A 72,089-nucleotide genomic window follows, 5' to 3' on the forward strand; every position below is an offset into this window, starting at 1 on the left:
AAAAGACACAAAATTCTCCACATTTAAGCTACTTAAAGATGAAACAATATCTTTACAGGTGTTCTGTGCATTAGAGTCTTCAGCTAGAAGGAAGTGGAGATAACAGAAACAGAACACATTTAGCTGCTTCTATAGAAGAAGAATATTTGGGAGCTGAAGGACAAAATTGTATAGAGCAAACAATACACAAGAAAGAAGTAACTTTTATAGTACTGAGAGGATAAGAACTCCTCTGTGTCTGTGACTGAGAGCCCAAGAGAAACAAGGGGTGGTATGCAGCGGGTGATGGCAGGGCAGTGTCCTCGGTTCACAGGAAACAATTGTGTTGGGAAGACTGCACTTATTGATGTGGAAGTGCATGTGTCACCTAGTTTTTCTCCAGAAGCAAAAGCAAGATGATGTCCAGCAGAATATTTGGACCTCTCTGTTTTGAAAGAACTTGGACAAATGCCAGAGAAGCTGGTCCTGGCCACAAGGTCACTTTGTGAGCCTGTCAATCTTTGAGAACAGAAAAGTCTCTTGACCACATATAAACAGTAGCTCCTAACTTCACAAGGAACATTTTCAATCTTTTCTTCACAAAATACAAGAATCAGAAAACATGGAGGCTCCTCAAGTTACTATAGTGGAAAGATTTGTGGATGCTGAGATGCACTCTGATTGGCAGTCACCTCCAAGGAAAGTCTTGACTGAAAATAAACTAGATCACAGAGCTCTTGATCCCTATATCAAGCTCCCCTGTCAGTCCATGCAGAGTCTCTAGTTCCTCTGAGATGCTCCAGTATGTTAGCTCTCTGAATGTGACTGAGTTCTTAAGGGACAGCAATGGTAACTCCTCACTGATCGTTGAAGGCACATCCTGCCCTTCATGGAGCTCTATGGGAGAAACTTCAAGGAAAAGCTCATTAGGAACAGAAAGGCTTGGAGGCCTGAGACGAAGCCCGCTAAAAGGACATTGAATTCTTTCTTATCAGTTCAAAACACACAAGACTCTAGGGAAGAAAGACTATTCTCCAGAGATTTAACTTCAGAAGCATCCTGGGAACATGGAGAAGGGGTCTCAAAATCCATGTCACAATTGAAGAAATGATGTTTTTCTAGAACAGCAGATTTGGCTCCTCCAGAGGTTCATCTTTATAGTAGCTTACTGCCAATACTGCCACACTTGCAGAAAAACCAGCAATGCCACTGACACAGTCTCACATTAATACTGTGGATCACTTTTTAAATCAGTACGCTTACTATGACTCCCAAGATAGGATGCATGGATTTCTTGGATCTGAACATGGTGTGGAATAGGACTGCCTGCTCCTTCCTGTTTTTTGTATCTGAGGGCCTAAAAGTCCATTCTTTCTAAAGAGATTTCACAGAGGGAACAGGTAATAATTTTCAAGCTGAATTCTCAGCTTCTATTTAGGGATTTAACTGAAAGGTGAAGTCAGATACCATAGAGTTGACAAATGAAGGAAACCATCTTGTAAAATCCTATCATGGTTCTCATCCACAGGATATAGTAGGTTGTTTTCTGGATTTCCAGTGATGTTCTCCTTTCTGTCACACATTTCTTCCTTGGACAAGTCCTCTTGCTCCATACATATTCTCATCCTGGACATCAAGCAAGTCACCCTCTGACAGGGAGTGGTCCTTATGGGATCCTCCTCCTTTTTACTGCTTTCCTCTCAGGCTAGGAGAGTGGCAATTTCAGAAGCTCCATAACCTGGGGCCAATAAAATATGGGGGGAAGTTCTATATTACTCTACAAAATGACAGCAAAACACAGTACAGGAAGCCTACTAGTCATTTCCATTATAAATAAATTAGAAGAAATTCTAACTTCCTAAGATACCTGAGTCTATTAAGCAAACTAAGCCATACTGTGTAGTGAGTGAACAGGCAACCCAGAGTTCAGTGGCTGACTCTTCTGGGACTGACTGGGCCTGTCTGAGAGATGGTGAAATAACAGGCACTGATTCCATTGGGGTATCTGAGAGTTTCTCAATTTGCAGCAGGATCTAGAACCCAGTACATAACTTGGCATAGAATAAGAGTATTCAATGATTCTAGTTTGGGAAACTTAAAAGTGTTGTGACAAGAGCAACATAAAATAGCAACATAAAGCAGCACTGTGTCATTGACACCTCATTTAAAATAAGCTTGCAAGAGTGGCACCTATAATGAGGAAAAAGCAACATTTCCAAGCCTCTGTTGTACTCTTGGAAAGTCACCAAAGATGTCTGGGAAGACAGCATAATGATTATGCAAAAGATAATAATGTTCAGAGCCACTGAGGCTCTAGGTCCCAGGTTCAGTCCTCAGCACCACCATAAGCCAGAGCTGAGCAGTGCTCTTGAGTTTCTTTCTTCCTGTATAAATACTTCATTAATAATTACATAAGTAATAAAGTAAAAGTCACCAAAGAAAGCTTCCAGAGAACACTCACTCATTAATTACATCAGACAGAACTTCCATGCTTCAACAAGTCTGTTCCTAATTTTACAGTGTTCACCAATGGAAAGTTATAGGTACCCTTCAATACTACTTGAAGAATCAAATGCATATTGAATCAATATTTGTTTTGATTTAATATGATAGTTACTTAAATCACTAATTGAAGAGATGCAGCAATGAAATAGGGCAAAACGTCTAAAGGCTGGGAAAGGCGGATACTTCAGAACAAATCACAAATATTAACATCTATATTGGCACTGATACCCAATATAGATATTTCTTGCATGTGAGTGAGTACAGGGAAATAAAGAATGGTGCTCAGTTTTCTGCCAAATAAATACCAGTACAAATTCCACATGAGCTTCCAAGCAAAAGCAGGTACCATCATGGTCTCAGTTCCCTCCTTAAAAATCGACTCAACATGCACCTAGCTGAAGGACTCTTCTGACTTGGTCTCAGAGTCTGACTCCAACTCAGGGTATGTCTCCAACTCTGAATTTAATTGTGATACTCTTTTTCTCTGTAAATTTATCTTTAGATACCGTGTAGTGGTATTTGAATGTCTGAATTTCCTCTTAATCTGTGAGATTCTCATCTTTCCTATCAATGAATGTCCTTTCCTCAAGCTGGCTCCTGGCATCTCTCTCATTCTCTATGAAACAGTCTATTGATTCTTATTTTCAGCAGGACGTCTTATTTGCAGGATTTTGAAATCCTCTTCAGTTTCTCAAACTCCTTCTGTGAATTCCTTAGGTCCTTGCCCTCATTCTCCTGTTCAGCATCCTTGGGCCTCTCATGGTCTCCACCTCTCTGTTCTCACGAGGTCCAGCTGCAGTTTACTGATGTCCTTTTTGTCTTTCTCTGCAGGCTCATGAGAATCCACTTCAGAACCTGAGTTGTTCTCAGGGTGTAGTTGGTTCTTTAAAGGGTTTTAAGGATGTCCTCCTCCTTGCTGTCACACATTGCCTCCTTAGTTTTCTTGGGATGCTTTTTGGTCATCTCCTCATGGTCCATATACCCTTCATCCTGGATATCAAGCAAGGAGTGCTCCTTAGGGTCCTCCTCCTTTTTACTTCATTCCTCTTAGTCTGGGGAGTAAAAACTTCAGAAGTCCTATGAGATGGAGGCACTCAGATGTATTGAGAAGTTCTCCATTACTCTATAAAACTGACAGCAAAATGTCAAAGTACAGGAGTTCTACTGGTCATTTCCATTATAAACACATTAGAAGTAGATTTCAGTGTAGGCATGCACTATGTCACACTGCCACCTGCAGCACTAATGGTGGTTAAAAGTCAACATCTAACAACATTGGAGGGAAACTAATGTAGGGATTTAAAGATATGGGATGAACCTGAAAAAATGTCAAATACTTTACCCACTTAATTGCAGAAACATAAGGAGATGCTCAACTGAATGCAGGATAAATTGCCACCCAACCCCCTATGAGGATCAGAGAAAAGACCAGTTAACTTCTTGGTTATGGAGCTCACTCAAACTTCTCTTCCTCCTCAGTGCTGAGCTCACCCTCAGCTGGAGGGAGGGGCTTTGGTTGCTCCACCTGTAGGTTGGCAGGTGCAACCATTTCTCCCTCCTCCACCTGAAGTGGAAACAGACACCAAAGTGCAACAGATCCACCTTCCATCAGTGAACATTCAAATGCAGTCACTCCCTACTCAGTCTGATGGAAATTCTTCTGATGTTTCAGCTGTTTCAGTCTTTCTGAGAGGAGACCATCCTTGGTGTTTTCTGTTGCCTTTCAGTTCACACAGACACCTTTCCCCAGTATTTTCTTTACCTAAGTATTTCAAAGTAGACTCTTAAAAATATCAAGGTTCAGAATTTATAAAGTTACAAAAGGTAGAAAAGGACTTACGTTGGGAATCAAGAGTGTTTTGCAGACACCTATCAAAGAGAAATGAGGTAATTTTCCCATGTATCAATGACATCTCCTCACCCACCACCCATATAAAAACATGAGAAAGAAATCTAAATTCTCTCGGGCAGAGAAAATAATTTCTACATCTGTGACTCCACCACTGAACAAGAGTACCACATACAATATTAGCTGTTTTATACTATAGAAAATATCTAAATGTTATAGCATGCCTGTTCCAGTATGTTTATGTATTATTTTGTCTCTGTATTTTTGATTGTTCTAAATAAATACACAATTTTAAAATCCTTCTGATTAATTGATTGATTGATTATAGAAAGAGATGGATAGGGATGGAGGAGATAGAGACAGAGAAAGGAAGTCACCTGTATTACTCCTTGCCCACTAGAGAAGCTTTGTCCCTGCAGATGGTGACTGGTATTACTCTTTCCTTACTGTCACAAGTGTGCTCTAGAAGGAGATCCACAGTCTGACCCAGGAAATGAAAACAATATATATATATAGTTAGCTACATTTTGGCAAAACGATTTAGATAACACAATTCATCTATATTTCTATTTAATTGATTTTTTATTTAGATATTTACCTTATTGTACATATTATAATAAATCACATATGTATTTTATATTTTATCATTTATTTTATTCCATTAAAATTTCCAGTCATTGTTATATTAATGCAATATTCTATTGTCTTTACCCATGATGAGAAATAATTTTTTAAGGGGTTGGGTGGTAGTACATTTGATTTAGTACATGAGTTATCATGCACAAGGGCCTGTGTTCAGGCACCCAGTTCTCACCTGCAGGAGAAACTTCACAAGCAGTGAAGCAGTGCTACAGCTGTCTCTTTCTCTCCCCTCTCTATCAATTTCTCTCAGCCTTAAAATCATATATATATATGGTTTCAAAGTCAGTTGGAACAGGGGTACAGAATCACAACTCCCAAAACCTGAGTCCCCACACCTCACACAATGGACAAGTTCATGAAGGGAGTTTAAATTCTCAGAGGGAGCCCAGGGCCTGTGGAGCTCAGTGGTTAGGAGCTTTGCTTCCTGGGTTGGCCCAGGGTCCCAGCTGTGGAGTCCTCCCTTGGCCTGTCCTCACCCTGATCCTGACCCAAGGCTGGACTCTGCTGGGGCAAGACTGGCACTGGCCCCACCTGCAGGAGGATAGAGTCTAGGTCTCCACATAGCAGCTCCTCCCTCTTTGCCTGGCAGCCAGGCACAGAGCCTACAGCCCCCCTGGATGGCTAGGCTGCTTCTCACTCAGAGCCCCAGAGATTCACTGCACACACACTCAGCCAAGGTAAGGAGGTGACACAGCCTGAGGGCCTGGGCTCCAAGAAGCTCAGCTTATAGGCTCAGCTTTCATCTTAATAGTCTATAAAAGTGTCCAGAACAGACCACCATGTAGCAGCCTCCACCCTGGCCCTGCTCTCCAGCCTCCCCAGGGTGCCCCTCCCCTAAAATCCCTTTTTCTCTCACAGCATAGGCTTGAAAAGAGGCTGTCCCTCAGGACTCAGAGAGGTGACTGACTAGATGGCCCCTAGGCACCTGATTTACCTTGGGGAGGAAGTGGTTTGTTCTTCAGGCAGTCCAGCCTACTAAATATTTGGATTTAGGCTTTGGGGGAGAACATTATACCCCCACAAAGCCAAGGTACTTAAGGGAAACATTTCACCTCTAATTGTTTTCCAGCAAAATGAACTGGTCTAGGGCAGTGGAATTTCCTGGTTACAGGGGTGACATATTTGCATGAGGAATGTGAGCTCAGTGAAATGAGTTTCTGTGGCCTCTCTGAGCAGCTCTCTCCCAGAACACCTGTGTCTCAGTGCTCTGTCAGTCAAGGCCACCCTGAGTTCATGGATTATCTAAAGTGCATGCACATCACATGAAATTAGTAGTTATTTCCCCTCCACTCAAAGATAACTTTCCTACACAAAGATAACCTGGTAACAATGTGAATAGAAGATATTTGCACATCACACATCAAACAAGCAGCTGATATTGAACATTTATATAGAATCAGTATAGATTGGCAAAAGAAGCAAATATAACACAGTTTAAAAAAAAGGCCAAAAAGTGGTGAAAGTCTTGCAAAACTTCAACAGCATTTTCTTTTATAAATTTTAGAATTTCAGATCTAATATCTAGATCTTGAATCCATTTCAATTTGACCATGGTGTATCACTATAGGTAGTGGTTTAGTTTCACTTTTCTACATGTGGCTGTGCAATTTTCCTAGCAGTATTTGTTGAAGAGAACTCCTTTGCTCCATTGAATGGTTTTGTCCCCTTTTTCATATATTCTGTGCTTCTATATGTGTGGGTTCATTTCTAGGCTTTTATTTTGCTTCATTGATCCAAGTGTCCATTTTTATTTTAGTACCATGCTATTTTGATTACTATTGCTTTGTAGTATAGACTTTAATTTAAATTTTCATACATTTCTTTTTTTCCTCTCAGAAGTGGTTTGGCAATGTGTGGCCTTTTGAGGTTCCACACAAATTTTTGGACAAGTTGCTCAATTTTCTTGAAAAATGACATAGGGATTTCATTGAAATTACAGATTTCAGTGGTGGAATAGCCATTTTGATAATGTTTATTCTTCCAACCCAGGAACAAGGAATGTCCTTTCAATGCTGTGTGTCCTTCTCTATTCCTTTTAGCAATGTATTATATTTTTTGTTGTAAAAGTCTTTCAACTCCTTCATGAGATTAACCACAAGGCATTTTATCTTTTGGGCTTCATTTGTAAATGGTATTGGGCCTTTTACTTCACTTTCTGTGAGTCTTTGTTTGTATACAGAAATTTAACCAATACATCAAAGTGAGTGCTGAATAAATGTTTATCAGTTATTTTCAGATTATCTGTTCTATGAATATTTCACACTGTTAGCTTCTGAAGAAAATTTGCCCTAAATTATCTAAGGATCTAGTAATAGAAATATGCATAATATAATAGGTAATATATTTATTTAAAATATATATAATGAAGCACACTTTTATTTTTATCTCATTTTCTTATTTCCTTAATAAAATATTAACTATAGACAACATATCATATATGCCTCCTTTGATCAGAAATGAAATTCCCATCATATATTGAATTTTTATTTCCTTAGATCCCATGCATATAAAATAGATTTAAGTTCATATTATTTTAAAACATGACTTCCTCCATATGAAATCATACTAGTGAGCAGAAAATTTACAATAAGAAAAATTTAATAGAATAATCATAATTTTTTGAAAGTGGAATTTCCTTTTTTAAAATTTCTTTATTGGGGGATTAATGGTTTGCAGTTAACAGTAAAATACAGTAGTTTGTACATGTATAATATTTCCCATTTTTCCCATATAGTAAATTTCCACATAACAATTGAAGCCATACTAGATCCTCCTCTACCATCATATTGTAGGACCTGAACCCTCTCCTCAAGCACAGTCTTTTACTTTGTTACAATACAGCAAGTCCAGTCCAAGTTCTGCTTTGTGTTTTCTCTTCAGTTCTTATTTTTCAACTTCAGTCTATGAGTGAGATTATCCCATCTTTATTCTACTCTTTCTGATTTATTTAACATGATTCCTTCAAGTTCCATTAAAGATGAAGTGAAGAAGGAGAGTTCACCATTTTAATAGCTGAGTAGTATTTCATTGTGTATATATGCCACAACTTTCTCAGCCACTCATCTGTTGTTGGACACCTGGGTTGCTTCCAGGTTTTGGCTATTACAAATTGTGCGGCTATGAATATAGGTATGCACAAGTCTTTTTGGATGGGTGTGTTTGGTTCCATAGTGTACATCTCCAGGAGAGGAATTCCAGGGTCATAAGGTAAGTCCACGTCTAGTCTTCTGAGAGTTCTCCAGACTGCTCTCCACAGGGTTTAGGCCAGTTGACATTCCCACCAGCAGTGCAAGAGGGTTTGTTTGTCCCCACAACCTCTCCAGCATTTGTTGCTCCTATCTTTTCTGATGTATGACATTCTCAGAGGGGATGAAGTGGTATCTCATCATTGTCCTTATTTGCATTTGTCTGACAATCAATGATGTGGAGCATTTTTCAAGTTTGTTGGCTTTTTGGACCCCTTCTCTCTTCTTCTTTTTCTTCTCCCCCTTCTCCTTCTCCGCCTCCTCCTCCTTCTTCTTCTTCTCCTCCTCCTCCTCCTCCTCCTTCTTTCTCCTTCTCCTTCTTCTTCTCCTCCTCCTCTTCCTCCTCCTTCTTTCTCCTCCTCCTCCTTCTTCTTTCTCCTACTCCTCCTCCTTCTTCTCCTTCTTCTTCTCCTCCTCCTTTCTCCTCCTCCTCCTTCTTCTCCTTCTCCTCATCCTCCCCCCTTCCTCCCCCTCCCCCTTCTCCACCTCCTCCCCCTCCTCCCCTCCCCCTCACCTCCCCCTCTTCCTCCTCCTCCTCTTCCTCCTTCTTTGTCTCTTCTATGTTGAACTTTCTGTTCATATCATCTCCTCATTTTTGGATGGGGTCATTTGTTTTCTTATTGTTGGGTCTGATGAACTCTATATATTTAGGTTATTAGCCTCTTGTATGATGAATGGCATAGAAAGATATTTTCCCATTCTGTTGTAGGTCTCCTTTTTTGGGTGGTGGTATATTTTTCTGTGCAGAAGCTTTGCAATTTGGTGTAGTCCCATTGTTTTATTTTGATTTAATCTTTTTTTTTGTCATTGGATTCATATCTTTGAAAATGTCTTTAACATTTAGATGGAAAATAGTGCTGCCAATATTTTCCTCTAAGTATTTGATAGTTTCTGGTTTAACATCCAGGTCCTTAATATATTTGGAATATACTTTTATGTCTGCTGAAATACAGTGTTTTATTTTCATTCTCTATATTTCAACCCAATTTTCCCAACACCATTTGTTGAGGAGATTCTCCATGCCCCATTTAATAACTTGGGCACTCTTGTCAAAAATTATATATAGAAATAGGGGATTATTTAAGGGCTCTCAAATCTATTGCAGTGGTTTAGTGTGTCTATTGACGTTTCAGTACCAAGCAGTTTTGTTTAAAATGGCCCTAAAGAAGGATTTGGGATCTGGGAGTGTGATGCCTCCAGTTTTGTTCTTTCTTCACATGATGGTTTTGGCAATTCTAGGTCCTTTCTGGTTGCAAATGAAATTTGTAGCTTTTGTCCTATTCTCCTAAAAAAAATTGGGTGGTTTCTTGATAGAGATTTCATTAAATATGTATATGGGTAGTATGTTCATTTTGATGATGTTAATTCTTCTAAACCATTAACATGGAATATCTCTCCACTTATTTGTGTCTTTTTCTATTTTCTTGAATATTGACTCATAACTTTCCATATAGAAGTCTTTCACTTATTTTGTTTGGTTTATTCCTAGATATTTTTACTGATTTTGAGGCAATAATAGAAACTGGATTGATTTCTGGTTTTCTTTTTCTTTTAAGTTAGTGTTTGCAGAGAGGAATGCCGCTGACTTTTGAATGTTAATTTTGTAACCTGCCGTCTTACTATATTGCCTGATAATTCCCAAAAGCTTCCTGATGAATTTCTTATGTTTTTTAATGTATACTATCACATCATCTGCAAATAGTCAGCTTGACTTCTTTTCTTCCAATCTGTATCCCTTTGATTCTTTGCTCCTTCCTGATTGCTATGGCAAGAACTTCTAACACTATGTTGAATAGTAACTGACTGAGGGGAAATGCTTCCAGTTTTTCTCGTTGAGTATGATGTTGGCTGTAGGTTTGATACATATATACTCCATTATCTTGAGGAATTTTCCATTTATTCCCATTTTATAGTGTTTTTATCATTAAGGGATGTTGGATTTTGTCAAAGGCTTTCTCTGCATCTATTTATATAACCAAGTAGTTTTTGGTCTTGCTTTTATTCATGTGATATCACACTGATTGATTTATGTATATTAAACCAGCCTTGTATCCCTGGGATAAACTCCACTTGGTTATGATGAACAATCTTTTTAATATACTGCTATATCTTGTTGGGTATTAATTTGTTCAATATTTTAGCATCTATGTTCATCAGAAATCAGAAATATTGGTCTATAGTTTTCTTTTATTCTTGTATGCTTTTGATATCGGGGTGGTGCTGGCTTCATAAAAGCTAGAAGGGAGCATTCCAGTGCCTTCAGTCTTTTGGAAAAGTTTTAAAAGGAGAAATGTTAACTATTCTTTGAAAGTTTTGTAGAATTCATTTGTAAAATCATCTGGTCCTGGACTTTTTATTCTTAGGAAGGTTTTTGATAACTGTTTCAATTTGTTTGGCTATGATTGGCTTGTTCAATTTTTCTTTCCTAGCATTGTGAGAGTTCTCCAGACTGCTCTCCACAGGAGTTGGACCAATTGACATTCCCACCAGCAGCGCAGGAGGGTTTATTTCTTCCCACAATCTCTCCAACATTTGTTGCTCCTATACATAGCCACACCTCCAGACAACCATGAGTGTAGATTTTCTCCTGAGTCACCTAGCCAGTTCTACCCCCGCCCCATGTGAGTATTGGGCTTCCCTGCAGCTGTTCCAGCCTCGAAGGGGTAATAGCAGTGGAGACTTACAGTTGTAAATTGGTGGGGTTTAGGTCATATTCTTCTCCATTTAGATGTCTTTTTGTTGAGAAAACTCAGACCAAAGGTGATGCATCAACTGGCATACAGATGACTACTACCAGTCGCTCCTGAGTAGATACGGTTTTTAGCCCCAAGAATCTCCCCTTAAAGCCCTCTCAGTCCATGACCCATAGGTGTTTGCATTCACCACTGGACTAGAGTATTCCTGACATAATCATAATCCTAGTGTCGCTTTGTTGTGGTCTCAGGTAATCCTCTTTCTTATCCCTGGTTGATCACAGAGAGTAAAACATATCCACTGCTACTCCAAAGCCACGCCTCCCAAAATTTCTACTTTCTTGATGCAGTGGTGAACATCAAATGCGGAAAGTCTTAAATTTTCTTTGTCTAAGTTGTTTTCCCAGTGATTTTTGTTAATTTATAGTGTGTATGAGGAAGAGAGAGAAACAGAGTGAAAGAGAGGAGTGAGGGAAGGAAATCAAAGCACTTCTCTACCAATCATGGGGTTCACTTGTTTTAGTTTTGCTCCTGCCAGGTCTATGAGGACAGAAGCCCCGTTGAACCCACAGAACATGGATGTGTTCCTGCAACTAATATGATCTTTAAATTCTGTTGAAACCTATGGAACCAGGAGTCACTGGGTGAAACCAGAAGTGATGTTCAGGTGGCCGAAACAAAGACCTCTGTCTTTCTATTTTGGGAAAGGAGTATTGGGGACTTATAAACCCTCAACTCACCCATCAACTACAGACCAATGCTTTGGTCACACACAACTTTCCTGCTGTCTGCCACAGCTCCTGCTAAAGTGTCATGTCTCTCTGATTTCTCTGCTGCAGGAACAAGTGATTACTCTGATCTTCTGAGAAGCCCAGGGTAGCTGAATCTTCCAGTTTTTATATCCATTGCTACCAAGAAAATATTGTAGTAGCAGCAGTACCTTTGTCTTCATAATTTCAGTTATGTTATTCGCCATGTTAATTTTATCCATGTTTGAAGATATCTGGGGGACCTGGACAGTGTTATACCCAACTAAACGCATATAGTATGAAGTAGAAGGATCCGTTTTCAAGACATTGACTCTCCACATGTGGGTGGGGGGATGCTTCATAAATGATGAAAAAGAGAGAGGGAGGGAGGAAGGAAGAGAGAGAGAGAGAGAGAGAGAGAGAGGAGAAGTCAGGACACAACCCTGATATTTGCAGTGCTAGGGATTGAACAGGGAACCTTAGGCATGAAAGTCCAATGTTTTGCTAGTTCTACCACTACCCATGTCATGAGCTCATTAAAAGAAAAAAAAAAAACTAGCTCTATAGTACAGACCCTATGAAGTTTCCCATAAAACATATTGACATATAACTCACTTGAATAGTCTGCAGCTCGAAACCCAAGGACTGGTGTAAGAATCCTGGTTCTAGCCCCTGGTTAGAGCCCCTGGTTAGAGCCCCCGGCTCCCCACTTGTAGGGGTGTTGTTTCACAGGCAGTGAAGCAGGTCTGCAGGTATCTATCTTTCTCTCCCTCTTTCTGTCATCCCCTCCTCTCTCGATTTCTCTGTCCTATCCAACGACAACAACAACAACAACAACAATGACAATAAACAACAAGGGTAGCAAAAGGGGAAAAATAAAGTAAAAAATACATATATTTGTGTTGGCTAAACACAAAACTTTTTTTTTTTCATTTTGTTCTCCAAATTTAAAGCCAAGATAGTATAAAAAGATAAAACTGATAAAGACCACTATGACATATAGGCATTGCAACCAAACAAATTTCCATAACAAATGTGTAATGGGCCCAGCAAAAACACATCTTGTATAGTGTACAAAGTACAATACATAAGAACCTATGTTCAAGCCACCTGTCACCCACCTGCAGGGGGGAATGTTCGTGAACTTCAGAGCAGGCCTATGATATTTGGAATAACAGTGAAAAAATTACAAGTGTGTGTGTGTATTCATATCTTGACATTTGGAATAACAGTGAAAAAATATGTGTGTGTGTATGTATGTGTGTGTGTTTTCATATTAATGTTTTTGACTCTCTAGGAAAATACTTATGAATGAAATAGATGAGCCATACAGCACCTCTATTCTCAAATTTTCTTTTCACTAACACTCCATACTATTTTCTATATTGACTTTACCAGAATTTTACCAACAGTATACAGAGTTTTATTTTTCTTCACTTACTTGTTAATTATGGTTATCTCTTGCCATATTTTCTTGGTCATGTGAAATTTCATGGGAATTTGGTTTGCACTTCCCTAATAATAAGTGCTGATGAATTCCTTTCTGATTTGTAAAATTGCCATTTGGTTTCTCTGCCCTCTGTTGTTTATTTATTTATTTATTACTTTTAATCTCATCTCCTTTTTGGTTATATGACTTATAAATATATTATTCCATTAAATATATGTTTTTGGTCTAGCAATGTTTATTATGTAAAGATGTTTAGTATGTTTATTTTTTTAATTTTACTGTCTTTGAAGTTTAAAGATTAATTCCCAAAGACATTAATTTCTAAAGCCCATGCTGAAAAGCATATGGCTGAAATTTGTCTTCTGTGGTTTCAGATCTTACATTCAAATCTTTAATATACCTTGAGTTATTTTTGTCTATGATATGACACAAATGTGATGGTCCAGTTTTTGCAACACCATTGATTGAAGAGACATTCCCTTCTTTGCCTTGCCATATACTCTTAGGTTCTTTGTTATAAATATCTTGTCCATTTCTGGATGGATTTATTTTTGGATTGTAAATTTCATTTCACTTATCTGCACGTTTTATTTTAATTCTAAATATCATGTTATTCTGGTTGTTTTGGCATATAACTTGAATTCAACAAGCATGATACTGAGGCAAGATAGCTAGACCAGGGTGGGGGGTATAGTAGCATCATGTTAGCCAACCTAAACAAAAGAGAAATTATTTATTTATTTATTTATTTTTTAATTTTTAATTTAAGAAAGGATTAATGAACAAAAACATAAGGTAGGAGGGGTACAACTCCACACAATTCCCACCACCCAATCTCCATAACCCACCCCCTCCCATGATAGCTTTCCTATTCTCTAGCCCTCTGGGAGCATGGACCCAGGGTCGTTGAGGGTTGCAGAAGGTAGAAGGTCTGGCTTCTGTAATTGCTTCCCCGCTGAACATGGGCGTTGACTGGTCAGTCCATACTCCCAGTCTGCCTCTCTCTTTCCCTAGTAAGGTGTGTCTCTGGGGAAGCTGAGCTCCAGGACACATTGGTGGGGTCTTCAAACCAGGGAAGCCTGGCCAGCATCCTGGTGGCATCTGGAACCTGGTGATTGAAAAGAGAGTTAACATACGAAGCCAAACAATTTGTTGAGCAATCATGGATCCCAAGCTTGGAATAGTGGAGAGGAAGTGTTAGGGAGGTACTCACTGCAAACTCTAGTGTACTTCTGCTTTCAGGTATATATTTTGCAGTAGTTTATGGATACGTGTGCACGTAAGCTCTCTCTCACAGAAACTGGTGTAAATCTAGGTTATGGGACTTTGTTAGAAAGTGAACTACCTGAGATGAAATTAGAGTGTACTATAAAAGGAAAGGTCTCACCCGAGTAATGAAGCTGAAGGGTTGTCATTCCACACGTGAAGTCTCTGGACGCAGTCTGAGGTGAAGCATGTTGAGGTGGCAATCGTTGCGTTGGTTAGGTTGTGATTGGCGGATGCAATATTATTTGGTTTGGATTGGAGAAATTCTTTTAAGGCAACAGTGAAGATCATGTATAGGGATTCTGGCTTTCTGTCCCTCACCCTTTAACTCTCAAATTAGCTGCTGTAGGCAGATAGGGACTGATAGCACCAGCAGAAGAGAAGTTAGCAGCAGGAGGGAATTATTCATGAAAATTCATTAAATAAATATCTGAATTTTTCTCCTAACATAAGGGGAAGGGTCACATGCATTGGCAAAATTCCACTGGAACTAGAATAACTAAGCATTGCACTGACACAGCTAGATTTTTAAACTTATTATTTATTAATGACTTTATAGTGGTTTATAAGATTTTAAGGTTACAAGGTGTAGTCCCAAACCACAAGCACATCTAAAGTGTGTGTCCCTACCCTCTCAACAATAACCACAGTAGCTCTCAGTGTTTAGAAAGGGTTTTAGTTTTTTTTTTTTTTGCTTGACTGTGCAGGTTTGTTTCCTTGACAACTAGATAAAGATGTCATAAGTAGATATTCAAATGATAGTGTATGCTTCAGGACAAAATTTATGGAACCAGATGTGACTACACTAAGTGAAACAAGCAGAGTTGGAAGACAATGATACCTACCAGATGGGTTCTCTAATATATGGAATATACATAATGCATCCTGCATGGTATGCCTATGTTAATATGGTTGTTCAGCAAGAAGATAGTTCAAATACTCAATTCTTTAAAAATCCCTGTCCCACTAGGGAAAAAGAGAGACAGGTTGGGAGTATGGATTGACTTGCCATGTTCAGCTGCAAAGTAATTACAGGAGCCAGACTTCCCACCATCTGCACCCCATAATGACCCTGGGTGCATACTCCCAGGGGGTTAAAGAATAGGAAAGCTATCAAGGGAGGGGATGGGACATAGAGTTTGGGTGGTAGGAATTGTGTAGAGTTGTACTGCTCTTATCCTATGGTTTTGTCAGTATATCCTTTTTATAAATAAATTTTAAAAAATTCTATTTAACTGCACTTTAAATAGCAGGAGTAGAGAGCATAATGGCTATGCAAAAGGACTTTCGTGCCTGAAGCTCCAAAGTCCTAGGTTCAGTCTCCCACACTAACATATAAGCAGTTTTCTGGTAAAATAAGTAAATAAACAAACTAACAAACAAAACCCATTGCTATTCTTCAGAATATAACCTATTCTTTCAGAAAATTCATTATTTGTATTCTGAGACTGAATTATTACTTTTTTTTCTTTCAGTCTATATATAGTTTGGTCTTACCCATTTAATCTCTGTCAACTGATGTATTCAGGCCTTCATTATTTCTTTAGATGGGGCATTTTTATTTATTTGTTTGTTTGTTTGGTCAGTCTGTGATCATCTCAATGATTATTTGGATTTTTTTCTTTATTTTTATTTGCTTTTGACTTACTAGGACCCCCCCCGGGGGGGGGGGATTTTGTCTTGGTTCATTGCTGAAGTGATTCTTTTTGGTTTGACTATTATATTTGGTGTCTTTTGAAACTTGTGTCCTTGGTGTCTATGTTTATGTATGGTATGATGTAGCCTCTGGTCTGTTGGTTCCTGCCAGTCACATTTGTTTGTCTCAGTGGTTGAAGATGTTGTTCTAGTGGTGCTTTTGGACAATGAGAGGTAGGATCGCTTGTGTTCAAATTGAAGAGAGAATTATACAATTTGAACTGCACTTACCATTTCTAGCATCCCTTTTCCATTTCATAAATGGGTTGTAATTTTCCACCATGGTTTCTATTTGTCCGCTTCTCTATAGTTTCTTTCCTACTGGAGTAGAAACCCTACTTCCATTTCGAGTTGCCAGGATCTGAAGAGATTTATTGAGGAGAGTCAGCCTCAGTTTTATCTTCATGCATCCATCTTGCCTTTGTCTTATAATTAAGGAAATTATTCTGTTCACAGATGATATTATTTTTGTCTATGTATTTTTGTTATCACTTTGTAAATTGTTCACTGGATGTGCATGTGTGTCCTCTCTGTTCCCTTTGTCATTTACTGAGCTTTGTAGATGTTTCTAACTTTACTAATTTATTCATTCATTCATTTTTTTTTTTTGATACTTCCTTTTTAAATTTATTTATAAAAAGGAAACATTGACAAAACCATAGGTTAAAAGGGGTACAAGTCCATACAATTCTCACCACCAGAACTCTGTATCCCATCCCCTCCCCTGATAGCTTTCCTATTCTTTAACTCTCTGTGAGTATGGACCCAAGGTCATTGTGGAATGCAGAAAGTGGAAGGTCTGGCTTCTGTAATTGCTTTCCCCCCTGAACATGTGCATTGACTGGTTGATCCATACTCCCAGCCTCTCTCTCTTTTTCCTTAGTGGGGAAAGGGTCTGGGGAAGTGGAGCTCCAGGACCCATTGGTGGGGTTGTCTGTCCAGGGAAGTCTGGTTGTCATCCTGCTAGCATCTGGAACCTGGTAGCTGAAAAGAGAGTTAACATACAAGGCCAAATTGTTCATCAGTCATGAACTTAAAGGCTGGAATAGTGCAGATGAAGAGCTGGGGAGTACTCCATTTTGTAGATAGCTAGTAGGCATATTTTAGTTATATTCCAAAGGGCCTGTGGCTATACTAGTTTTTGTTGTTGTTGTTTTCCCTGAGCCTAAAATCTGATATACAGGTGGATCCAAGTTATTGTCTGTGGAGGTGATATCATTAATTTCTTTTACAGGACAGAAATAAGTTTGGGGTTGTAAGGAGAGAGAGACAGAGAGAGAAAGAGAGAGAGAGGGAGAGAGAGAGACTTGTAACACTGCTTCACCACTCATAGAGCTTGTTCTCTGAAGATGGGAACTAGGGACTTGAACCAGGTGGGTTACTACTTAGGTTGGAAATGTTCTCTAGCGCTATTTTCAAAATACTTTTTAATTTCTTTCTGTGATGTTCTGTTTTATTCTGGATTTGCTTTACATTTTTGCTCTGCAGTTACTGTGGGACATAAATGGAGCCTTCTGTATAGATGGGATTATGATTAATATAGCTGTTTCCATTTAAATACTTTTTGTAAGTATAGGGGTACAGATATCATTTAAATCTACTACTTCCCTGTCTTACGGAAATGAGTTTAGGAGTGTTATTACTGGATCATAAGGTATCTCTACTTTATTTGATTGGGGACACTAAACTGTTTTCCTTGGGGACTGCTCCAGTTTGCATTTCCACTTCTAGTGTACCAGAGTTCCTTACTCTTAACATCATGGTCAATACTTGTTATCTATTGTTTTGTTGCTGTATTCCATTCTCCCAGATGTGAGGTGGTATCTCATTGTGGTCTGAATTTTCCTTGCCTTAGTGATAGAAGACATGAAACATTTTTTTTTTCATATTTCTGTGTGCCATATGAATGTCTTTTTTTAAAATTAGTGATTCAATAGTGATTGCCAAGATTGTGGAGTAAGAGGGGTATAATCCCATACAATTCCCAACACCAGAGTTCTATATACCATCCCTTCCATTAGAAGGGTCCCTATTTACCCCTCTAAGAGTATGGACCAAATATTTTTATGGCATGCAGAAGATAGGAGCTCTGACTTCTGTAGCTGCTTCTCTGCTGGACATGGGCAGGCATAGGCACGTTGATCCATACCCCTAGCCTCTTTCTGTCTTCCCCTGGTGGGGTAAAGCTCTGGTGAGGTGGGGTTCCAGGACATATTAGTGAGGTCGTTTGGCCAGAGAATTTTTTTATTGTTTTTTACATAATTTTAGATGATAAGTGATAGATATAGATAGAAGATAGATAGATAGATGATAGATAGACAGACAGACAGACAGATAGATAGATATAGAAAACAGTGCCAAAGCTACCTTCAATACAGTGGGGATGACCAGACTCAAATCTGGCTTGCATACAGGTAAAGTAGCATACACTCCAAGTGAGCTATTTCATCAACAGCTAAATAAATATGTTCTTTAGAGAAATTTATATTCAGATTTTTTTTGCCCATTTTTTGTACTGGGTTGTCTGTTTATTGTTGAACCGTGTGTATCCACCCCTATATCCATGTCCATGCTGTCTGCAATGTCCAAAATACTGGAGCAACCTAAATGCTCAAGGACAGGTGACTAGATGGAGAAGGTATGTAAGTTATACAGTAGAACTTTACTCTTCAATTTGAAAATGAGATGAAGAGTTGAAGGACAACTACTTAATGATTTCACCCATCTTTGGAATATAGATGACAAAAAAAATGAACTGTCTCTTGGACTTTGTGAGAACTATAGTGCTAGATGTAGACCTTTAGGGCTCTTGGAAGGTATAGGTGATTCTCATATACTATGCGTGAGTATTAAAGTATATTCATATCTCATAATTTTGTGGAACACTATTAAACCATGAATATTTTTAATATTTATTTATTTATTCCCTTTTGTTGCTCTTGTTGTTTTATTATTGTAGTTTTTCGTGATGTCGTTGTGGTTGGATAAGACAGAGAGAAATGGAGAGAGGAGGGAAAGACAGGGGAGAGAAAGATAGACACCTGCAGACCTGCTTCACTGCCAGTGAAGCAACTCCCCTGTAGGTGCGAAGCTGGGGCTTAAACTGGGATCCTTATGCTGGTCCTTGAGCTTTGCACCATGTGTGCTTGCTTAACCCACTGTGCTACCACCTGACTCCTGAATGAAATTTTTAAAGTACTCTAAAATAAGACAGCTCTGCCTTCTGCCATATTATGTGTCTTATGTCTCACTATACACATCTATCTTCTGCGTATCTGTTAATTCAGTACAATGATCTACACAGTGAGTAGTTGTAACTGCTTTTTAAAATTATTTTTTATTTGAGGGGAATTAATGGCTTAAAGTCAACAGTAAATACAGTTGTTAGTACATGTGCAAAATTTCTTAGTTTTCTGCCTAGGTCCTCCTCCACTATAAGCACCAGGATGTAAACACCCCCCACCCCCCACCCCAGGTCCTTTACTTTGGTGTAATACACAAAGCCTAGTCCAAGTTCTGCTTTGTGTTTCCCCTTTCTGTTATTATTTATCAACTTCTGTCTATGAATGAGAACATCCCATCTTCACCCTTCTTTTTCTGACTTAACTCACTTAGCATAATTTCTTCAAATTCCATCCAAGATGAGGAGAAGAAGGTGAATCCATTAACTGTTGCATTTTGTCTGTTTGGTTTTTGCAATGTGATTGGGACACAGTGACTCACAGTATCAGGATGTCTTATGCACAGTTGTTGGGACTATGTGTAAGCTTGATAGAGCTTAGGGAGAACTCTCCCATCCTTGGATGGAGGTCTGAGAAGATACCCTCTTAGTTAGTCTCTCTCAACCGAGATGAGCAAAGGGGAGAAGCTCAGACTTAGTTCTTTCCTTCTTGATTCTCAGGCCCACAGAAACCTCAATACTTCTGCCCATTAACTTCAGGCCACGTGGCTGCCTACTTTAAGATTCACTTACTCAAAGTCACCTTACCTTCTGATCACAGAAGAACACACCTTATCACACATTCCATCATACACCTCAGACCCCAGACAAGAGAAATTCCAAACTATATGGCCTTTTGATATCCATCTTCTCTCTGTCTCACCCTACTGGTTTAACCCCTATACTTCGCTCAAATACCTTTGGATAATTAAGTTGCTTGCGTCATGGAGAATAACTGTCTTGTATCTCATCAATTCCTGTCATACCAGCCCCCTACCATAAGGGCAAGCTGATCTTTAAGAAACCTGTCATTTCTGACATATTTCAATACCTTTGTTTGGTTTTCTATTTAATTCATGTCCACCTGCTAATAAACAAGTTCTGAGCACGTTGCAGGTCTCCCCGGTGTCTTTACTCGAGAAAGAACTGGAGATCACCCCGCCAGAGACCCCGACACACAGTGCTTGTTGTTCTGACCTGGGGCTGCTGAAGAACCTGAATTGAGCAGATTTTTGTACTATGCTCACAGACTGGTGGCCTAGCACACTCTAGCTGAAGGCCCAGATCCTGGTGTTGCAAGAATCTGTGGAGAAAGGCTAAAGACCCCATCAAAAGCTGCTGCTCCAAAAGTGAGCTTCTCAATAACAGAGCTATAACCCACTTCTGCAGTTCATAAAAGGCTCTGAGTCTCCATAGCTTGTCTGAACACAAGGAAATTAAAGTAGTTGTAGACTATCGGCTCATTTCTCCATAGTTCCCTTGACTTTGAGTTATAGCTAACAACTTGCTTATATTTTTCAAAGGATTTTGTTTTTCTCTTCTAAACTGTTCTCGGTAGGAGAGTTTTGCAGGTTCAAGCTACTGTGTCATAGCCAGAAGTAGAAGCATACTGGCTATTTTTAAAATCTGAGTTTATTTACTGTAGATTTAAAGTTTATTTTTAATTCTATTTCATTTCATTTTCCAAGCCATTTCACTGGGGAAAAATGGTTTACAGGGCAGATGTTGACACATGAGGACAGTTGCTTATTTCTCCATGGTTGGGGTCTGCACTTACTTAGCTTTATCATTTGTTTATTTTCAACACTCTTTCATATCATCCAATTGTATTTTATAGCTTATCATTTTTACTACCTTAGAAGACAAATATTTAAGAATATACCTTTAATAGTTTAATGTAGTATAATTCATGACTGAATTTAATGAACAGTTTAATCATATTCCTTAATAACAGAGAATGAGTATCACTTATGTTCTCACCAGTTTCATGGTACTTCATTTAAAAACAACTTTTAAACTCTTAAAAATATTAGTGGCTGGGGATATATTTCAACTAGTAGAGTACAGAAAGTATATGCCTAAGGCTCCTGGTTTGATAACCATTGCTGCATGTAGTATAATACTAGCATTTATTTCATTTAAAAATATTTATTTTAATTGGAGAGATACAGGGAAAGGTGCACAGAGAGAGACTAGAGTACTAATTAGCTCTAAATTCTCGTGGTCTGAGACTTTTCAAGCTTCTGCTGCCTTTCTAGCCCTCTTTCTCTCTCTCCCATGTGAAACCATTTCATAAAAATCATAGTGGAAATTTAAAATGTGCTATTAAAATTTAAAATGCTAATTTAAGTCATTATCTGCCCCCCCATATGTTAATTTATGTTGCGTTTTTTTTCTTCTTTCCTCTCTCTCTCTCTCATTATCTCTCACCCTCTCTCACTGTGTCTCTCAATATGTGTAGGAGAGATACCCACAGAAATGTTTCACTCCACATGAAACTTCCTCCTCCTGCAGATGAGGACTTGGGGTTTGAAACCAAGTTCGTTTACATGTCAACATATATGTTCTACTAGGTGAGCCACCACCTGACATAAATATTACTTTTTAAAAAAAAATATTTATTTACCCTTTTTATTGTCCACGTTGTATTTTTGTTGTTGTTGTTATTGATGCCGTCATTTTTGGATAGGACAGAGAGAAATGTAGAGAGGAGGGGAGGACAAAGAGGGAGAGTGAAAGACAGACACCTGCAGACCTGCTTCACTGCCTGTGAAGTGACTCCCCTGCAGGTGGGAAACCGAGGGCTTGAACTGGGATCCTTATGCTGGTCCTTGTGCTTTGTGCCATGTGTGCTTAACCTGCTGCACTACTGCCCGACTTTTATATTATTACTTTCTAAGTATAACTGCTAACAAATGTAAAGTGTGCTTTGATTCCTTCACTCTTGTTTTAGAAGTACTTGGAAAGTGAATCTATATACATATGTAAATGAAGAGTATGGGTGGATGGTGGTAAACTTTGTTGAACAGACACATTACCAAATGCAAGGACCTGGATCTTAGACTCTGCTTCCACTCAGCATTGTGTGCAGGAGTGCTGTGAAGCAGGTCTGTAACTCTCTCTCTCTCTCTCTCTCTCTCTGTCTCTCTCTTTTTCTCCTTTCTCTCCTTACCTCCCTCCCTCCAGAGTTATCATTGGTCTCAGTGCCAGCACTACAAATCCACTGCTCCTGGAGTTCATTATTTTTGGGGTGGGAAAGGGGGGGTGATAGGACAGAGAGAAATTGAGAAGGGAGGGGATGATAGAGAGTTAGAGAGAATGATAGACACCTGCAGACATGCAGGTGGGGAGCCTGGGGCTAGAACCTGGATTTTTGCCCTGGTCTTCGCACTTTACACTATGTGTGTGCCACCTACCCTCCAACCCTTTATCTCTCATCTCCTCCTCCCCTTTCAATTTTTCTGTCCTACTAATTTTATAATATTTATTTATTCCCTTTTGTTGCCCTTGTTTTATTGTTGTAGTTACTGTTGTTGTTATCATCGTTGAATAGGACGGAGAGAAATGGAGAGAGGAGAGGGGGAGAGAAAGATAGACACATAGACACATGCAGACCTGCTTCACCGCCTGTGAAGTGACTCCCCTGAAGGTGGGGAGCTAGGTTCGAACTGGGATTCTTATTCTGGTCCTTGCACTTTACACCACCTGTGCTTAACCCGCTGCACTACAGCCCGACTCCCTGTCCTACTAAATTTATAAAAATGGCAACTGGGAGCCATGGATTTGTAATTTTGGAACTGAACCCTAGAAACAACCTGTTGACAATGTTTGTGTGTGTGTATGTAAATGAAATTATTTAAATTTGAGAGTAGGGTGGGGAAAGATGGCATAATGGTTATGCAAAGAGACTTCCATGCCTGAGGTTCTAAAGAACCTTGTTCAGTCCCCCATAACACATTAACGAGAACTGAGCAATGTCCTGGAAAAAGAAAGAAAGGGAGAAAAAAAGAAAAAGGACAATATTAAAAAAGCGGGTGTACTATTTCATTATGGAGTTTATACTGACTCACTGCAGACTATTGCACACTTCTGCTTTCAGGTATGTATTTTGCCCTAATTTATGGATACATGTGAACATATGCTCTATCTCACGGGACCTGGTCTATATCTAGGTTTTGGGACCTAGACTTAGATACCCTCCTCTCCTACTTCCTATTATACTTCTCTCACTCACTCCAAAGCTATCAAAGGAAGCACTGCAAAAGCTGAATAAGGGCAAGAGACTGGCATATTTTAATGATGACTCTTTAGCCACTGTTAGGCCACCCCATCAGCTGGGGCCCTATTCAGGGAGTCCTGACATTCCCAAACAGATATGATGGGCCTAGACCTCAAATAAATCCCTTTCTCATTGTTACTGGTCATCTTTGTCAGGAACAGCACAATAGACCCCTTTGTGGGCCCCCATAGGACCCTGCCCTCAATGTATATCAATAACATTGGAGAATGTTCCATCCTCTGAAGGGAGGCTGGACAACATACTCTATGCTACACCTGAGGATGATGGGTCCTGATATTGGGGCAACTTGAAATGTTTCTACTCATGACTGCAGAATGTGAGCTCAGATCTACAGGGATGCAGAGGTCACATAGGGTCCTAAGCTGAATATGGACCCCAGATCAATCAAATTGATGGGGGTTTACAGCCTATAATATTTATACACCTTTTCCATATTTGAGAGCTACTCTCTTCCAAGATCCAGCTTTCTGGTCCTTTTTTCAGCCATGACATCATCTCACCAGATAATAATGGATCCATCTGCATATCAAATTACAGGCTCAGGGGAAGGAAAAAAAAAAACTAGTATAGCCACAAGCCCTTTGGAATATAACTAAAATATACCTACTAGCTATCTACAAAATGGAGACCCCCCTCCCCAACGCTTCACCTGCACTATTCCAGCCTTTAGGTTCATGATTAGTCAACAATTTGTCTGGCTTTATATGTTAACTCTCTTTCAGCCATCAAGTTCCAGATGGTAGCATGATGCCAACCAGACTTCTCTGGACAGACAACCTTACCAGTATGTCCTGGAGCTCTGATTCCCCAGTCCCACTAGGGAAAGAGAAAGGAAAGCTGGGAGTATAGATCGACCTGTCAGTGGCCATGTTCAGCGGGGAAGCAATTACAGAAGCCAAACCTTCTACCTTCTGTATCCCACAATGATCTTGGGTCCATACTACCAGAGGATTAAAGAATTAAAAAGCTATCAAGGGAGAGAATGACATGCAGAGTTCTGGTGGTGGTAATTGCAGGGATTTGTACCCCTCCTATCACATGGTTCCATCAGTATTTCCTCTTTATAAACAAACAAACAACAACAACAACAAAAGAAAACAGCAGGTGTACCATGTGGCACTGTTCCTGATCAATTTTGAGATTTTAATAATAATTTGAATTACAAACTACTGAATTTGTTTATTATATGACTATTTTTTCACTCTGAAATTCCTTTGTTGCCCCGAATTGCAAAACATAATCATACTTTTTTACTTCATTATATCTTGTAACCAAGACAACTTTAAATTTTTTAGTCTCTGAGGCAGTGAAAATTCAATCCTAACTAGAAATAAATCACTGGTTTCAATTACATTACCAACTGAGAAATCTTTCTACCTATATCCTAAACAAAATTAACCGGAAAAATTCAATTGTCACTTTGCAATGATGAGGTGTATTTTGTTTGATTTAATGCTTTATTCTGCATAGAATTTGTTAAGTTTTCTGTCTCAAGTATGTTAATGTTGGGAATTCTGGGGCAGAACTATGACAACTTAGTTTAGAGAAATTGGCTTCCCACCCCACAAAAAAATGTTACAACAAAGTAACTCAATAAATTTCATCAGACCATAGTTGGGATTTCTGGTAAAGAAACATCTCTGTCTGAAGGTTAGTGACTGTTGATATTGGGAACAGAAAGTGAAGGGAAGACTCAGACAGAAATGTTTTGCTTAGTGTGAGTGTGTGTGTGTGTGTGTGTGTGTGTTTATGAAATGGGGGAAAATGGATAGAAATGTTCAATCAGAGAACAGTTAGACAAGAACAGTTTTAAAGGGGCCAGGTGGTGATGCAATGGATTAAGCACACACAGTACAAAGCAAGGATGCAAACAATGGCCCTGGTTTGAAACCCCTCTCCCCACCTACAGAGGGGACTCACTTCACAAGTGGTGAAGCAGATCTGCAGATGTTTCTCTGTCTTCCCCTCCCCTCTCAATTTCTCTCTGTCCTATCCAAAATATTAAAAAATGGCCACTGAAGCAGTGGGTTCGTAGTGCAGGCAATGAACCCAAACAATAACCCTGGAGGGGAAAAAAAAAGAACAGTTTTAAAAAAGACTCAAATGTATTTATGTATAATATGTTTATATGGAATATATGTATATATACTTTTATGTATACATAGTATTCTTTTTTAATATTTATGGATTCCTTTTGTTGCCCTTGTTGTTTTATTGTTGTAGTTATTATTTTTATTGTCATTGATGTTGTGGTTGTTGGATAAAGCAGAGAGAAATGGAGAGAGGAGGGGAAGACAGAGAGAGGGAGAGAAAGACATCTTCAGACCTGCATCATCGCAAGTGAAGTAACTCCCCTGCAGGTGGGAAGCCAGGGGTTCAAACCTGGATCCTTACTCTGGTCCTTGTGCTTTGTGCCACCTGCTCTTAACCCACTGCAGTACTGCCTGACTCCCAGTACTCTTTTTGAACTATGCCATTTTTCTCTAACATTTTTAAATCTTTCTTACATCCTTTTTTGTCTTTCTTGTACTATATACATAGAGTTTCTTTAATTTGGCGTTTTGTGTTCAAGACTCTTACTCTTGTTGTTAGAACTTATCATATTGGTGAACAAATTATCTGAATTTCTATGAAATACAGCTGCTATGTGAAATATCAATAACTTAAAAACAGGAAATCTTTTTTAAAAATATAACCAAACTGTCTTTGAGAATTTGTGAAAACTATGGTGGTTATTCTTGTGTGGACGTGATGGAGAGGTGGGATGTGGTGTTGGAGAGCTGAGGGGAGTGGTGAAGGCACAGAGTTGTGTTATTGGTTGTGGTGTGAAACTTTATCCCTGTTATCTTATAATTGTATAAAACATTATTAAGTCGCTAGTAAAAATACATTTATAAAAAGTATAGTGGGCCCAGGTGGTGGTGCACCAGGTTAAACACACACATTACAGTGCACAGGGTCCAGGTTCAAGCCCCTGTTCCCCACCTGCAGTGGAAAAGCTTCATGAGTGGTAAAGTAGGACTGCCCCTCTGACTCCTCTCCCTTTCTAGCTCCTCCTCCCCTCTCAATTTCTGCCTCTATCCAATAATAAGTAAATAAAAATATAATTTAGAAAAAGTTTGGTAAACAACAGATCACTAATAACTCAAACCCACACAAACTCACACATGTATATGTGTGTGTATATATGTGTATATATGTCTGTTATATATTTAATGCATCAACAGCATTAACAAGCTGACATATTTATGTATATATGTATATGTTCATATAGGTACAGTTTATGAATGTATGTATATATGTACTAGATGCAGTAAATTCACAGTAAGTTTTACACATGTATCAAAAATGGTATTTACTGTAAACCATTAATCTACCAATAAAATAATTGAAAAAAAATCTCATAGCATAGCTATTTTCAATTTCAGAGTATTTGATCTTAAGCAAAGATCATGAAATATAAGGACTGGAAATGCACCCTAGATGCTATGCAGTCAAAAGTATCACTCCATAGTGGAATCACATTTACCATCTTATTGAAAGATGGCCCTCCATCTGTACCTGTATGTGTCAGATATCTTTCTGCCCATATTTACTGACTATCTCATTCTCCACTTGCTTGAAGTGCTGGGATAGTATTTTAATTCAATTGATTTTTTAAAATTTTTTATTTTATTTTATTTATTCCCTTTTGTTGCCCTTGTTGTTTTATTGTTGTAGTTATTATTGTTGTTGTCGTCATTGTTGGATAGGACAGAGAGAAATGGAGACAGGAGGGGAAGACAGAGAGGAGGAGAGAAAGACAGACACCTGCAGACCTGCTTCACCGCCTATGAAGTGACTCCCTTGCAGGTGGGGAGCCGGGGCTCGAACCGGGATCCTTATGCCCGTCCTGGTGCTTTGCGCCACCTGCGCTTAACCCACTGCGCTACAGCCCGACTCCCTCAATTGATTTTTTTATCACCATCTTCATTTTGCTTCTGTTTTATGCAATCAATACCCTCAGTAAAATGCTCTAGTGATGTACAAGAATCACAAATAGGCATGGCTAAAAATATATATCTCAGCATAATGATTCAGCTGGAGAGATTTTGTATAGACCAAGCTAATGCCAATAGGTTGCTTTCTTCCAAATGGAAAAGAAAGCTTTGTTATGGAGCTAGTGGCTAAGTGTGGACTTCTGTTTTACTGTACTTTAATTTATTTTTATTTAAGAAAGGATTAATTAACAAAACCATAGGGTAGGAGGGGTACAACTCCACACAATTCCCACCACCCAATCTCCATATCCCACCCCCTCCCCTGTAATAACATCTCCATTCATATGACAATACTTAGATTAGCAATATAGGAATTGGAGAGAGACTATGCAAAGAATACTATGATTTTAGACTTAAGAACTTTCCCCAGAAACATTGAGAAAGTTTCTTAATACATTTTACATAATCTGTAAAAATGTGATAAAAACACATCTAAAATGAGATTAAATGATGTCTTCCTAATGAAGTATTATGAGCATAAAATACATATATAAAATATTTATCATAACACACAGCTGGTATGTATATGGAGCTAGAAGGAATTATGTTAAGTTAGATAAGTCAGAAAGACAAAGATGAGTATAGGATGATCCCACTCATAAATAGAAGTTGAGAAAGAAGAACAGAAAGGGAAACTTAAAGCAGAATCTGACTGAATTTGGAGTAGGGCACCAAAGTAAAAATCTCTGGGGGGTGGGGATAAGGGTAGATGTTCACTTTCACTTGGGGGAAGGAGGAGGAAGGGGCAGAGACCCTTGGTGGAGGGGAATTGTGTTAATATACACTCCTATTAATATACAGTCTCACAAATCACTGATTAATATGAGAGGGGAAAAATTTATCAAATGTCTCATAATTTCCAATGCTTAGACCATAGATCTGAGTATACATACCTTCAATCTAAGTACTTAAGACTTCAAATTGGAGGTGGGGGGAATAGGGGCAAGATGAAGACTTGGAAACAACACCTGGAGTGAGCTCCAAAAAGCAGCAGCTTACAACCTGAGATTCTCTGGTCAAGGTAGGATTCTGGGCCATCAGTAGGAGGGAGAACAGGGATGGTCAGGGTGACGCCAAAAAAGAGTCCTATAACCCACTCTTGGGCGGACAATCAGGCCAAAAGGACAAAGAAAGGAAACTCTTTGGCTTATTTCTAAACTCACCCTTCCCCACACCCCCATCTCAGAACCAGGCCCCAGGTTCAAACCAGCCACTCCTAGCAGACTTCCCGCTATGCTATATTCTTTACTAAGATTCCTGGCTCACCAGGGGTGTAATTCCAAACCTTTTTCTTTTTCTTTTAATTGTTTGTTTGTTTTTTTTTTTTTAGGTGGCTGGAGCTCTATTTGAGTGACAAAATATTTGAGCAATAAGAGCCTCAGCCTGGTCTGGGAAAGGTTACCTGGAGGTGTTTTTTTTTTCTTTTTTTTTTTTTCTTTTGTTTTGGCTCAGGCTGCCCGCAGCCAATCCTGAGTGGTCCAAGCAGTAGACTGATTGTTAGGGTTTTTACTATATTTTTATTTTATCATTACTCTTATTATATACACGTCTCTATTCTGTCCTCCTTCTTCAGGTTGGCCAAAATTAACTGGTTTTTTTTTTTTTTCATTGAAAGGTGACTGAGTGTCTCATCCATTATGAGGGGAACTTGTTTCTCTCTCCCTCTTTCCTCCACCCTCCTTTTTCTTTCTCATAGATAATTAAAAAAAAAAAGAAACTCTTTCACTGCTATTTTCTTTTTTTCTCTTTCTTCTATTGCTTTCTCAATTCACTGATATTCATTTGTGAATTATTTTGGGGGAGAAATCTGACTCAGAGTGGACTCTCTGTGTGTGCTGTCTCTAATTTCTACTTCCCTTTCAGCTCTTTCTATCCCTAGAATTTATAGTGGACAGTAGATTTGAATAATTGTCTATTATTGCTTTCCATTTTTTAATTTCTCTTTCTTTTTCTTTTGGTTTTGGTTGCTATTTTTTCTTGAACTGGAAGTGTTTGGCTAACTGGTATTGGTTGAACTGCATCAATCATTGCCTCAGTTTCTATTATTGTAATTTCTGAAGTTTGTGACAGCATTTGTGAAAGGTCATTAGTATAGCGTGCCTTGTATTCAAAATACAACAAGTGAAGAACAACAGAACAGAAAAATAAAAACCACATAACAAAATGGTTAAATCAAGAGCAAATAAAACTGCTACCACAATGAAGTAGGACAGGAGCCCAGAAGAAACTCCATATCACTCAGAAGTAACCATAGATAAAAAAGTATGCAAGCAATAATAAACCTAATAATCATAGAGATGAAAACAACTATGGAGGAAAGGGCTATCAGAATTAAGGAAACAACAGATGAGACCCTCAAGGAAAACTAGTTACTTGGAGGTAATTAGAGAACTGAAAGCTGAAATATCTGAACTAAAAGGCCAATTAGTAGAACAAGTTAATACTATAACTGAACTGAAGAAAGAAGTTGAGGGAAGGGAAAGCGGATTAGCAGAAGCAGAAAACAGAACTAGCCAGACAGAGGATGAGCTAGAGAAAACTAAGAAAGAGGTAAAAAGCTCAAAAAGAGATTAAGAGACACTGAAAACAACAACATAGACATATGAGGTGATCTCAAAAGAAGTAACATTCGTATAATTGGCCTACCAGAGGAAGACAGAAAAGGGAAATAAACATTCTAGAGGATATAATAAAAGAAAACTTCGCAAACCTAAATAACAGAAAGTACATTAACATTCAGGAGGGCCAAAGAGTCCCAAAGAGAATCAACACAGACCTGAAGACACCAAGGTACATCATAGTTAAAATGAAAAGAAGTAAGGATAAAGAAAGGATCCTAAAGGCTGCAAGATAAAAACAAAAAGTCACATACAGGGGAAAACCCATAAGACTATCAGCAGACTTCTCCACTCAAACTCTAAAAGCCAGAAGAGAATGGCAAGATGCCTGTCAATCCCTCAATAAAAAAAGGTTTCAACTAAGGATAATATGTCCAGTTAGACTTTCATTCAAACTAGATGGAGGGATCAAAACCTTCTCAGACAGGCAACAGTTAAAGAAGGCAACCACCCCCAAGCCTGCCCTGAAAGAGGTTCTAAAAGACCTCTTATAAACAAGAACATCACCTTATATCAGAGCATATAATAAAATTGTTTGTCAGGCTAGGGATGCACACAAGAGAGAGATGACCCAGAAAACAAGTTTGTGGCAGTGAGGCTATTCATTTCTTTATTCATCCGAACACCCCAGAGTCAGGCGGTAGCACAGCTGGTTAAGCCATGTGATGCAAATGCCAATAGCCAGTGTCTACCTCCTGCTCCATGCTCATGCTTCTCCCTGGCTGGAAACTGTAAGAGACAAGTCAGAAATGGAAGTGTTTTGACAATACCATACATGGTTAGGAAAGGGGCAGAGAAAGGTAAAAAGGAACTGGGAAAAGTAGGGACTTCCTTAGCAACTGTTGCTGTGGGTTTAATTGGTAGGATTAATAATACCCTGCAGAGAATTAGGGAGGAGACCTTAAGTCATTTGTAAGACAAAACAGAAGATTTATATGTAGATAATAAAAGGGAAGCCTATAGTATCAAGGAATGCAGGGTGGAGCAGACGGAGCTGGCTTAATGTTTTAAGGAATGCCGGGCTCATGGAGGCAGAAAAATGCAGGGTACTTTGTGAGGCAGGGATTCTGATAAGATGAGGCAAACCTTTGGGGGGTGATCTCATGGCCCTCCTCGCTCAACCTCTCAGTAGAGAGAGACTGACAGGATGGATGCCTACCCCTCAGGTCAAGCCCTGCCAGTTTCAACAACATCCTCATAATTTCCCTACAATTGTTGAATAATGGCATTATAATGCATTAAGTCCACAATATCAATAAATGTCAATGGCTAAAACTCACTCATTAAAATTCACAGAGTCAGAGGTTGGTTCAGTAAACACAACCCAAACATACACTGCTTATAAGAATCCCATCTAATGCAACAAAACAAACACAGATTTAAGGTGAAAGAAAGGAAAACTATCATACAGGCTAATGGACCACAAAAAAGGCAGCAACAGCCATTCTCATCTCTGACACAATAGACTTTAAGTAAAGGAATAAAAGATAGGCAAGGCCATTACATAATGATTAGAGGATATATTGAATTAGTAGTGACTTATAATAAGTTTATAAAATGATAGAAGCATAACTTCTCACCATTCCCAATACCAAAGGTCTATGTTCCCCACTCCCTCATACAACTAGATAACCACTAATATTTCCAGTCTTGGGTATGAGTAGACTATTTTTGCTTTGTTTTGTTTTCATCCTTGTTTGTTCAGTTTTTAGTTTTTCACATATGAGAGAAACCATCCTGTAGTTGACCTTTACCTTTTTACTTTACTAAGCATAAGCTTATCCAATCCCATCCATTTTATCCCAAAAGACACAATATAATCTTTTTATTGCTGAGTAGTTCTCCACAACTTCCTATCCTACAATGGACTTCACTTTTCTCTATCACTCTATCTATTAAATTAACTAAACAAACGGAAGTAAAATATATTCTTCAATCTTTTAATCTCTTTGACATAGCATTAGCATTATTGTTACTTCTTGATAAGCTTTAGAAGAAACATTATAATAATGGTCAATAGCTATACTGGAAAAAACTGTATATCAAAAAAAAAACACCTGTATATAGAGTAAAGGACGGTTATTGTCTCTGTGATATCCTTTATTAGAATCATCACACAAGTAAATGTAGAAAACCTTGAGGATAACTATGACACCACAAAAATCTTAGGTCTATTTCCTCCTCAACTTAAGGCCAGATGTCATAAACCTAATACTATTTCGGATACAACAAATAACACTCATTACTTTAACAACTGATAGAAAGCCTAAGCTCTTCAGATAAAAAAGAACTCAAAAGTTAGATAAGGGCAAGAGATTGTCTGAATAATGGCAGTTTGGTTACTACCAGGCCATCCCATCATCTGGAGCCCTAGTCAGGGAATTCTTGGATTCCCCCATAGATAGAATGGTCCTACCTAGACCTTTAACAAATTCCTCTCTCCACTATCACTGGTCACTTCCATAAGGAACATCATCATAAGCCCTTTTGTGGGATTATTCAGAACAGTGTTCTTACTATGAACTAGCTATAATAGGGACTGCCACACTTTAGGCAAAAAGGTTGGATCATCTTATTCTGTCACTGGAGAAGGACTGGTTCTGAAGTAAATGTAGCTTAGAATGTTTCCAGCCATGACTATATATTGTGAGCTCAGTTTTATAGAGACCTGGGGAGTTTGTATAGGCTTCATTGCTACATATATACATACATGGGCCCTGGGTTAGATTGTTGTAGTAAATAGTTGTATATCTATATTTTCTTCAAATTGGTGAGCTACTCTTTGCCCTAATCCAATTTTCTACTCCTATTCTCAACTCTGACACCATCTTCCCAAATAATATTTCTAGTCCATCCCCATGTTAGCTATCAAGTTAAAGCAAAGATTACTAAGACACAGACTCCTAGGAACATACCTAAAATAGGTTTCCTAGCTTCATTCCACACTAAGGTTCCTACTTGTACCTGCTCAATTATTACTTTACGATTTCTGTTTATTAAAAATTATTTTCTGCTTTATTTCTTACCATCTTTCAGCCACCAACTTGCAGATGCCTCTATGATGCCTTCCTGACATCCCTGGGCATATGACCTCATTAATGTGTCCAAAAATCTTACCTCCTCAGAGCCCTCCACAACTAGGGAAAGATAGAATCAGGCCATGGGTATAAATTCACCTGCCAACACCTATATTGAGCAGAAAAATAATTACAGAAGCCAGAACTCCCACCTTCTGCCTCTTATAAAAATTTTTGGTCTATACTCCCAATGGGGTAAACACTATAGGGCTCTATATCCCCATTCCACTAGGACCCAAAGTATTTGTCACTGGTAATCTTATTTATATACCACCAATGAAAGAGAAGCAATTCTGGAATACACCAAAGGTAGCCAGATATGGCTAGCCATAAATGAGAGAGAAAAGAAAAAAAAATGGGGAAAAGATAGATATAGATATAGATGATATAGAAGGGGTCTAGGTGGTGCTACACCTAGTTGAGTGCACATGTTACAACATGCAAGGATTAGGGTTCAAGCTCCAGGTCCTCATCTGCTGTGGGAAAATTTTGTGAATGAAGCAGTACTGCAGATGTCTTTCTGTCTTTCTCCATCTCTCCCATTTCCCTTTCAATTTCTGGCTGTCTCTAATGAATAAATAAAGATAATTAAAATTTTTAAATGATATAGATTCATACTGTTTGGGTGATTTGGTAGTACTATTTCAGCTTCCAATAGAGGGGATAGGACACAGAACTCTGGTGTTGGGAACTATGTGGAATTATAACCCTATTATCTTATAATTTTGTAAATCAATATTAAATCACTAATAATAATTTTTAAAAGAGCTGGGATAGTGTGGGGGTGCCTCTTCCCAGGCATGTGCTCTCTGGGTTGGAGAGAACATGACCAAAGCCAGCCTGACTCGTGGTGGTGAGGCAATTTGATTCTTTCTTGGTCAGAGAGTCAAGGCTTTTAAAGGGCAGACCCAGAAGTTGCGAGTTGGAAAGGGAAATGGCTAGGAAAGGGGGCTGGAAAGCTAGGAACTTCCTTAGCAACTGTTGTGAGGTTTTTAACAGGCAGGGAGGGTCTTGAGGGTAGAAAGAAGATAGATCAAAGGAAAGGAATGGGCAGAGATCTTTCAGGCAAAACAATGACTAAGTAGATAATAATGGAGCATGCCATAGTATCAGGAATGCAGGATGTTTTGTGAGGCAGGGAGTGTGATAAGATAAGAGGATGGATGTCCCCTCAAGTAAAGCCATGCCGAGCTCAACCACATCCTCACAATTTCCCAACATCTCTCCCTTTCTTTTTATCTTCCTGCCATAGTATCAGGAATGTAAGGTGCTTTGTGAGGCAGGGAGTCTGATAAGACGAGGCAAACCTTTGGGGTTACTCCTGTCCCTCCTTGCTCAACCTCTCAGTAGAGAGAGTGACTGACAGGATAGATGCACTCCTCAGGTCAAGCCCTTCCAGGTTCTACCACATCCTCACAATTTCCCGACATGAAAGTTTTTGTAAATAATAATTAATAAGGTATGAATCTCATCAGATTATAGTAATCAGATCATAGTAATGCAGGCATGCCAGTAATGCAGCAGCAAAAAGGTAGATTCAATAGAAAATATCCAAGATACAATCTAGTTTATAAGTCCGAAAAATATATATTCATAAAAAAGATATAATACTTACGTTGGTTAGTATGAGGTTTACCATATTTGTATTAAAGTAACTGTTGAGAAGATCAAATACTAAGTATAGTATGTGCCATGTACATACCCAGGCATGAAGGCATACAAAGAAGGCATACATCCTGTGCCGTGATGTCTCTCTTTCTCCCTTTGTACCCACCCTCCTCAAAACCCTGGGTTTCTATCTCAATCAAACAGTGTCCCAGAGTGGTGACATGGTACCTCGCTGTGATCTAACACCTACAAAAATGAAGATGTAAGTAAAAGTGGAAACATAAAAGTAAAACAAAGAAACAAGGGGAGGATGAGCATTGGAGTCTCTTTCATTCCTAACAATTTGACCCCCTCAGACATGTCTTGTTGTTTTTTTTTGTTTTATTTATTTGTTTTTAATTTTTATTTATAAAAATGAAACAGTGACAAAAAACATAGGATAAGAGGGTTACAACTCTTACCCAGTTCCCACCACCAGAACTCCATATCCCTTCCCCTCCCCTGATAAATTTCCTATTATTTATCCCTGGGAGTATGGACCCAGGGTCATATGGAATGCCTTCTCTGTGTTTCACTAAGGAAGATGGGCCCTAAAATTTGGGAAGTCTGTTTATTTTTAACTGCCTTCACTGCCTTTTACTTCAAATGAGACATGATTGACTGAATACATGAATGAGTTACCTTTTCTTAGTCAAATTTAGCATTGAGTTATAAGAAATCCTGTGTGAAACAAACACCAAAGCACAATTTAAACCTCACTCTGCATATTACTTATTCTAGAAAAACTGATGTGGGCCTTGGAGAATATGACTCTTAATTTGTTCAACAATGAAATAAATCTTATTCAGTAGGCAAATGATTTACTCAAGGATACTTAGGAGTCAGATACTGGTAAAAAAATACTTATAATAATAATAAGAATCAGTTATAATTACAGGTGTCACATTTTGACAGCTCTTTTTTATTTTTAGAAACACTGACATTTGGGTAACTGACCTTTGTGTGATTTTTTTCATGTTATTAATTAAAGCCAATTGATAAAATATGCTTGGATGGATAGGTAATCTTAATTTTGATTTTATCATTAACATTTACATAACTTCCAGTGTCCATCAAAGAATAAAGTGGATGTTTGTAGTGAATGTTTGTAAGATATGAAAGTGAAGAAGATATGAAAGTGCTATGGCTTTACTGCAGTACACCTGGTTCAGAGCCCATGTTACAGTGCTCAAGGACCAAGATTTAGTCCCTCAGTCTCCATCTTCACAGGTGGTGAAGCAGTGCTGCAGGTCTCTCTCCCCACTCCTCTCTCTCTCTTTCCCCTTTGTTTTCCCCTTCCTTCTCAATTTCTGTCTCTATCCAATATACTAATAAAAAGAGAGCCACAAAAACGAAAAGTGGAAGTTATTTTAGGTAAGCTATCAAATACCGTATGCATTACTTTTGTCATAATCTATTGGTAAACCTATAATTGTTTGCCTACATTAGAAGAAAAAGAAAGAAGATAAACCTATTCTGTGTGTGAAAATATACTATTTTACAAGGATGATATAAAATAACAAATTCATATATTCAATTGTCCTTGTCTCATTTGAAACATAGATTTACATTACTAAAGAAATAATTAGTTTAATACTTTTTTGAAGAATAGTGATTTTTATATATTAAATGGTTTGTTTATATTAATTAACTGCTTAAATTGTTCAACAGAAAGGGGCAGGGTGGTGATGCACCAGCTTAAGTGCACATAGTATGAAGTGAAGTGAAGTGAAAAGACCAGATCAAGAAGCTCAAAGACCAGATCATGTATCCCAGTTTGAGCACCAGCTCCCCACCTGCAGGATTTTTGCTTCACAAGCAGCACTAAAGCAGGTTTGCAGGTGTCTGTCTTTCTTTCTTCCTCTCCATTTCCCAGTGCCCTCTCAATTTTTCTCTGCCCTATCAAAAAAAAATAATAGTAATAAAATGTACACAGGAACAGTGAATTCATAGTTCAGGTGCCAATCTCTAGAAATAAGCTTGGAGTCAATAAATAAATAAATAAATATTTATGAGAATGATATGTAAATTCCAAGTTTCAAATATCCAGAAAGTAAACAAACAGTGCTTATCAGTGCGTATTTAAACAAGACTCAGAGATAAAGTAAGAGAAAATAAGTAGTATGGTAATAAGAATATTTACCAGTGGAGATCATACATTAGACCTGATGAGGAAGCTTATTGGAAGTAATTAGTGAAAATAGTGCTAATAATGCATACTATGTATTTATTTCCTGCTGTTAATTTAGAAGTGGTAGAGAGCAATGAAATAGTGCTATATAATAGATGCCAGGAGGGTGGATCTGAACATCAGGCAATGGGGATTTAAAGATGCAGAATGAAAGACTCACCAAAACCTCCACTGGAAGGATGAAGGACTGAGATCAATAGCAATGAAATGTGCTGTAAACTAAGTAGAAATCTGGTCAGATCAGTATCTGTGGTTACCATCAGCCTTCCCTCCTAAATTCAGAGATTGCTGCCATCTCTCCTAGTTGAGATATGCTCCAATTAGTTAGTAAAGGTATTCACTACTGGGACAAGTTCTGGAGGCAGGGATATAGAGCAGCAACAGCTGCATTTCTCTCCTCTTCTCTCTTGGGTCAACTAGGAGTAACAAAGGAGATCATCTGGGACCACAACAAGGCAGGACTAGAGCAATTTAAGGAACCCACCAAATCAATGGATGAGGGATTAGGCGAAGAAGCCTACTTATAGTTTAAAAGCCCTCAGTTTCCCATAGCCTACAGGGAAGAAAAAGAACAGAAGAGGTTTTAAAATCCACTGTGCTCAGACTCACAGATTAAAATAATATTGAAACAACTTCAATGTCCAAAACTGTGAACGCTTTAAGTACCTTACTTAGACACAACTCAATCCAGGCAAGACTGATCAGTTATTTGACCAGTACTGAGAAAGGGACCTCATAACATACTATATAGAATGGTTAAACCAATAAGAAGAAATATTGGAGAAATGAACCTGGGCAAGAGTCCAGCTAAAAGCCTCCAAAGGTTGAAGCACAAAATAATGAGGTCAACATCAAAACACTAGTTAAGGAAATAATCACAGGAGTGAGTAAAGAGTATGAAAGAATTCTCATCAGAAATACAGAAACAACAAATACTAATTGTTTCAAGGTTATTATAGAGCTGGAAGCTGAAATAGTTGAGCAAAGAACACAACTAGCTGAACAAGCCAAAACAGTATCAGAACAGGTTAACAAGATAGATGAACTCCAGAAAACAGAAGAGTGATGAGAATAGAATAAATGAGGATGAAGACAGAATTAGCAAGATTGAAGATGAATTAGAGTCAACTAAAAGAGAAGTAAGAGATCTCAAAAAGAGATTAAGAAATACTGAAAACAACAACAGAGAGCTATAGGATGATTTAAAAAGGGTTCCTTTGTTCTTCTAGGTCTTTAAGATGTGCAATCAGGCTGTTTATTTGTATTTTTTCTTGTTTCCTAATGTGTGCTTGTATAGCTATGAACTTCTCTCTCAGTACTGCCTTAAATGTGTCCCAAATATTTTGATAGCTTGTGTCTTTATTTTCACTGAACTCTCAAAACATTTTGATTTCTTCCTTTATTTCCTCTTTGTCCAAGTAGTTGTTAAGTAGTGTACTGTTAAGCTTTCACGTTTTGGGACTATTATTAATATTTTGTTGATTGTTACGTGTTAGTTTCATTCCACTGTCATCTGAGAAGATGCGTGGGATGATTCCAGTGCTCTTGAATTTGCTGATGCTGTCTTTGTGACCTAACATATAGTCTATCCTTGAGAATGACCCATGTGGACTTGAATAAAATGTATATTCCGTTTTCTGGGGGATAATGACTCTGAAAATATAAAATAGTTCTAGTTTATCTATCTCCGCATTTAGGTCTCTCATGTCTTTATTTTCTGCCTGGATGATCTGTCAAGTTGATAGAGTGGGGTGTTGAAGTCCCCTACTATTATGTGTTGTTGTTAATATATTGCTGTATCTCTTTCAGTAGACGTTTGATGTATTTAGATGACTTCTGATTGTGTGCATAGATGTTCATAATTGTTAAGTCCTCTTGATTGACTGATCCTCTGAGCATTAAGTAGTGTTCATCCCTATCTTATTTAAATCTCTTTATTTTAAAGTCTATGGTGTCAGATATGAGAATAGCTGTCCCTGCCCTTTTTTGTGGGCCATTGGCTTGTATGATAGTTTTCCATACTTTCACTTTGAGTCTGTGTTTGTCTTGTTGAGTTAGATGGGTTTCCTGTAGACAGCATATTATTGGGTGGTGTTTTCTGATCCATCTTCCTACTCTGTGCCTTTTAATAGGTGACGTCAGGCCATTGACATGTACTGATATCAAAGATTTAAGATATTTTAATGCATTCTTGTAGATTTTTAGAGTGTTCTGAGAGATGGCATATTTATGGTGATCTGACTGTTTATAACTTTCATAACTTCGTTCAGGGAAGGCTTGGTGATTGTTGATTCTTTCAGATGTTGCTTGTCTGAGAACGTTTTTATGCTTCTATCTAGTCTGAATGACAGTCTAGAAGGATACAGTACTCTTGGTTGAAAACCTTTCTCATTGAGTACTTGATAGATATCATGCCATTCTCTTCTGTTCTGTAGTGTTTGTGTGGAGAATCATCAGACAATATGGCAAGGTGTCAGGCTAGAAAATTGACATACAAAAGTCAGTGGCATTCCTCTATGCAAACACTAAGTTAGAAGAAGATGAAATCCATAAATCAATCCCTTTTACTATAGCAACAAAAAGAATAAAATATCTAGAAATAAACTTATTCAAAGAAGTGAAAGATTTTTATACTGAAAATTGAGGCACTACTCAAGGAAATTGAAAAAGACACAAAGAAGTGGAAAAGTAAATTCCAAGTGGATCAAGGACTTGAATGTTAGACCAGAAAACTATCAGATACTTAGAGGAAAATATTGGCAGAACTCTTTTCTGAATAAATTTTAAACTCATCTTCAATGAAACAAATCCAATTACAAAGAAGACTAAGGCAAGTATAAACCTATGGGACTACATCAACTTAAAAGGCATCTGGATTGCAAAAGAAATCATTACCCAAACCAAGAGACCCCTCCCAGAATGGGAGAAGATCTTTGCATGCCATATATCACACAAGAGGCTAATAACCAAAATATATAAAGAGCTTGTCAAACTAAACCACAAGAAAACAAATGACCACATGTTATGACCACAACAAGAGTTTAGGACTATTAGCATATAAATGACATCAACCTAAGTAGGTGCTTCAGAGAAGGGAATATATAAAAGCAAGGGACTTTGAGCAGGTCGCTCTATTTGGCTGCTGCAATTCCTCTCCTGGGGATATATCCTAAGGAACCAAACACACCCATCCAACAATATCTATGTACACATATGTTTTAAGCAGCATAATCTGTGGTAGCAAAACCTGGAAGCAACCCATGTGTCCAACAACAGTTGTGGTACATACACACAATGGAATACTTCTCAGCTATAAAAAGTGGTGACCTCACCCTTTTCAGCCGATCTTGGATGGACCTTGAAAAATTCATGTTAAGTGAAACAAATCCGAAACAGAAGGATGAATCTTAACTATAATTATATTTTTTAAAGAGACATGTTTTTGTTTCTCTAATAATATTCTCACCAAAATGAAAGAAATAAGCCAAAAATGGGCTAAAATATATGCACGAAATAAAACAAACCAAATATTAAGATTCTGAAAATTAAAAATAAAGAAGAATAAGACAAGCACTACACCACCAAATAATTGCTATAGAACTCCCTAAACTATAGATACCTCACAAAGTGATCTGAAAGTAACTCAGTCCTAAGAAACAAATTCCCTAAAATCACAGTTAGCTATTACACCATAGATTTGGGTAAAATTACCTAGTAATGAAAATTGTCAGGATAGAATTAAAACTGAGCAAGCATTCACATTGCCTGTGGAAGTTTTATTGGACCAAAATTATTTAAAATATATTTGGCATTATCCAATAAAATTAAAAATGAGAAAACATTATTTATCATCATTTCATTTTAGCCACATAGCTTAGAATAGTTATTGCACATAAGAATTAGAGTTATTAGAGTTATACATAAGAATGTCCACTGAAACATTATTATTTACCAGATTTGACACAAATTATAAAAAAACAGAGATACTGATAAATATATTATGGATGTGGATATAAAGGACTAAAATTAAAATAATTACAGTCATAGACACCATGTTTAACTTAAACATTATCTGAAGCAAACACATGCAATGTAATTCAATATATAGAAAGCAGACAATAACATTGATCAGCCTGGAAGTGATACACCAGGTTGGGCACACCAGTTACCATGGACAAGGATCCTGGTGGGTTCAAGCTCTCAGTCTCCTCAGTCCCCACCTTGGAACTTCACGAACATTGAAGCAGGCCTGCAGGTGCCTCTCTGTCTCATTTTTTTTTCTTCTTCTTTTTCCCTTCTCAATTTCTATCTATCCGATCAAATAAAAATATATGAAAAAAGTGGGACAACAGTGTCTGAAAGAAGTGTAATTGTTACACAGGCACTGAGGCTTATCAATAAACCTAGTAGCAATTACGAGAAAATAAATGATAGGAAAGAAAGAAAAGCAAACCAGTACTTTTAGACATCAATTATGAGTAAAAACACTCAGATTTAAAATCATGGTACAGCTACAGAAGCCACTAGAAAACAAGCCTGGAAGTACACCTTCCAGGTTCATTCTCACAAAGATTCACTTGTACTGTAGATGAAAAAAAAAAAAAAAACACTGATGTTTGTTCTTATATTAATCTAAAGTTATATATATATTTAAATATAACATTGTATTATTCTAAAACTGTAAATTAACATGGATACTAATATACATACACATGTATGTGCTTATTCAGTACAACACATTACAATATGTGATAAGGCAAAATAAAATGAGAAAGCATCTTAGTTACTGACAGTACAAGTCCCAACAGCCCACTCCCCTGATTATTTGTAAAAATTCAAAAAGCAAATATGATGTTATTTTTTTCTACTTTAGACAATACCTCTCTCTGAACTAAATTCATGATGGAACAAACCTATAATGACTCCTTTTTATTATGCTTCATCTAATTAAAGAACTAAACCACAAACAAAGTTAATAAAATGGAAGTGCAGCCAAGATTCTTCCTAAGAAAATTAAAACAATATATATAAAGACATATGTTTGTTTGAGAAGATAAATTCAATCTTGTGTTGTACTTTTTGAGACCGAACAGCAGTCTCTCTAGAAAACGTGCTTATTTTATTACTTGATAAATTACAATTCTCAGTTCAAATGCTAATTCCCATGATTTAAACCAGCTGTAGGATATTCATTCCCCCTTCCCAATTTATAAAACTTTTTTTTTTGTGTGTGTATGTGGAATAGTACTTAATACTTATATATTTCAGTAGTGATAGCTGATTCTCAAATATAGTGGACACAGTTGTGCTTTTTTGCCACGTCACCCGCCAAGTATCTATTAAATATCTTAGGGAAGAGTTAATTACCTATTGAGAGTAGGAAGCTCCAAAAACAATTGAACCATTTAATGTTGACTACTCTTTTCAGAAAGAAGCTTCTAATCCAAGAACAGATAAGTGTTTTTCATTTACAGATTGTCTGTTCACTTCCCTAACCTGTGACACAATTTCTTTCCTCACCTTTTTGTTTCTATATAAGGAAAGTTAGCGCCTCATCTTCTAGTGTCTTTTTTTTTCCTCCAGGGTTATTGCTGGGCTCCGTGCCTGCACCATGAATCCATGGCTCCTGGAGGCCATTTTCCCCCCTTTTGTTGCCCTTGTTGTTGTAGCCTCCTTGTGGTTATTATTAATGCCATTGTTGATGTTGTTAGTTGTTGGATAGGACAGAGAGAAATGGAGAGAGGAGGGGAAGACAGAGAGGGGGAGAGAAAGGTAGACACCTACAGACCTGCTTCACAGCCTGTGAAGCGACTCCCCTGCAGGTGGGGAGCCCGGGGCTCAAATCGGGATCCTTACACCGGTCCTTGTGCTTTGCGCCACATGCGCTTAACCCACTGCACCACTGCCCGACCCCCAATCTTCTTGTGTCTTTATAAAGAAAGGTGGACAATTATAATAGTATAAAAAAATCAGGGAACAGGAAGCTAGCATATTGGTTATGCAAAAAAAAAAAAAAAAAATCCATGTTTGACGCTGAGAAAATTCAGGTCCAATTCCCTGTACTATTTTTACACTCAGTTCACCCTCCAAGCTGTTCTCAAGTGATGCCAAACTCTAAGCCAGAATCACTTGCAGATTTGCATTAAATTTAACTTAACTGAATATGGATTTTTGCTTTACAACTTTTTTGCTTGTTTGTTGTTTTCTAAAATATTTCAGAGTTTATTTGAAACCTGTTTGCACTTTAGAGCTACCTAGAAGCTTTCTTTGTGCACAGATCTACCTATTAAAGATTCTAGTATTGTCAGTCTAGATTTGCAGTCACTTTATTCCTTTAAAACTATGAAATGATGATTCAAATGTGACAACAGTGTTAAAAAAAACTGGTCTAGAAAAAAATGCTTAATTGATTTTGTTATTTATTCAACTTTTAGTTTCAGTTCTATCAATCCAGAATATGTTTTCTTTCTTCCTTTTAAGATACTTAAAATATTATTTGACTTTTTTTTTTTTGCTGAAGTTTATTTTCTATATATCCAGACACTTCATGTGTTTTGGTTGGAAGGTCTTCTCTGTTTCTTCCTACACTTTTGTTATATTGTATCCATTTCTAGTAACATAATTTTTCTGTAACTTTCTTCCTTTTTAGTTTCACTTTTTTTTTTCTCAGTGTCTTTGGCTGGTTAAAATAATACCTTACACTAGCATTAATGGAATCCTTTCTTTGTCATCTTCAAAGGATTGTAAAAACCTTCCCACGGAGTAACCTAGTATACCCAGTATATTGCACATGCCTTCATGTCCAAGGTCCCAGGTTTAAGTACTGGCTCATCATGTAAGTGTAGCTATAGGAAATAGGTTTCACAAATGATAAAGAAATGTTGTAGTATCTCTCCTTTCTCATTCCCTCTCTTTTTCTCTGTCTCTCAACTTCTAACAGGAGGAAAGAGGAAGAAAATATGGCTACTAGGAGAGGTGCAGTCATACAGGCACTGAGACCCATTGATTATGCTGGTTGATAAAAAATGAAAATATAATTCTCTCATCTTATAAGACAAGTTTTTATGGGAAGAATTTAAAGCAAAATTTTTTTCCATAAACTAGAATGTTTAATTCACAAACTCCTCCAAAGGTAAATGCTGAATTAAACACAATCAGATGCAATCGACAAATGAGTATCATTAATTTCAATGTCCAAATTGGGCTAAGGAAGTGAATCTGCTAGCATGGAAAAGAAAGCCCACCAATCCTTTTCATTCTTCATTATCTAACACATTGAGTGAAAGAGCTGTGTATTCTAAATAAGTTATAGAAAGTAGTAAATGCTTCAAATTTCATTAATAGATTCTGAGCCTACTTATTGGGATACATTGGATCGACCTTCTCGTGATGCATCCTGTGAGTACCCATTTATTGGGGAAACTGATGATCCTTCCTAGCCAACTGAATCTACATGGATCCCAGTCACTTTCAAAGCCAGCAACAAGCAGACATCAGGCTCAACCTGCCGCTGTTGACTGGCTTATGACTGGCTACGGAAGAAGGGCAAACGCTAGAAGAAGAAGAAGCCTACTTATTTATTTGTATTTATTTATTTATCTTCTACCAGAGTACTGCTCATCTGTGGTTTATAGTGGTGTGCAGGATTGAAACAAGGAACCTGGGTGGTCTCTGTCATCAAAGACTCTTTGCAAACCATTGTACTATCTCGCCACCAATTCTGAACTTTTAATTTCCATAGGCGCCCAACAGAAAATGCCCTGCAAATATGCACCATCCTGTACTTATTTCATTTTAAGTTCAATAAAAACTTTAGGTAATAACCATTTATATTTAAGGTCTCCTAGTCTGGACAGTGGTGCACCCAGTGAACTACATGTGATACTATGTGAAAGGGCCCAGGTTCAAGCCCTTAGTCCCCATCACTAGCAGTGAAGCATTACAGCAGGTGTCTCCCTTTCTCTCTTCCTCTCCATTTCTCTTCCTTTCTTAATTTCTCTATATCTATGGAAGAAGGAGAAGTAGGAGGAGGAGGAGAAAAAGAACACCAAAAAGGAGGAGCAAGAAGAAAAGGAGGAGGAGGGGTAGGAGGAAGAGGGGGAGGAGGAGGAGTTGAAGGAGACAGTGGATTCAAGATTCAGGAACTGAGCTCTAATAAAAACCCTTGTGGAAATTAAAAAAAAAAAAACATATACAGCATCCCAGGATCTGTCTATTATTTCACTAGAAGGAGTCAAAAATAGCTATTGATTTAAAGCAAACAAATATAAAAACACATATGTGTCTGGGGGTTGGGTGGTAGCACAAAGGGTTAAGCACACATGGCACGAAGCTCAAGGACTGGTGTAAGGATCCAGGTTCCAGTCCCCAGCTCCCCACTTTCAGGGAGGCCACTTCACAAATGGTTAAGCAGGTCTGCAAGTGTCTATTTTCTTCCCTCCCCTCTCCCTTCCTCTCTCCATTTCTTTCTGTCCTATCCAACAACAACAACATCAATGGAAACAATAATGACAACAACAAGGGCAACAAAATGGGGAAAAATGGCCTCATAAAAACTTGTCTGTACTTGAAATTGATTTTTTTTTTTGCCTCCAGGGTTATTGCTGCCTACACCTCAACTCCACTGCTTTTGGTGGCTATTTGTTCAATTTTATTGGCTAGGATGGAGAGAAATTGATAGGGGAATGCAGATAGAGAAGGAGGGAGAAAGATAGACATCCCCAGATCTGCTTTGCCACATGTGAAGTGGCCCCTCTACAGGTGTGGATCCCTGAGCTCCAACCCTGATCCTTTTACTGGTTCTTGTAGTTAGTACTGTTGATACTTAACCAGGTGCACCACTGCCTGAAACATTTTTATTGCTAAAACTATGTTGAACATCCCATGCTTCTGAGGCTTGAGGATAATTTATCCTCTTGAGTCTCACTATTGAATGCTACAGCTACCAATGATTGTTTTTTGTCTCCAGGGCTATTGCTGGGGCTAGGTGCCTGCACTATGAATCTCCTACTCCTGGAGGTCATTTTTCCCATTTTGTAGCCTTTGTTGTTACCCTTGTTGTTGATAATGTTATTATTGCCATTGCTGTTGCTGGATAGGAGAGAGAAAAACAGAGGAGGGGAAGACAGAGGTGGGGAGAGAAAGACATCTGCAGTACCTGCTTCGCCACTCATGAAGCTTTCCATCAGAAGGTGGGGAACAGGGGCTTAAACTCTGGTCTTTGTGCACTGTAATGTGTGCACTTAATCAGGTGTGCAACTGCCTGGCCCCTCCTCTTTCTTTTTTTAATAGGACAGAGTGGAGGGAAGAGAGAGAGAAAGAGAGAGAGAGAGAGAGACTGACTTGTAGATCTGCTTAACCACTTGTGAAGCTTCCCCCCTGCAGCTGGGGTTGGAACCCTGGTCCTTGTGCACTGTAACACATTCATTCAATGAGTGTATCATCACTTGGCCCCCATGTGGCTTATTTCTTATCACCTCAAGAATCTGAAGTGTTTTTCATCAGTCAATACCTGCTAAAATTGCTCAAGTTACTTCTGTTGTCAATGATGTTCACCAAGCCAAAGGACCCACACGAAGACCTTTAGTTCCATCTGCTCTATTCTTACCTTTAATTTCCTGATTATTGAGCAATTTATCTTGCTTTATATCTTAATGCTTTTGAGCCATCAAGTTACAGATGCTACCATGACACCATCCTAATGTCCCTGGGCAGATGACCTCACCAATGTGTTCTGCAACCTCACCTCTCCAGAGTCCTACACCACTAGAGAAAGATAGAAACAAGATAGGGTATGGATCAACCTGCCAATGTCTATGCCCAGCAGAGAAGCAATTACAGAAGCCGGAACTGCAATATTCAGTACCCCATAAAAATTTTTGGACCATATTCCCACAGGGATAAAATATAGAGAATCTTCCAATAGAAGGTATGGGGTACAGAACTCTGGTGATGGGAATTGTGTGGAATCGTACCCCTGTTATCCCACAATATTGTCAATCATTATTAAATCACCAGTAAAAAAAATAAAATAAATGAACAAGCCAAAAACAGGAGAGACAAACTGAATTGCATTGTTATGGTTGTATGGAAAAGAGAATGTGTGTGGAGTATGTAATATGTCAGACATATATAAAAAAATCTCTTTTCAGAAAAATAATGCATGTTATAAATACATTGGTTCATGTCATGGTTACTAACTTGTACTTATAATATTTTTCATCATTTTAATTTTAGTTCGTAAATCAAAACTGAAATATTTATCTAAAATTATTACATTAAACCACATTTTTTCTTCCCCTAGACAAAATCTACCTAAAGCAAAAATGTGTGTGTGTGTGTTATTGTCACAAAAAAGACGGATGCCATTCAGAACATGGTACTGCATACCATAAGACAAAAACAAATATATCTTCTCATATGTGTGTGGAATCTGAATAGTGAGGCTCAGATATACAGAACAGATTGGTAGTTACCCTCTTTTTTGGGTAAAAAGAGTCAACTTATTTATTTATTTTTTTATATTTATTTAATTTACTTATTCCCTTTTTTTGACCTTGTTGTTTTATTGTTTTAGTTATTATTGTTTTTGTCGTTGTTGGATAGGACAGAGAGAAATGGAGAGAGGGAGGGGAAGACAGAGAGGAGGAGAGAAAGATAGACACCTGCAGACCTGCTTCACCACCTGTGAAGCGACTCCCCTGCAGGTGGGGAGCTGGGGTTTGAACCAGGATCCTTATGCCGGTCCTTGTGCTTTGCGCCACCTGCGCTTAGCCCGCTGCACTATAGCCAGACTCCCAAGTCAACTTATTTTTAAAGACATGAATTTCCTGCATAAAGAAAAAAAAAGAAAAAAGTAATCAAGGAAGGTAGTCTCCTATTGTGAAGATAGTTATTGTTGTTGGATAATGGAAATACCTTGTTTTTGCATATATGCCATACAACTGAAAGGGAATAGAATAGGTGCAGCACAGAAGTCTGAAGCTAAAAAAAAAAAAATATGACATGCAAAAATAGCAGTCTGTATCTTATCTCCTTCCGTTGATAGCTTTCCTATTCTTTAACCCTCTGGGAGTATGGGCCTAGGTCATTATGGGATGCAGAAGGTGGAAAGTCTGTGTTCTGTAATTGCTTCCCTACTGAACATGGGCATTGGCAGGTCAATCCATAATCCCAGCTTGTCCCTCTCTTTCCCTAGTGGGGCAGAGCTCTTGGGAAGCGGAGCTCCAGAAAACATTGGTGGGGTCCTCTGCCCAGGGAAGTCTAGGCTGGTATCATGGTAGCATCGGGAACCTGGTAGCTGAAAAAAGAGTTAACATATAAAGCTGAACAAATTGTTGACTAATCATGAACTGGGGAGTTCTGGTGGTGGGAATTGTGTGGAATTGTACCCCTCTTATACTATGGTCTTGTCAGTGTTTTCATTTTATAAATAAAAATTAAAACAATAAAGTGGTCTGGGAGGTGGCACAGTAGACAAGCATGAGGTCCTGAGTTAGATCCCCCACAGTACATGTACCAGAAAGATGTCTGGTTCTTTCTCTCTCTCTCCTTTCTCATTAATAGCAAAATAAAATATTAAAAAATAAAATAAATAGCAGTCTGAGTTTTCACAGAAGTTCAAAAACCTTTTACTATATTATTCAACCCCCATTGTCTGTTGAACATCATATAACCTGACCTTGAAGTCAGCATCTTCATAAAGTAAAAAGAAAATATCTAATTAAAATGAAGCCATTAATGTTTTCTAGAAATCTTTTATCTACTGACATGAGGGAAGAGATTTTTAAAAAATAAATTGAATAAGAAAACCCCTGGAACAAACAGGTGATATTGCCATAAAATAACAGAGAAGAAGACTGTCAAAACAATTCAGGGTGTATATTAAAATGAATTAAGTTGTAAATAAGAAGCAACAATGCAATGATTCCTCTGCCATCAACAGCACCAAATTAATTTCTAATTGATTAGCTCTTACCTGCTGTGCAGATGTCTCCCCAAGGCTCTGCCACACTACACAGAGTATTATGGTACTTTCAAGTCACTCAGGGGTGTTGACCTAAAAAGTTCGCCTACTCCCCCTCCCTTCACTTGCTCTCTCTTGCCCTGTGGTGAGGTAGCAGGACATGGCCATTTTTTGGCTGGCTCCATGTGGCCTGAACCACCCATCTGACCCAACAATAAAGATTTGTGTTCCCTCTGTGCTTGGATTCTCTCTCCTTCGCATCCCGCCACCATGTCAAGCGACATTTACCTACATGTATGATTTAAGGATGTAATGTTTAATCATCTTATAATGGGTTGATCTCTGCAAAAAGCAGTAGCACTTCTGTTCAGATGTGAATCCACAAGAAGACTAAAGACAAGTTGGCTCTTCTGCAGTGCTCTTTTGAAAAAGTCAGTTAATTTATAGTGAAAGGAAAAACTTCACTTAAACTATGATGTCTTCCGGACTTCTGAGGGAAATTCAGGATTTCCTCTATGTACCAATTACTGCCTTGTTTCCTTTACTTTTTAGATATAAAAAGGGGGAGAAAGGGAGGGAGAGAGAGAGAGAGACAGAGAGAGAGATCCCATAGCACAGAGAGAGAGAGAGAGAGAGATCCCATAGCACCAAACACCAAAACTTACTTCAATAGTGGTTGGGGATGGACTTGAACCTGGGTCATATACATGACAAAGCAGCACACTATCCAAGTAAACTATCATACTTCCACCCACCCCCATCACTGGATTATTGTTTCAATTACTCTACTTCACTTTTTTTAAAAACATATTCAGAACATTAAGACCTGTAGTCACCAATGCAAGTGATATAACTAATTTACTTTAAAATGTTAATATTATTGCATATTATGATGATGATGATGATGATGATGATGATGATGATGCAATCAATGGAGCTTCACTGGTCCAGACTGACTTTTTCAGACAGAAATATAGAGTGAGAAAGAGAAAGAAGACACAGCTTTGGAATTTCCTTCAGATCTAAATTTTCTCAAAAAAAAAAACAAAAAAAAAAAACCAGTTTGAACTGAACATTATTTTGACAATACTCAGAACCACTCTCTAATTTGTGTATACCTTAGCCTGTATTTTCTCTCACATTCACCCCATGGATGTATATAGAGATGGGGTAGAGAAAGAGAAAACTGTGTCATCCCCCAGTCTTCACTACCCTAGGATAACTTTTACAGATAGAGACAGGGAGGAAGGATAGGGAAGGATGTGTGTGTGTGTGTGTGTGTGTGTGTGTGTGTGTGTGTGTGTGTGTGTGTGTGTGTGTGAATGGAAGAAACAACAAGGCTAGAGATTCCTTGAATCTACAGTCTGGCCTGTACATACCGCAGAGCAGTGCACTATTCAAATGAGCTATTTTTGTCAGTCCTATATACTGTACATTAATATATTATAATATTTTGTCACAATTAGTAAATGTCTTTTTTCATTTTTTTAAAATTTATTCATAAAATAAAAAAATATTGACATGACCATAGGATAAGAGAGGTACAACTCCACACAATTCCCATTACAAAAGTTCTGTATCCTATCCTCTCCCTTGAAATAATTCCTATTCTTTATCCCTCTGGGAGCATGGACTCAGTATCATTATGGGGTGCAGAAGGTGGAAGGTCTGGTTTCTATAATTGCTTCTCCACTGAACATGGACATTGGCAGGTTGATTCACACTTCCAGCCTGTTTCTATCTTTCCTTAGTGGGGCAGGGCTCTGGAGAGGTGGTGTTCCAGGGTACATTGGTGAGGTTGTCTACCCAGGGAAGTCAGGTTGGAGTCATAGTAGCATCTGCAGTGTGGTACCTGAAAAAAGCATTAAGATATAAATCAGAACAAATTGTTTAATAATCAGAAACCTAAAGGCAGAAGTATAGAAGATGAGATTTGGGATCTGCAACTTGGTGGCTAAATGACAATAAGATATAAATCAAGGCAATTTGTTTAATAAACTGAAATAAAAGAGTAGGAAGTCTGTTTTAGATATGTTCCTAGGGTCCCATGACATTAGGAAATTTTGTCTGAGCCTGATAGTTAACATGAGGTAGACTTTCCTCATTCTTATGTGAAGCTGAGAATAGCACCAAGCTGGTGTGTGTGTGTGGCGGGGGGTAGAGTTGGGGGGCCACCATGTTATCATCATCAGCTCAAGGAATATATTTTACTTTTTTTAAAGTTGTTATCTATGATTCCATTCTGACTTCCATAGGCAGAAGATCTCACCAATGTATCCTGGAACCCCACCTCTCCAGAGCTCTATCCTGCTAGAGAAAGATAGAAACAGGCTGGGGGTATGGATCCATCAGCTAATATCCATGTCCACCAGAGAAGCAATTACAGAGGCCAGAACTCCAAAACTTTGCATCCCAAAAAGGATTTTGGTCCATACCCCCAGAGGGGGAGAAATAACAAGAGGGCTCTGAATTTTAATACTATGAGGACCTAGAGAGGAAAAAAAGGAATAAAGGACAGTCATTCAGAAGTATTAATAGATGTAGGTGTGACTTAGAACGGAAGAGAAAGTAGGACCATAGAAAAATGGGCAATTATATAAAAATATAAACAGATATAGAAAAATAACCAACCCCTATCTGTGACTTTGGGGGAACTACTGAAGTTTTCAGTGGAAGGAATGGCAATACAGAACTCTGGTGGTGGGAAAGTTGTGGAATTATAACCCTAGTACCTTATAATTTTGTAAATCAATATTAAATCACTAATAAAAAAAGAGGAAGCTTAGTTTTAGGATCATAAAGTATTCAGTTTTCCTTACATGGAAACATAATCATGAGCTAGGATGCAGATATCAACCTCATCCCAGTAGGCCAGGTTTTCCTTATGACTCAAAATGTAGTAACTTACACAAAATGGTTAGAGTTGATTTTTTTAAAATGCACCATTATTCATTGCTTTTACAGGAAACATTTTGTCAACTAGGTTCTACTCAGAATTTTGACACTGCAAGTTTTTGTTCTGTATCTTCTACTTCTTCTTCTCCTCCTCTTTCTTCTTATTTTTCTTCTTTTATTTATTATTTTCTCCTAGAGCACTGCTCAGCTCTGGCTTATGCTGGTGTTGGGGACTGAACCTGGGACCTTTGTAGCCTGAGGAATGAAAATCTTTTTGCATAACAATTGCGCTATCTTCAGCAGCCCTGAACCTTTTTTTTTTTTTTTTTTTTTTTACCTTGATGACTTCAAGCAGTCTTTGGAAAAGATGCTTAAATAGCCTACTATATTAGGTCAGTACATTTCAACTAAATAATATTATCATCATTTTGTATAAGCATTTACACACACACTTGTCACCAGGATTATACTTGAGCTCAGTGCCTGTGCTATTGCTGAAAGTTATTTTTTCTTTCTTCTAACAGGTGAAATCTAAAGATTGAGAGTAAGAGAAAGACACAGAGAGAATGAGAGATACCATAGTCCAGCTGTACTTTATGTGAAGCTTCTACCCTGCACACACTCTTATACTCTTATATGGTTGCCTGGAGTCTGAATTCAGGTCCTTGGGGATGATTATAGAATGAGCTATCTGATAGCCTAGGTTAAAATTCAACAAACATATTTGAGGTTTCAAGACTATATTCTGGTAGATCTAAATATAAGAGACATTTGATTTAGTCTTGGAGTTAATGGACAAGGGGTGATCACAGAAAAAAAAATATATATGGGCTATACAGTTGGTTCTTCTGAATGGTGGAAAGTGGACTAGTAGTGGTTTTTGAACTTCAGTCTTAAGTGGGTTCTGGCTGGTGGGGGGGTAGTTGTGGGAAGTTACTGAACTTTGTAGTGATAGATGTCTCTAGAAATATTGGAACATGTGTGGAACTGGATTCTTAACTGTTTCCTAACTCTGCTTCTTTCACAGACTTCTATGAAGACACATATATAATCATTCAGGTTTTTTTCTGTATATTTTATGTATTATTTACTGGTTACGGGTAAATCAAGACTGGTGGAAAAGATAAAGAAGAAAAGAAAAACATCTGCAGTGCTTCTTCACTGCTCATGAAGCTTTCTCACTATATCTGGGGAACCGGGAGCTTGAGCCCAGATCCTTGAAAATAACTATGATCTCAACCAGGTGTGAATTCCCATATGCCTTTCACTTAGCTTCACCAATTATTACCACATAGTCAGTCAGATATCACTGTTAATAATTTAGTTTCCTTAAAACAGCAATCATGTTTAAAAACATAACCACATTATTCCAGCCTATCTTCAAAGGCCATTTTAATGCTTAATTCCTTATGTTGCTTCTTTTTCTTAGTAAATTTGAGTTAATTTTGAAACATTATATTAAAATGTGTTTCTGGGCATATTTTTCTGGTCATGTTTCCATTTTTAGACTTTATGGAAATTTATGTTTTTGAAAGTTTAAGATGAAGTGGTGAATCAGGTTAAGTTTTGAAATTCTGTAATTCTAGAATTCTTTGCTCCTTTTGGATTTCCTCATTATGAGACTTTGCTCTGGTTGGATGTTCTAGTTTAAAGGAATTTTAGGGTCTAGCATAATCCACAACTTTCTTATTATTTGCTAGGAAACTCCTCTATACAAGTGTAAAAATTGCTATATTTCACTTTCAAAAGTCCCTATACTCAAGTTTCCTCTTCTCCAAGAGATATAGCTACTTGAATGTGATTGTTGACAATTTATCCTGTTTTCAAAATTTTCAGATATCCATTATACCCCTCATATAAATTTTCTTCTCATGTGCCTTTAATCAATGCTTTAAGACTTAGAAAATACACACAGGGGTTAGGTGGTGGCACGCATACTTGATTGAACATGCTACCATGTGCAAAGTGTTCAAGCCCATGATTCCTACTTGCAGGGGGAAGTTTGGAATGCATTGGATCGACCTTCTCGTGGTGCATCCCGTGAGTACCTATTCATTGGGGAAACTGACGATCCTTCCTAGCCAACTGAATCCACATGGATCCCAGTCACTTTCAAAGCCAGCAACAAGCAGCTCCTGACAGCTTTCAACCTGACCTGTTGACTGGCTACGGAAGAAAGGCAAATGCTAGAAGAAGAAGGGGGAAGTTTCATAAATAGGCCTCTCTTTTGCTCTCTATGTCCTTATCTCTCTGTCAAATGAAATAAAACAAAGCTAGAGGCCAAAGAGTAGGACAAAATTACTGCCAGGAGCAGAGGATTCATATTGGAGACACTGAGCCCTAGTGATAATCCAAGTGGTGAAGTAATACTAATAAGTATTATTATTATTTAAATATTAATGTAATAACAAATTAAGCAATAACATCTATTCACTTATATATACATGTTCCTGAAAACATTTTTATTTTTTAAAATTTTTTGCTTATTTTTAATATTCAAATTATCTTTATGTATTTACTGGATAGAGGCAACCATAAAGTGAGAGGAAAGTGGGAGACAGAGAGGGAGAGGGACACCTGAAGCCCTGATTCACACTCACAAAGCTTTCCCCCCTGCAAATGGAGACCAGGGGCTTGAACCTGGGTTCTTGAAAATTATAACATGTGTGCTTAACTAGGTGAACTACTACCACACCCCTGGAAGCATTTTTATTATCAGATTCTATTCTTTAAACCGTGGCACATTCACCTCTGCTAGTCATGTCCTGACCAGGCCTCATGGTTATTGCCCACTTCATATTCTTGAGTGATAGGATAATTTAACATATAGTTTAGATTTTTAATTTTTTCTTCATTTTAGGATTTTGATGTTTGCATTGCTTTGTTTTGTAGTGTCTATTCTTGTTAGTGGAGTCTTAGAATTTAATCTGATCAATAATTAATGATCAGGAAAAAGATAGAAAAAGCACTACTTTTCCATATTACTGGTAGATTTTCATTCAATTTCTTTGCTAGCTGTTTATTTTATTAGCTCCACCATCTTACTTTCTTCTTGAAAGAAATAATTCAGTTTTTATTCAGCTAGCTGAGAATAAATATTGTGTGTGATAGGAAGAAATATATGATGGATTTCAAAATGGCTATATTTAGAAGACAGTAAATAAATCTTTGTTACTGCCATTACTTCAGTAGATAGTCTTTTAGTATTCACTCAAATGTCCTTTTCAGTCTTTATTTCTCTTATGGGGGACAATATTATATTATAGTACATCCCTGAATGGGAGTTTAAACAGCATACTTTTTTAAAAAGTACATACAGAGATGAAAATAAAATTTTCTATGATACTATATGAAAACATAAAAGAATATAGTAGGAAACTCCTGGTAATTATTAAGTTAGGGGCTGGGTTGTGGCACACCTGGTTAAGTACACACATTACTGTGCACAAGTACCCAGGTTCAATCCCCTGGTCTCAACTTCAGGGGGAAAGCTTCATGAAAGCTTCAGACCTGTGGTGAAACAGGTCTGCAGGTACCCATCTCTTTGACTCTGTATATCTCGATCTTTCTTGATTTTTTCTCTGTCTCTGTTTAATAATAAGTAAATAAAATATTTTAAGAAATATTTAGCAGGGGTAGATAGCATAACAGTTATGCAAAGAGAAACTCATTTCTGAGGCTCCAAAGTCCCAGGTTCAATCCCCTACACCACCATAATCCAGAGCTGAGCAGTGCTCTGCTAAAAAGAAAAAGAAGAAGAAATAGAAGAAGAAGAAGGAGGAGGAAGAGAAGGAGGAGGAGGAGAAAGAGGAGGAGGAGGAGGCAGTGGAGGAGAAGAAGGAGAAGAAGGAGGAGAAGGAGAAGGAGAAGGAAAAGAAGAAGAAGAAGAAGAAGAAGAAGAAGAAGAAGAAGAAGAAGAAGAAGAAGAAGAAGAAGAAGAAGAAGAAGAAATATTAATATAGTAAAGTAGCAGGCTACAAAATAAATATACAATACTCAATGACATTCCTCTTTACAAACGCTAAACTAGAAGAAGAAATCCAGAATTAATTCCACTCCCCAAAGCAGCAAAAATGGTCAAATTTCTAAGGATAAACTTAACAAGGAAAGTGAATGAACTCTACACTGAAAAGAATGAAATGTTTTTCAAGGAAATAGAAAATGATATGAAAAAATGGAAAAACATCCCACACTCATGGATTGGAAAAAATAACATCATCAAAATGACTGTTCTACCCAGAGCACAAAGTCTGGGTATAATAGTCATTTGTGTGTGTACCTTTCTCTTCTTTCATTAAAAATAGATAAATAAAAAAGGGTCTGGGTGGTGGCACACTCAGTTAAGTGTATATGACCATTTGCCATTATGATAAATCTACAGATTGAATATAATCTTTCTCAAGTTCCCATCAGCATATTTCAAGAAAGTAGAACAAAAGATATGTCAAATTATCTGAAGACAGAAAATACCCAGGATAACAAAAGCAATCCTGGGAGAACAGAGCAAATGGAGACATTATACTTTATGATTCTGAAATGTCCTACAGAGCTTTTTTTTTTTTTTTTTTTTTTGCAATTACCTTTTACAAGTACCAAAATGGTCTTTTACAGGAACCAAAACAGACCAGTGCAATAGAATTGTAAACACAGAAACTAATCTTCATACATATGTACACACACACACATATATACTTTTTTTTTTTTTTACAAAAGCATGGCACAGCTCTGTTTCTTGGTGGTACAGGGGATTGAACCTGGGACTTTTGAGCTTTAGGCATGATGATCTCTTTTCATAACCATTAAGCTATCTACCTAATTTTTTTAAATTAGGTTTTATTTATTTATTCATCCCCTTTCTCCCTTGTTGTTTTATTGTTGTAGTTATTATTGATGTAATTGTTGTTGGAAAGGACAGAAAGAAACTGAGAGAGGAGGGGAAGACAGAGAGGGGGAGAGAAGGATAGACATCTGCAGACCTGTTTCACCACTTGTGAAGTGACTCCCCTGCAGGTGGGGAGCTGGGGCTGGAACCCAGATCCTTATGCAGGTCCTTGCACTTTGTGCCATGTGTGCTTAACCCGCAGCACTGCTGCCCAACTCCCCTACCTAATTTTTTAATAAGGGAGCTTAAAACATCAAATAGGGAAAGGAGAGCTTATCTAAAAAATGATGTTGGGAAAATTATGTTCAAATATGCAAAAGGGTGAAGCTGGACCAATCACCTTTCAACATGTAACAAACTCCAAATATAACAAAGTATTATATGATAAGTCAAAAACCATCAAATACTTAGAGAAAACAATAGGCAGAACTGTTTTCTAAGCATGCTTTTGTAATATCTTCACCAATTCAAATCCAGTTGTAAGGAAAGCAAAAGCAAAACTATACCAATCTTCTTCTTCTTCTAGCGTTTGCCCTTCTTCCATAGCCAGTCAACAGCATCAGGTTGAGCCTGATGTAAAGTTTCGAGACCTCCTTTGAATCTGGAGAGGTAGCAGTCATTGACTATGTGGGTCATAGTCTGTCTGTAGCCACAGGGGCAATTCGGGTCGTCTCTGGCTCCCCAGCGATGGAACATAGCGGTGCACCGGCCATGGCCTGTTCGATAGTGATTGAGGAGGGCCCAATCATAACGTGCTAGGTCAAAGCCGGGTTGTCGCTTGCAGGGGTCTGTGATGAGCTGTTTGTTCTTTACCTCAGCTGACTGCCAACTCTGTTTCCAAGAGTCTGGAACAGAGAAGTTCAGTGTAGGCGGAGGGGACCAGATTGGGTGACGAGACGTCAAGCGTTGGACAGGGTGGGTGAAGATATCCGCGTATATTGGCAGGTCCGGTCGAGCGTAGACGTGGGAAATGAACTTAGATGATGCCGCATGCCGACGAATATCTGGCGGGGCGATGTTGCTAAGAACTGGCAGCCATGGAACCGGGGTGGAACGGATGGTTCCAGAAATTATCCTCATGGAGGAATATAATTTGGAATCGACCAAGTGGACATGGGGGCTGCGGAACCATACTGGGGCACAGTATTCTGCAGTGGAATAGCATAATGCCAGAGATGATGATCATAGTGTGGAAGCGCTCGCACCCCATGAGGAGCTGGCCAGTCTTGCAATGATGTTATTCCTCGCGCCCACCTTTGCTGCAGTTTTTATGAGATGTTTGTGAAATGACAGAGTGCGATCGAGAGTAACACCAAGATAGACTGGCTGGGCTTCATGCCGGATTCTCGTATTGCCAAGCTGCACATTAAGCTCATGCGAGGCCGAGGCATGGTGTAGATGGAAAACAGATGATACCGTTTTTGCAGTGCTAGGGATTAGTCGCCATTTTTTACATTAATCAGATATCAGAGACATGTCTTTCGTGAGTGTTTCCTCGAGGATGTTGAACTTGGATGCCTGAGTTGCACAGCAGATGTCATCGGTGTAGATGAACTTCCTTGAAGAAGTTTCTGGGAGGTCATTGATGTAAATATTAAATAGCGTAGGAGCCAGAACAGAGCCCTGGGGAAGGCCACTTGAGACAGGTCTCCATCTGCTAGACTTGTCACCCAGATGCACCTGGAATCTTCTGTTTTGGAGAAGAAACGATATAGTGTTGGCTACCCATGGAGGCAGGCATCTTGAGATATTGACTAGGAGACCAAGGTGCCAGACCGTGTCATAGGCTGCTGTGAGATCAACAAAGACAGCACCGTCTTTAAATTCTTCTGGAATCCATTTTCAATGTAAGTTGAGAGGGCCAGGGCTTGTTTGCAGGAAGATCTTCCTGGGCGGAAACCAGCTTGGGCGGGTGATAGGAATTTCTCTGTAAGATGAGAAATACGTGACAGAAGCAGCCTCTCAAGGAGTTTGTAACACACGGAAAGGAGAGAAATTGGTCTATAGCTGGCGGCCAGTGTTGAGTCTTTCTTTGGTTTCAAAACCGCTATAATCTTCGCACGACGCCAAACTTTGGGCATAGACTCAGATTCCGAGATGTGGGACAGGAATGAAGTGAGCCACTTCTTTGCCGTGGGACCCAGATTAAGAATGAGTTCTGGGGTGATGTTATCATAGCCAGCAGCTGTTCCCGGTTTAACCCTCTTCAAAGCGTCTTCCAGTTCAGACAGTGTAAGGGGAGAGATTTTTGGAGATGGACAAGATAACCGGAAGTGGGATGACCATTCATGGGAAATTTCTCTTTTCCAGACTGGGTCGATCTTAGCATGTCCAACTTGAGTTAGGTGACTGGCCACTGAGTTTGGAGATACGGGAGGATGGGAGATGGGAGGGGGTTGGCTACTGGCACCCAGTCTGTGAAGAAGCTTCCAGGCCTTCCTACTTGAGTGGGTGAAGTTCAGACTTTCCAGTGGGCTTGGCGTGCTGCATCCAGGGAGGCAATGAGATGGTCAGCCACATCTGGGTTGCCCGACTCATCATACTGCTTTAGTAGTTGCTCAAATTCAGCATCAAGACAAGGCGTATAGTTAGCACATCTCCCACGAGGAATGGCTTGGGAAGCTGCTTTGAAGATGGCTTGGCGGAAGCGCCTGTAGGAATCTTCATAGGGGATAGAGTTAATTGGAATTGCATGAATAGATTTGTTGGTAAGATCACTGAACAGACGCCAGTTTGCTTTCCGAAAGTTCCATCTTAGTTTCTCCGAGCATAGAATCAGTGGGAGCTGAGACCAATGTGGATGATAGCTGGGTGGTGATGACTGTGCAGGAAGATCTTGAGAGATCTGGGATGCATTGGATCGACCTTCCCGTGGTGCATCCCGTGAGTACCCATTCATTGGGGAAACTGACGATCCGTCCTAGCTGACTGAATCCACATGGATGCCAGTCACTTTCAAAGCCAGAAACAAGCAGCTCCTGACAGCTCTCAAGCTGTTGGTCCTGCTCTTCGAGTCCTCCAACTTAATGTTGAGGGGCTGTCCTTTGCCAAACTATACCAATAGGACCATATCAAACTTAAAAAGCTTTTTCACAGAAAAGGAAATGTCCTACTAACATTACAAAGTACCCCTCCCCATCACCACCAGTGAGTAGGAGAAAATCTTTATATGCCATGCATTTGGCTGAATTTTGATGACTAAATTACACACACGCACATGCGCACGCACACACACACACACACACACACACACACAACTCACCAAACTCAAAAATAAAATGATAAAAAAAATTGAAAATTTTATACTCATAATTTTGAAAATTATACTGATAATTTTCAGTATACAATTCTTTTACTTCTTTAGTTAGATTTACTTCTAGTTATTTTATTGTTTTTTGTTGCTAGAGTAAAAGCAATTACTTTCTGGATTTTTAACTTCTAATTTACTGTTTGCATAGAGGAATGCCATTGAGTTTTGAATGTTAATTTTGTAGCCTGACACCTTACTTTATTGCCTCATGATCTCATGATTTCAAAAAGCTTCTTGCTGGATTCCTTAGGGTTTTTTGTTTGTTTTTTAATTTTTTTTAATTTTTAATTTAAGAAAGGATTAATTAACAAAACCATAGGGTAGGAGGGGTACAATTCCACACAATTCCCACCACACAATCTCCATTTCCCATCCCCTCCCCTGATAGCTTTCCCATTCTCTATCCCTCTGGGAGCATGGACCCAAGGTCATTGTGGGTTGCAGAAGGTAGAAGGTCTGGCTTCTGTAATTGCTTCCCCGCTGAACATGGGCATTGATTGGTCAGTCCATACTCCCAGTCTGCCTCTCTCTTTCCCTAGTAGGGGAAGCAATTACAGCGATTAAAGCTGAGCTCCAGGACACATTGGTGGTGTCTTCAGTCTAGGGAAGCCTGGCCAGCATCCTGATGACATCTGGAACCTGGTGACTGAAAAGAGAGTTAACATACGAAGCCAAACAAATTGTTGAGCAATCATGGACCCAAAGCTTGGAATAGTGGAGAGGAAGTGTTAGGGGGGTACTCACTGCAAACTCTAGTGTACTTCTGCTTTCAAGTATTTATTTTGCAGTAGTTATGCTCTCTCTCACAGAAACTGGTGTATATCTAGGTTTTGGGACTTTGTTAGAAAGTGAACCACCTGAGATGAAATTAGCGTATACTATGAAAGCTAGGTTCTCTAGCTTGGTGGCATATAGTTAGTTGTTCATGATATGCTGAATTTCTGAGGTGTTTGTTGTGACATCTCCTCTTTCATTTATGATCCAATTTATTTGTGTCTTCTCCCTTTTTTGTTTTGTGAGTCTGGCTAAAGGTTTGTCGATTTTGTTCACTCTTGAAGAACCAACATTTATTTTTGTTGATCTTTTGTATGGCTTTCTTATTTTCAATGTTATTTATTTTTGCCTTTACTTAGTTTATTTTAGTAGTTGCTTTAGGGTTCCTTTGTTCTTCTTCTTCTGTGTCTTTAAGATGTGCAATCAGGCTATTTATTTGTGTTTTTTCTTGTTTCCTAGTGTGTGCTTGTATGGCTATGAACTTCCCTCTCAGTACTGTCTTAGCTACGCCCCAAATATTTTGATATATTGTGTCTTCATTTTTATTGAACTCTCAAAATATTTTGATTTCTTCCTTCATTTACTCATTGACCCAGTAGTTGGTAAGTAATGTACTGTTGAGCTTCCACATTTTGGGACTATTACTAATCTTTTGTTGATTTCGAAGTGTTAATTTCATTCCACTGTGGTCTGAGAAGATGCTAGGTATGATTTCAATGCTCTTGAATTTGTTGGTGCTGTCTTTGTGGCCTAACATATGGTCTATCCTTGACAATGACCCATGTGGACTTGAATAAAATGTTTATTCTGGTTTCTGGGGATGAATGACTCTGAAAACGTAAAATAGTTCTAGATTATCTATCTCCTCACTTAGGTCACTCTTGTCTTTATTGATTTTCTGCCTGGATGATCTGTCCAGTTGAAAGAGTGGGATTTTGAAGTCCCCTACTATTACTGTGTTGTTATTATTACATTGCTGTAGCTCTTTCAGTAGACGTTTGATGTATTTAGATGGCTTGTTATTGTGTGCATAGATGTTAATCGTTAAGTCTTCTTGATTGACTTATCCTCTGAGCATTAAGTAGTGTCCATTCCTATTTTATTATTTTTTTCTTTTAAAGTCTATCATGTCAGATATGAGAATAGCTATTTCTGCCCTTTTTTGTGGGTCATTGGCTTGTATGACAGTTTTCCATCCTTTCACATTGAGTATGTGTTTGTCTTATTGAGTTAGGTGGGTTTCCTGTAGACAGCATATTGTTGGGTGGTGTCATCTGATCCATCATCCTACTCTGTGCCTTTAATTGGTGAATTCCAGCCATTGACATTTATTGATATCAAAAATTGAAGATATTTTAATATCATTCTTATAGATTTTTACAGTGCTCTGAGAGATAGCATGTTCAAGACTATAGGAGAACTTGCAGAACTTTTTTTTCCAGAACTTATTTTCAGGGAAGGCTTGATGATAGTTGATTCTTTCAGATGTTGCTTATCTGAGAAGGTTTTTATGCCTCCATCTAGTCTGAATGACATTCTAGCAGGATACAGAAGCCTTTCTCATTGAGCATTCCACAGATATCTTGCCATTCTCTTCTGGCCTATAGTGTTTGTGTGGAGAATTCTGCTGCTAATCTTATGGGTTTTCCTCTGTGGGTGACTATTTCTTTTTCTCTTCCAGCCCTCAGGATCGTTTCTTTATCCTTATTCCTTTCCATTCTAAATATGATGCGTGTGTGTCTTCAAGTCTGGATTAATTCTGTTTGGGACCCTCTGGTCTTCTTGAACCTTTTATGTTGTCTAGACTAGAGAAATTTTCAGCTATTGTGTCCTGAAGAATACTTTCTTCCCCTCCCTCTCTTTATTCCTCTGGTAAGCCAATAATACATATATTATTTCTTTTGAAGTCATCCCACAGGTCTCTGATGTTGTTTTCAGTATCTCTTAATCTCTTTTTGAGATCTCTTCTATTTTAGTTGTCTTATTTCATCCTTGATCATTCTAATTCTGTCTTCAGCCTCATTTATTTTATTCTCTCTTCCCCCCTACTGTTTTCTGGAGTTCATCTACTTTGTTACCCTGTTCTGATACTATTTTAGCTTGTTCAGCTAGTTGTGTTCTTAGCTCAGCTATTTCAGCTTTCAGCTCTCTAATAGCCATGAGATAATTAGTGTTTTCTTTCAGAGTCTCATTTGTTGTTTCTGAATTTCTGATGACAATTCTTTCAAACTCTTTACTAACTCCTGTTATTATTTCCTTAACTAGTGTTTGGATGTTGACCTCATTATTTTTGTGGTTCAACCTTTGGGGGGCTTTTAGCTAGACTCTTGTCCTGCTTAATTTCTTCTTGTTGGTTTAACAATTTTATACAGTGTGTTATGGGTTCCCTATCTCAGTACTGGTCAAATTACTGATCACTCTTGCCTGGGTTGACTTGTGTCTAAGATACTCAAAGGGTTCACAGTTTTGGAAATTGTTGTTTCAATATTATTTTAATCCCTGAGTTGGAGCTCAGTGGCTTAAAAGCCTCTTTTGTGCTTTTTCTTCCCTGTAGACTATGGGAAACTGAGGGCTTTTAAACTATAAGTAGGCTTCTTAGCTGAAACATTGACTCCTGACCAAGAGATACAGCAGGGTGGGACAGAGATAAGCCAGTGGTTATGCAAAGAGACTCTCACAGCCCCACCACTGGGCCACTGAGGTATAGATCTTCTCCTGAGAAATAACTTTTCCCAGTTATTTCTCTATCCCCTGGTGTCAGCACAGGTCTTTACCACCACCCCCATCCCCACCACTGCTCCAGATTCTGAGGGCAGTAGCAATGGAGACTCACATTGGTGTTTGATGAGTCTTAGGGGAGTCCTCTTCTCCCTTCTACTGTCTTTTTGTTGGTGAAGCAGACTGGAGGTTTTGTCTCAACTGGTGAACTGCTGGACTGTTACCAGCCACTTAATCTCTCCCTAGGCTCCTCTCTGCCACACATGTTTGTACTCATTGGTGATTTGGTGGGTTCCTGAAGTCATTCTATTCATCTCTTGTTGAGGTCCCAGGTGGTCTCCTATGGTATTCCTACTTGACCCGGGAGAGGAGAGGAGAGGAGCACAGCTGCTGCTGCTCCATAGCCCCGCCTCTGGAACCACCATATTAGATGTTTTTGCTCAGGCAAAAACCAGTAACTTCATGGGTCCTCTGGAATATACCTAAAACACATCCCAGCTTTTTCGAAAATGGAGACCCCAAACTTCATCTGTAATATCCATGCCTTTAGGTTTATGATTAGTCAGCAATTTATTCTACATTATATCTTAACTCTCTTTCAGCCGCCAGTTTCCAGATGCTACCATGATGCCAACCCAACTTCCTTGGATAGAGGACCCCACTATGTGTCTTGGAGCCTCTCCTCCCCAGATCCTTGCCCCACTAGGGAAATAAGAGGCAGGCTGGCAAAATGGATCAACCAGCCAACACCCATGTTCAGCAAAGAAGCAGTTACAGAATCCATACGTTGCATTTTCTGAACCCCACAATGATCCTTGGTACATACTCCCAGAGGAATGAAGAATAGGAAAGCTATTCAGGGAAGGGATTGTGTATGGAGCTCCAGGGGTGGGTAATATGTGGAAATGTACCTCTCTTATCCTATGGTCTTGTCAATGTTTCCATTTTATAAATAAAAATAATAAAATAAAATAAATCCATCATGTTTCCATTAAATACAGAATGTTTTATTTTATCGAGGTTTTTCCAGAACAAATCATTGCATATTTCATTGTGATGAGGAATTTTTGTCATATGCTCCTATTTTTCATTTATCAGTTGATGAACTTGTTCACCATGCTAAACTGGGAAAGGATTTGTCAAATTCTCTTGTATTTGTATCCATTGTATAAGCTATTATCTATCACACTGGAGTTAGACAATGATAATTTTTAGTGATAAGAATTCAAGATAATTCAATAGTAATGATATTTAATGAGGTACAGTGAATATCATATGGTGGAATATTCATTCTGCTGAAAAAAAAAACAAGAAATACATCATTCTGATCATTTATGCCAACCAGAGTGAAACAAAATGATAGGTTAATTTTTATCATCATTTTCAGGCAGAATATATTTTTTCCTTTTTAACATCTATTTTTGTTTAAAAGAAGCATGGTTTAAACATTACTTTTTAAAGAGGATTTTTCATCTTGTTTTCTTATGAACAAATTTTTATTTTTAATCTACTTCAGCATGTATTAAACACAGTCCCTCTAGTTGCTATGACACTTTCCATTCAACCCAGAGTTCAATGTTATTTTCATTTTGATTTATTAGAACATTATCTCTTAGAACACTGCTTTCTGTGGGAGTAGAGTTGACAAAAAACAGGTATAGAGAATACTGTTTTATCATGCTATCACTGTTTGTTTTAAAAGGATTTTGCTATTTATAATGTACAGTTTTTTCATTAGAATACTGGATATTTAATAATTATAACCCAAACATATTTTCAGATGAGTTTGGTAACTTAGATGGTTATAATGGAGGGGGTCGGGCGGTGGCACAGTGGGTTAAGTGCATGTGGCGCAAGCACAAGGACCGGTGAAAGGATCCCGGTTCCAGCCCCCGGCTCCCCACTTGCAGTGCAGTCGCTTCACAGGCTGTGAAGCAGGTCTGTAGGTGTCTATCTTTCTCCCTCTCTGTCTTCCCCTCCTCTCTCCATTTGTCTCTGTCCTATCCAACAACGAACGACATCAACAATGGCAATAATAATAACCACAACGAGGCTACAACAACAAGGGCAACAAAAGGGGAAAAAAATGGCCTCCAGGAGCCATGGATTCATGGTGCAGGCACCAAGCCCAGCAATAACCCTGGAGGAAAAAAAAAAAAGAGATGGTTATAATGGGTATGGTGAATCAGGCTGGTAAGTCATCCAGGTTCCTGAGAGGTGGGGCCAGCAGCTGAAGTAAATCAGGCTGATTAACCAGCAGCTTCCAGGGTGGGTGGGGCTGTTGGGTAGTTGCCACCTCCCCCTGGCTTCTGCTTAACCATATACCTATATAGGGATTTTACTTATCCAAAGCTTTGGTCTGTTTACATAAATCACTTTTACATAAAGCACTCCAGGGCATTGGTGGTTCTATGATAGGATTCTCTCCTGCTCCACCCCCTCCTTGTCACACACTGATCCCTTCTTTGTCACACTCTGATTTTCACCAGTCACTTTTCTCTCCACCCTCTCTATATCACATCCTGTTTCCACCCTACTTGGAGAGTATAAAAACAGCTGCTCTTCTGATTAAAGACACTTGGAAATTGCTTTCCGGCTCTGAGAGTTCCAGAGAGTATCTCCTGCGGAAGTTGGTGCAGCACGAGTTCCTGATCCCTCTCCCACACAGCAGCCTAGATCGGCTCCAGTTGAGTTCTCTCCAACCCAGAGAGCACTAGCTCGGGAAGAAGTACCCTCAGGCTATCCCGGCATCTGGCGCCCGGAACAGGGACACGTAAGCAGCAGATTTTCAAGAAGACATCTTAGATAAGTACACACCTTTTGGGTATCTGCAATATTGTGTTAAGGCACTGTGATTTTTTTCTTTCTTATTGTTTTCCTGAGATCTCTCCACCATGGAAAATCTTTTCCAAATCCTGCATTCTTTTTCCAGTATACAATTTTTATATATCTGGGACATTTTTCTTGGGGCTTCACCTTATATCCTGTTGATCATCATAGCAGCTTTTAAGGGATATATAGGGCAACCTCTCAAAAGGCTTAAGGACCTAGAGGCTGAGGTCCAAGAGATAAAGGAAGTAATCATAGAACTTAACCAGCACCTTAAAAACAAGAAGAAGCAAAGGCCTGTCGTGATCTTGACCCACCCTAATTCCTCTGCATCTTGCCCTGAGGCCCCTATTTTGGCATCTTGCCCTGAGGCCCCTATTTTGGCAGACACGTGTCCGAATTCTCCTTTGGACTCCACAGCCACTTCTTCGGCCACCCCCATTTTGGCAGAAACGTGTCCGGAACCTCCTGCTGCCTCCACGGCTGCTTCTTCACCCACCCCTGTTTTGATAGACACATGTCCAAATTCTCCTGTAGCCTCCAAAACCACTTTTTCAGCCACTTGTCCAGAAGCTTCCACTTCAGTGACTCCTCCTACCGCTACACACTTATCAGAGGAAGTCCACACATTTCCAGTCAATGTTGCCCCCAATAGACAAAAACCTCAGGCCTGGTATCCATATTCCGCCAAGACCTGAAGGAACTACGCCAGGCTATCAAAGATGACGGTGTTCATGCCCCATGGACCAGGTCCATTTTACAAGGCCTGCTTCAGAACCTTAATACCCCCCAAGATTGGAGAGATGTGACTCGTGCTACGCTCCCAGGCCCCCTCTTCCTGCAATGGGAGGCATTCTTTCGTGATGAATGTTTACAACAATCGGGAAAAATATTCAAAATAAGCCAGAGGGTAATTTTGATGCATTGTTTGGAACAGGCCAATTAGAAACAGGGATTCAACAGGCGGAAGCCAAGTTTCCAGCGGGGTATTTTGATCAAGTACACCTGTGTGCATTAAAAGCATGGGAGCGATTAACACCACCCATGGGAGCAGCCTCAGCCCCCATTCTCTCCCTGCAACAAGAACCTGATGAATCCCTCGCTAAATTCATTGCCAGGGTCCAGTCGAGTTTGGAAAGGAAGATTTATAATCCTGACGCTTGTTTTCTCCTCCTGCGATCCATAGTCTGGGATGGAATGCTTCCGTATTTTCGACAGGTCTGTATCACTCTTAAAAACGAACACCCAGATACTTGGATTATAGCTACACAGGATCTCAGATCAAGCTCTTTTCAAGGACCTATGTTACAGGCCTATGCAGCTACCTTACATAAGCAAAAAGGGGCTTGCTTTCAGTGCGGTCGCCAAGGGCATTGGCGTAACCAATGTCCAGAAAATAGACCACGACCCCACCTCCAGTCAGGGCGACCCCACCTCCAATCAGGGCAACCCCGCCTCCAGACAGGGAATCAGAGACCACGAATGCCTTGTCCCAGATGCCAGAAAGGATTTCACTGGAGGAGAGATTGTTGGTCAAGGTTCCATAGGAACGGCACGCCTCTGCCAAATGTAAACAGGGATTTAAACTAGGTATGGGGCTTCCCTTAGCCCCGCCCCCAAGAGGGAAGGAAGCAGGTCGCCTGCTTGGTGCTGTGCCTTTCTTCCACAAACAGAAGCCCAGCTTGGGACCCAATCCGTCGCTATACCCACCACGCCAAGTAACAATAACAGAGGGTGAGCAGAAGGAGGAACCCACGGTATGTGGTAACTTCCAGCATAGAAATAACCAGCTGGAGCAAGAGAATAGCTCGAATTCGGAGCCTGAGATTTTATGGACCACCCCTATTTTAGAAAGGGGTCACCCAACTATGACAGTAAAGATTGGTAATATTCCTTTTAAGTGTTTGATTGACATGGGAGCAGATAAGACAATATTAAGACAAGCAGAGGTCCCCAAGAGTTGGGAACTCCTCCCAGGACCACGCTTACATGGTGTTGGAGGATTGACTCAGGCATTCCGCACACGAGATTCCCTTGTGTGGGAAGATCCAGAAGGGACTACTGGACGCTTTCAGCCTTTAATAGATGATATAAGCACCAATTTATTGGGAAGAGACTTGCTGGAATGTTTAGATGTAGTGATATCCTCAGACACCTCTGCAGGACACCACACTCACTCCTGTGAGACTGCTAGACCCAACCAGCACCCCCAATACTAACTGCCACTGTTCGTAACAGAACTCCCCGCTTAGATTGGCTTTCTAATGAGCCTGTCTGGGTGGAACAGTGGCCTTTGCCTAGGGAGAAGCTAGAAATTTTAAAAAAACTCGTCCAAGAGCAGTTATCTTTGGGACACATTCGTCATTCTCGGAGCCCATGGAATACTCCAGTCTTTGTAATTAAAAAGCGCTCAGGAAAATGGCGCCTCCTCCAAGATCTTCGTGCAGTTAATAAAACCATGCAGGTTTGGGGCTCCCCCGAAAGGGGTTTGCCTCTTGCTTCCGCAATTCCCACAGGAATTCCAATCATAGCTATTGATATACAGGATTGTATTTTCTCTATTCCCTTACACCCACAAGATTGTAAACGTTTTGCTTTCTCTGTTCCTTCTATTAATAATGCCAGCCCTGCCGATAGATTTGAATGGGTGGTACTGCCCTAGGGCATGGATAATAGTCCTACTATTTGTCAAGAGGTTGTTAAATCTGCCCTTTTTCCATATATTCATAAGGGCCTTAAGGTTTTTCATTATATGGATGACGTGTTAATATGGGGAGAATTAGATACAGATCTCTCCGCCCTACGTGATTTTCTAATCCCTGCCTTAAAGAGAAGTGGACTTAATGTAGCTCCTGAGAAGATACAGCTAATCCCTCCAATATCTTTCTTAGGCTCAGAGATTTCCCTAACGCAGATTCGTCCTTTAAAACCTTGTGTTACTTTTCCTTCTAATCTCACTCTTGCTTCTTTACAAAGTTTTCTTGGAAATTTGAATTGGCTTAGGCAGTATCTTTATCTGCCTACGAGCTGCCTGCAACCACTGTTCGATCTGTTAAAAGGAAACGAACAGCCCTCCTCAAAGCGTATGTTAACCCCCGAAGCATCCTTGGCTCTGGAAAAAGTTAACCAGGCTCTCCAGGACATGCACCTCGTTCGATTCTCCCCCTCCTCTCCAGTAAATCTTCTAATCTTTAACTCCACCCCCACGGTAGTGGGGGCATTGTGGCAGAAACATGGTGTTCTCGAATGGCTTCATATGCCAGTAGGTGGAGCTCCAAGACTCCTTACCGAGATTGATGCCTTAGCATTTATGTTTCGCCAAGGAAGAAACAGATCGGTTCAGGTCTTAGGAAGGGAACCAGATTCAATCATTCTTCCCTTTTCTCTCACTGATACAGAATGGCTCATATGCCACCATTCTCGTTTTGCCATAAGTTTAATGGGTTTTCCAGGACAATTAGATAATCATTTTCCCTCTAATAATTTGATAGCTTCTTTACCTCTGTTGCCTCTACTAGTACCTAAACTTTTCTCTCGAAATCCCATCCCCTCTGCTCCTACAGTGTTCACTGATGGTGGAAAAAAGGTAGCTGCTGCCCTTATATATTATCCAGACCAGCAATGCCCCAAACCTCTCTTTACTGAACTTCCTGATAATTCCCCTCAGTACAACGAACTTTATGCTGTTTTCCTTGCATTAAAAGCTGTACCAGAATCCTTCAACCTTTTTTCTGACAGTGTGTATACTGTTAACTTACTTCCATGGCTTCCTCGATCTTATGTAAGAATTGATGACAACCCACTTTCTCCTCTTTTAATTCAAATTGCCTCTATTCTCTGTTCTCGAACCCATCCACTGTATGTTCAGCACCTACGTTCCCACAGCCCTCTTCCTGGTCCCCCGTCCGAAGGGAATGCTGCAGCTGACCGCCTTGCCTCCACAGGAATTCTCCTAGCCTCTGTCTCTAATCCTGCTGACTTTCATTCCCTAACCCATGTTAATCTTAAAGGTCTTCGAGCTCGATTTCCTAATATTCCTCTGCCACAGTTAAAACGTATTCTTGCTACATGTTCCTCCTGTGCAGGTCTAATCAAAACACCTGCTATTCAGACTCTAGGGGGTAATCCTCAAGGTTTAAAAGCCAACGCTCTTTGGCAAATTGATGTTACCCACATACCTAACTTTGGCAAACAAAAATATGTGTTCATCTCAATTGATACCTTCTCTAAGTTTATGTGGGCTACAGCTCAGACTGGAGAAAACTCAAAAAAGCTTATAAGCCATATGCTCTCCTGTTTTGCTGTAATGGGCTTAACTCTTCAACTTAAAACGGATAATGGACCTGCTTTTACCAGCAAACAATTTAAAGATTTTTGTTCCCTCTGGAACATTACTCATACTACAGGCATTCCGTATAATCCACAGGGACAAGGCATTGTTGAGAGGGCCCATCAAACTCTTAAGGCTCAATTAAATAAAGCAAAAGGGGAAATGTACCCCCTCAATATCCAGCTGGAAAAAGCCTTAACTACATTAAATCTCTTTAATATTTACAAAAACTCAGACCAACCTCCTATTATTCTTCATTGGCAAACACCACCCACCCTCCCAGCTATTAAAGTCAAATGGAAAGACCCACTTGATAAAATTTGGAAAGGACCTGACCCCCTGTTGACTATGGGGAGGGGTTTCGCATGTATTTTTCCACAAAATTACTCCAAGCCTGTTTGGGTTCCTGCCCGCCATGTTCGGCAATACCCACATGATGGCGCTGATATCCCTGAAGAACAAGAAACACTGCAAGAAGACTGGCTGCAAGAGGACTGGCTACAGGATGCACCCCAGGATCCATAATACAGCATGGCAGAATAAAAAAAAAAAAAAAAAACAATCTGATTCACAGAACTCTCCCCCCCCAGAATGAATGTCTTATGCTATGACTGGCCAGTTGTGTTTTGTGAGTGAGTGAGTGAGTGAGTGAGTATGTGAAAAAAAAAAAATTGAGTGAGTTGAGTGAGCAAAATTTTTATATGACCCATTGTGCTCAGAGTACTCTGAAAGTTAACTGACTTTATATCAAACGGCTGGACGCAGCCATGGTTTCTGGAGACGTCCAGAAACAGTCCAAAAATTGTTCATTCCCCTTTTGATTTCTTTTTTAAGTCTTGATATCAATATGAAATGTTTAGTCTTAAACTGTGTGAGTAAAGATGGTTCAACTATGACAGTAGATCTAAATTCACATTTGAGATGATATATCTTATTTACAAGTTTTTCTCCTCCTGTGTGTTATAAACTATATGTTTAATATGCGTGTTTCAAGTTTGGTAAACATTAACTTAACAGTTAAATTGTAACTTCGAAGCTACATTTTTACGAGAAGAGGTAAAATCAATTCATTTAATAACTGAGTGTTTAAGGTAAAACTCTAAATATTCAATGTGACAATTCATCATCTCCTAAGTTAAAATACAGATTCTCTATACAGGACATTTTTGGAGGGCCCCCAAAAATGTCCTGTAAGCTATCTTGTGGAAATTAATCCACAA

The sequence above is a fragment of the Erinaceus europaeus genome, chromosome 14 (assembly GCF_950295315.1).
Source record: "Erinaceus europaeus chromosome 14, mEriEur2.1, whole genome shotgun sequence".
Classification (NCBI taxonomy): Eukaryota; Metazoa; Chordata; class Mammalia; order Eulipotyphla; family Erinaceidae; genus Erinaceus; species Erinaceus europaeus.